Source organism: Schistocerca piceifrons, chromosome 6 (genome assembly GCF_021461385.2).
Source record: "Schistocerca piceifrons isolate TAMUIC-IGC-003096 chromosome 6, iqSchPice1.1, whole genome shotgun sequence".
NCBI classification, from domain to species: domain Eukaryota; kingdom Metazoa; phylum Arthropoda; class Insecta; order Orthoptera; family Acrididae; genus Schistocerca; species Schistocerca piceifrons.
Window position 1 is genome coordinate 488,942,225 of NC_060143.1, and position 72,089 is coordinate 489,014,313.

Sequence of the window (72,089 nt, forward strand, 5' to 3'; positions counted from 1 at the left end):
GAAGCTGTATTATCAGAATGGCGAATGTGCTAGTTCAGCGTTACGATCCTATCGCCATAGGAAGGGGATTCGAACGGGCAAAGGTCCGTTGACAGATGCAGCTGTGGCGAGAATGATTTCGGAGTTCGAAGCCACGGGTTGTTTAGACGAAAGACCCCGTAGTGGCCGACCGAGCACAAGGCGAAATGCTGCTGAGACAGTTCAGGACGAAATGGGGCTGTAGCGGGTTCGATTATGCACGGGGAAGTCAGCGCTCGTGCAGTCGCTCGTTGCAGCGGCATTCCATACACTACTGTTTGGTTGGCACTGAGGCGTACCCTCCGATGCTATCCGTACATAGTCCATCGGCATCATGAGCTGTTACCTGACGATTTAGTGAAGCGGAGGGCATTTGCGGTATGGGCGTTTCAAAAGATGGCGGAAAATGACGATCGGTTGAGTAACGTGTTGTGGACCGACGAAGCTCATTTCACGCTCCGAGGGTCTGTCAACGCCCAAAAATGAAGAATTTGGGCTACCGAAAATCTTAGAACTGTCGTGGAAACACCATTGCACGACGAGAAAGTCACGGTATGAGTTAGATTTACCACATCTACCATTATCGCGCCTTTTTTCTTCGAGGAAATGCGTGATTCTGGTTCTGTAACTGCTACCGTGACGGGTGAGAGGTACGTCGATATGTTACAGAATCGCATCATCCCCAGCCTGGCTGATAAACACCTGCTGAAACGTACGATGTTTATGCAGGATGGCGCTCCACCCCATATTGCTAGACGCGTGAAAGATCTCTTGCGCGCGTCGTTTGGTGGTGATCGTGTTCTCAGCCGCCACTTTCGTCATGCTTGGCCTCCCAGGTCCCCAGACCTCAGTCCGTGCGATTACTGGCTTTGGAGTTACCTGAAGTCGCAAATGTATCGTGATCGACCGACATCTCTAGGGATGCTGAAAGACAACATCCGATGCCAATGCCTCACCATAACTCCGGACATGCTTTACAGTGCTGTTCACAACAGGAATGATGGTGGACATATTGAGCATTTCCTGTAAAGTACATCATCTTTACTTTGTCTTACTTTGTTATACTAATTATTGCTATTCTGATCAGATGAAGCGTCATCTGTCGGACATTTTTTGAACTTTTGTATTTTTTTGGTTCTAATAAAACCCCGTGTCATTCCAAGCATGTATGTCAATTTGTACCTCTCTATCTACATTATTCCGTGATTTATTCAGTTTTCAAATTTACACTGACTTTTTGATCACCCGGTACTTTGCCTAGATGAAATCCATTTTCATAGTAATACTCTGATCAAACGAAACCCTTTGATATACATCACGATTACATTACGTTTAATTTTTATTGTGACTTTTTTTTGTTCTTTGTCTTTTTCAGCACAGTTCAATGTTTGTATTACAAACACAATTGGCACGCGATCAAAAGCAGCAATTTTCGATGGACCTCCAGCTTAATTTTGTTGCACTGAATTACCTGTATAATTAGACAAGTACATAAATTTACGTGATTACAGATTTTTGATATACATCGTAATACTGATGCAGGGCTTGTTTGACGTCAAGGAATGAAATCATTAGCCACTGGAATAAAAACCGAAGCCTCAAATGAAGGGGGTACTCGCACAGCAGAACCAGTGGTGGTGAAAAGCTTCACACAACATCAACAAGTGTAGCTAGCAGACTGTCTGACAGCTACAGATCCGCTCGTTTTGAAGACGGTGCCCTACTGCTTGTGACTAGGGTGTAGGTGGCAACACTGTAGCAGCGACATGTTTCAGTCCGTCGTACAATCGTGGACAACAACTGGCTACAAGATACACTACCCCAACAAAATAACAGGGTCATCTGTCAGTGGACGTTAATGTGGGGGTGTGGTCACTTTTCGCTTCTGTGATGGTTTGAACTATGCTGGGAACAGTTTTAGTGCCTGAATGTCCGTGGAGGAACGATAGCTCCGTCTTCCTCAAGGGCCAAAACCAGATAATGACGTTGGACGCTGTTGTCTGGAGCGGGTTCGACTTTCTAACTCAACCCAGAAGTGTTCCCCTGGGCACAGGTCGGGACTCTTGGCAGGCCAGTTCATTTCTGGAATGTTATTGTGCACAAAATATTGCCTCACAGATGCTGCTTTTTGACTTCTTGCACTGTCAGGCTACACAAACATTCATCATCTCTGAATTGCTTCTTTTCTGTACACAGCACATAATGTCTTAAAATGGTTTCATATTCTCCCACACTGATTGTTTTCTTCAGAGCAATAATGTGAACACCAACAAACAAGAGAAGGATCCCCATACCATACCACCAACTCCTCCATACTTTACTGCTGGCACTACACATGATGGCAGATAACGTTCTCCAGATATGTGCCAAACCTGAAGCCCTACATGAATTACCACAGGGCGTACCGTCATTCATTGCTCCAAATCACTCTTTTTCCCTGTGATCACTTCCCAGTGGCGCCTCTCTTGACACCATCTCAAGCGTCGCTTAGACTCAATACAGAAATGTGTAGCTTATAACGACCTGCTCGACCATTATACCCCATCCTTTTTGACTCCCTACCCACAGTCGATGTGCTAACTGGACTGCTGGCAGCACTGAAGTGTGATTCCTTCTGCTGATTTCATGTGATTTTTTTGTAAATACCCTCCTCAATGCTCGAATGTGGATGTCTGACAGACCATGAGGTTTACCTCGTCTTCGTTTAGCTGTTGTTATGGCTTTACGTTTCCATTGCGCTGTCATGAACAGTCGACTTGGGCAGATTTGGAAAGACTGAAATGCCTGAAATGTCCTTGAAGGTGAAACGTGTCTGTGAAGTTGTTTCATAAGACGCTTGTAGAATTCGGTACAACTCATTCGCTTTACTTCCTGATATTAGCTCAATTCATGAACTCTTCCAGAAAGACAGAGCACTCAAATAAGGCCTAATGAATATTATATGTGTGTTTTAATGTGGGGCTTCGGTTTTGTTTTGTGGGAAACGCTGAGTTGGTCATCATCTGCCGGGAGCAGACGATGTTGCTTCTCGTTAGGAGAGCACAGGATGACCAACTTAGGTTTCCAATTCCTGAACGGAGACGTTTACCCATCTTAGTCGAAGGCTGTGTCGATGGCTGGTTTTGTGTGTGAGGTTGGTGACGGAGGGCTACCATTCTGGTAGCTTCCGCTGCACGGGGAGCTAGGTAATCTTGAAAGAGAAAGCGGCTCTCCTCGGTGAACGCTTGCTGAGTACGAATCATAGCTCTTAAGGGGGGGGGGGGGGGGGGGTTCAGGTGATAGGAAGCAGGTTGAGTTATGTTTAACTGTTAAAATACTTAAGAACTTCAGCTTAACTGAAGCGAGTTATTTTTCCGAATGTGCCATAATTATATTGCTTTAAATAGGCGATTTTCGGGTGTTTGAGTTAAAAGTGTGGAAGTAAGTTTGTTCATTTTGAACAACGATGAAGTAGAATTTCAAACAGTAAATCTGATTAGGAAAAGCTGGTTAGGATCACTTCAACCGCACCGGAGTATAATACTGTGTCGAAGTGGGTATGATGTTTAATGATTTTAATGTTATATTTTGTGGAAGTTGCTTTTGTCTTCGTGTGTCGATTTTGTGCCACGTATGTGGTAATCAGTGACCCTCCTGGTCCACGACGGCACCGAAGTAGGTTTTATTTTAACAGTTTGCTTCTTTAATGAGCTATAATTTCTGCAAGAATATCTGTTCTTTCGTGTGCTTTCTAGAAAGCAGCGCAACAGTTTCATTCGGAAGGCCCCACGTGCTCTAGTTCGGCCGTTTGCAAGCAGCAAACGCAGTTAGTATATTGAATAATTATCGCATAACCTCGTGCATTGGTTAAACCTCTGTCCAGAATAGTGTATGCGTAGAATCGTAATGCGAATCTCTCTGAGCTATTTTTATGGTATGAATGCAAAGGAGATGATAGTATCATTGTCTCCCACCCCCGTTTTGTGTGTTTCTTCTTGCTGTAGTTAAATTGTTCTCTGTTACCTTCTCACGTAATTCTTACTTAAATATTTCTAGTCAGGCACCTGTTATGTGTAGTTTGGATGTGCAACAAAATACTTAGATACAATAAATAATCTACGTGAAAGATAAATTCTGTGGTGTTGATCTTACCCACTTACTCCGATTTCCAATCCTGAATTAATCAAGTTGCTTCATGCACGACATGGGGAGCTATTTATCTGGCTACTTAAAGCAATTTGCTTACTTGTAATTAAATTATTAAAGTAATTAAACTAATAATTTTCCAGCTCCGTTTCTCTCTAAATTTTTAGGAACGTGAAGTTAAAATCTTCTGCGTTATTAGGCCGCGTCATGTTTCTTCTAAAATGATCTACGTTTCGACTCCTCTGCTGGGATCTTCCTCAGGATCTTCTGCTGTCCGCTACTGCTAGAACACTGTCAGAGACGAGTGTCGCGTCCTCTTATAAAGGGGGAGTTTTCACGCGTTCATGCTGGAGAAGTGATAGTTTTGGTTAAAATTCATATGGCTACCATTGGTGGGCCATAGTCATTGGTTAATATTCCCTCTCTGATGTAGACGAAGGGGCGCTGGTAGCTCATCTCCTGTGGATACCATTGTCGGCCCATCGTCATTGGATAGAAAGGCACTATTCTACACTTATGCTGGAGAAGGGTTGGTGACTACCCTGAATTTCTGAATTTTTATCATTATTTGTGTGGGAGAAGCAGCTAGAAATGCGATACAACGTACATGGCTCGATGAGAAACGTCGTAAAGATAGTAAGTAATACGTTAGAAAGGATTTGTTACTTAGGTGAAATCCAGTCTTCATTCAATGTCACCGGGGCCTCCTCACAGATCCATTCTACTGTTACTGCATCTCTGCTGACAACACGGCTCTTCTCCCCCCCCCCCTCCCCCCCTCTTCCACTGGCCTATCCTCATCTTGTAAAATTTAGTGGTCAATTTCGCATTCCATGTGTTTGGACGCTTTTATCAGACAGTGTAAATGTATCAGTGGGAGTTGTGGTTTTGCGAGTCTACATTATTAGTGGGGGCCCTTAACAATGACACTGGTGTGCGCCTGCGTGCACAGTGAACCTGAACACGTTCTCGCTGGGCTCGGCTACGGCGTGGCCCGCGATGGCGCTGCCGCAGCTGCTGTCTGCAGAGAGCGGCCTGGCCGACCAGCCGCTGACGGTGGAGCAGGGCTCGTGGCTGGTGGCGCTGATGGCGGTAGCCAGCTGCGCCTTCGTGCCCGTGTTCGCCGGTCTCGGCGGCCATGTCGGCCGCAAAATGCTCGGCTACCTGACCATAACACCTGCACTTGTCTCGTGGATCATCCTGATGATGTCGACCTCTGTCGTTGCCCTCTACGTCGCCAGGTAAGGAACATTCTCGACTTACAGATGTTCAGTCATACGATGACATTGTAATTCTGTCAGAGACAGCAAAGGACTTGGAAGAGCAGTTAAACGGAATGGACAGTGTCTTGAAAGGAGGATATAAGATGAACATCAACAAAAGCAAAACGACGATAATGGAATGTAGTCGAATTAAGTCGGGTGATGCTGAGGGAATTAGATTAGGAAATGAGACACTTAAAGTAGTAAAGAAGTTTTGCTATTTGGGGAGCAAAATAACTGATGATGGTCGAAGTAGAGAGGATATAAAATGTAGACTGGCAATGGCAAGGAAAGCATTTCTGAAGAAGAGAAATTTGTTAACATCGAGTATAGATTTGTGTGTCAGGAAGTCGTTTCTGAAAGTATTTGTATGGAGTGTAGCCGTGTATGGAAGTGAAACATGGACTATAAATAGCTTGGACAAAAAGAGAATAGAAGCTTTCGAAATGTGGTACTACAGAATAATGCTGAAGATTAGATGGGTAGATCGCATAACTAATGAGGAGGTATTGAATAGAACTGGGGAGGAGTTTGTGGCACAACTTGATTAGAAGAAGGGATCGGTTGGTAGGAAATGTTCTGAGACATCTAGGGATCACTAATTTAGTATTGGAGGGCAGCGTGGAGGGTAAAAATCGTAGAGGGAGACCAAGAGATGAGTACGCTAAACAGATTCAGAAGGATGTAGGCTGCAGTACGTACTGGGAGATGAAGCAGCTTCCACAGGATAGAGTACCGTGGAGAGCTGCATCAAACCAGTCTCTGGACTGAAGACCACAACAACAACAACAGTGATACTATTTCATTTCCAGATCTAATAACTGATATCCATAATGTATACAACGCTCTATTTATAGGCATCCGTCAAGGTAAAATGGGTTTTAGGTAAATCTATGGGGGCAAACGTTGCATCTTCTCGAAGTTACCGAGAAAAGTTGAAAACGGACTTGAGAATTTGTATAGGGTCATAATCAGAACTGTTAAGATCTTGTGGTAAAATGAATTGTTATGAAATATTTGTTCCGATCATCCGATAATGTTCAGCTACCACAAAATTATTTACAACAGCATTTACGGCAACAAAATAATAAACAGAAAAGTAAAGAAAGAAATGGAAGCTCTAACAATGGAAAGTCAAGGTTGGAGTATCAGCAATGTTATGAAAAGAGTAGAGTGGTATTCACTGTAAAAATGACTCATTGAGTTGCACGCACACAGAACAAAAAGACTGTTACACATTGAGCTTTCGGCCAAAACTACTTCAGAAGGAAAAAGAAACACACAAATTCACACAAGCAAGCACACGTTATGCACACATTACCGTTATCTCCGGCCACCCTGGCTAGAGCAGGGGGAGATAGCGGTCATGTATGCGTGAGGTGTGCTCGCTTGGGTGAATTTGTGTGTGTGTGTGTTTCTCTTCCTTTCTGAAGAAGGCTCTGTCCCAAAAGATCAATGTGTACCAGTATTCTCGTTGTGTCTGTGTGCAACTTGACGTATCATTTTTACGGTGAATATCAATCTACCCTTTTTCATTACACAATGAGGTGGCAAAAGTAATAGGATAGCGATTTGCACTTACACAGATGGCGTACACAAGGTACAAAAGGACAATGCACTAGCGGAGGTGTTATTTGTAGCCGGTCATGGTGGCCGAGCGGTTCTAGGCGCTTCAGTCCGGAACCGCGCGACTGCTAAGGTCGCAGGTTCGAATCCTGCCTCGGGCATGGATGTGTGTGATGTCCTTAGGTTAGTTAGGTTTAAGTAGTTCTAAGTTCTAGGGGACTGATGACCTCAGATGTTAAGTCCCATAGTTCCCATAGCCATTTGAACCAATTGTTATTTGTACTCAAGTATTTATGGCCACACGACGGGAATTAACAGACTTTGAACACGGAATGAAAGTTCGAGCTAGAGCCATGGAACACTCCATTTCGGAAAATTTATGGAATTCAATATTTCGAGGTCCAAAGTGTCAAGAGTGTGCCTACAATATCACATTTAAGGCATTACCTCCTACTAAGCACAACGCAGTGGCTGACGGCTTTCCATTACCGAACGAGACCAGTGACGTTTCCATAGAGTTGTCAGTGCTAACCGACAAGCAACACTACCTGAAGTAACCACAGGAACCAATGTGGGACGTACGATGAACCTACCCGTTAGGACAGTGGGACGAAATTTGGCGTTAATGGGATATGCAGCAGACGATCGACGCAGGTCCCTTTGATAACAGCACGACATCGCCCCCTGCAGCGCCTTTCCTGGTCTCGTGACCATATCGGTCGACTGGAAAACTGTGCTCTAGTCAGATGAATCTCATTTCAGTAGGTAAGAGCTGAGGGTAGGGTTCAAGTGTGGCGCAGATCCTACGAAGCCGTGGACCCAAGTTGTCAACAAGGCACTGTGCAAGCTCGTGATGGCTCAATAATGGTGTGAGCAGTGTTTACATTCAATGGACTGGGTCCTCTGGTCCTACTTAATCGATCATTTACTGGAAATCGTTATCTTCGGATACTTCCCAAAGAAGGATGTCGTGTCACGAGGCGACTGGTTTGAGGAAATTCTGGATTGTTTAAGTGAATGATTCGGTCATCCAGATCGTCCGACCTGAAGCCTATCGAACATCAATCAAGATGTCAGTTCATGCACAATATCATGCACCGACAGCACTTTCGCAATTCTGGACGTCTATAGAGGCAGTATGGCTCATTGTTTCTGCAGGGGACTTCCAGCGACTTGTTGATTCCACGCCACTTCGAACTGTTGCACGATGCTGGACAAATGGAGATCCGACACCATATTAGGAGGTATTTCACCACTTTTGTCACATCAGAGCATTGTTGAAATTGAGGATCTATTCAATGAAAAGCAGTATAGCTTCAAGAAAGGTAAAGGCTCTACTCGGGCAGTTCTGACGTTGCGTTCAGTCATGGAATATTTACGAAAGATCTGGACATGGTTGTATGTTTATTGACCTAGAAAAAGCAATCAACAATATAAAACGGTGCAAAATGTTCAGAATTCTAAAAAAAGGGAGTAAGGTATAGGGAAAGATGGATAATATACAATATGTACAAGAACCAAAAAGGAACAAGACTGAAGGATGAATGAAGGTCTCACACTGAAAAAGAGCACGAATCAGGGACGCAATATTTCCCCCCTACTGTTCAATCTACACATTGAAAAAACAATTATGGAAATGAAATAAATGTTCAACAGTGGGATTAAAGTCGAATGTGAAAGGATGTCAACAATAACATTCGTTGATGACATTGATACCATGAGCGAAAACAAAGAATAATTAAAGGATCTGTTGAATGGAATGAACTGTCTAGTGAGTACAGAATACTGAAATAATACAAAAGTAATGAGCAGTAGCACGATGATACTAGCAAGAAACTTAACATCAAAACTGGCAATCACGAAGTAGACTTCGTTATGGAGTTCTCCTATCTCGGAAGTAAAATAACCGATGATTGACGGAACAAGGACATAAAAAGCCGGATAGCACAGGCATTCCTGGTCATGAGAAGCCTAGTGGGTGGATTGATAACAAATGAGAGGGTCCTCTGCAAATTCGGTGAGCAGAGAAACATTTGGAAAAACATTGACAAGAGGTAGGAACACGACTATGGACAAATGCTAAGGCGTCATGATTTACATGGTGCTCGAGGACACTGAAGAGGCTAAAACCTGCAGGTGTAGACTAAGATTGGAGTACACCCAACAAATAACTGAAGAGCTACTCGGAGATGAAGAGGTTGTTGCAAGACAGGAATACATGCAACTGCATGAAATGTGTCCATTAACAGCCCCACTGTTTGGTCGCCCTACAGCATCTAATCAACAATGGGTGTCTTCAGAAGGATATGGCATAACTATATAAACTTGTGGCTCTTCGCCAAATGGGGAGGGGCATTATCGACAATAGGGGCGACGATGTCTCTTGGATGTAATTAGTATCTCCCACGTTTTTATTTGGTCGCTTTCTTGTCTGCCTGTCAGTTTGTCCAGTACAAATTTTGCAATTGATTTTCAAATAACTTTGCATAGAGCTAGCGACTTGAAATTTTAGATATAATTCAGAGCTGGAGGACTACGCAGTATTAACTCACTTTCTTGCATGTCTGTTCAGAAAGGAAAGGGGTGGGGTGAAAGAGTTTGGCAACAGTTGGCATCTAGGCTGCTATGCACAACTGGTGTCTTGTGCAGTCAGTATCAGAATGCATTCCAGGGGGTATATGTGCGGATGGGCCCAGCTGAGCAGAGAGGGGGGCAGGAGGAGATGGATAGTGGCAGGGAGAGGATGGTCATAAAATGGGAGGAAGAGATGCACAGATATGGGAGAAGGATATGTATGGAGAGAGAGTGGAAGGAGATGGACAGGGGAGGAGAAAGTAGATAGGGGAAGGAGAAGATGGACAGAGAGAGTGGGAGAGGATATGGACTGAGAGAGTGGGTAGGAAGAGGTGGATAGAGAGTCAAGGGGAGAGAAATTAGCCAGAGAGGGAGAGAAAGGGGAGAAGGATATAATGGAAATGGTGTTATGGTCAGAGAGGAGGCAGGTGGGGGAGGAGAAGATGATAGTAAAGACGTGAAATACACATGCATCAATTAGAAAGTAATGTAATAGCAAGGAAGGAAACTATTTATTCATGAGTAACGAATTATGCATTGCATGTGTACCACGTTTATCATTCTAAATCTTACAAGTATTTTCATACCTATTAAAAATTCACAATGACAAAGGACTATCTGTATCGGGATAGGTAAGGACTTGTAGGGATAGGAATCTGTATCCTGTTAGAAGAAATTATTGTATACCATTTGATCCTATTTACTAACATGATACATTAAGAATTTATTTTTATTTAAATAAAAATTTTTAGTACGTGTAAATGCTACCTAGCTGTTGCTCCTCAATCTGACGCTCAAGGGAATGTCGCCACTCTACTTGGCTTTGCAGAGTGCTTGTCGGCGTGCAGTCGGCTGGCACCATGGTGATGGCGACGCTGTACGTCAGCGAGACGACGACGGACAAGGTACGCGGAGCACTCGGTTCCCTGCTGCCGCTGTTCTGCAACTGTGGCTCGCTGTGCGCCTTCGTTGTGGGCGCCTACCTCCCTTACGACGTCGTCCTCTACCTGAACCTCGCTCCGGTCCTCACTTTCGTCTTCTGTTTCGCGTTCATGCCAGAGACACCGCACAGACTGATGCACGTTCGCCGACATCACCAGGCCAGAAAGGTAATAGCTGTAAGGATTGTGGCGCGAGGATTTGAGGGCGCGCTTGGACTGCAGGCGTATACCAGCAATGAGATACAAAAGACTTTTTAGTTACGAGGTGCTAATTACAATTTTATGGCAGTATTTGTAGATTCAGGAACAGATTTTGGCAATTTTGACTGGAATACTCTCTTTGAAATTGTGAAGGTAGCAAGGGTAAAATACAGGAAGTCTAAGTTATGGCCGGCCACTGGTGGCCGAGCGGTTCTAGGCGCTTCAGTCTGGAACCGCGCGACCGATACGGTCGCAGGTTCGAATCCTGCCTCGGGCATGGATGTGTGTGATGTCCATAGGTTACTTAAGTTTTAAGTAGTTCTAGGGGACTAGTTACCTCAGAAGTTAAGTCCCATAATGCTCAGAGCCATTTGAACCATTTTTTCTAAGTTATGCACAAGTTGTATAGAAACCTGTCAGGAGTTATAAGAGACGTAGGGCACGAAAGGGCAGCAGTGCTTGAAAACGGAGTGCGACACGGCTATACCTCTCCCTGGTATTATTCAATGTGTACATTTAGCAATCAGTAGAGGAAACAAGGGAAACCGTACGTGGCAACTAAAACAGAAATATAAACGCAACTGGTGCGTTTGATTGCTAACCAATACTTCACTTGGGGAATCTGTGTCAGACTGCTCCATATGCTGGACAAGTAATTTATAAATTTAAGTGTTAAGAAGTATATATGACGGTAGTATCTGTTCCCGAAAGAACAGTTACCGTGGATGACCATGCAGCTTTGCTAGAAATGAAATGATAATTAAATAGACACTCTAGCTGCAAGCAGGCGTTGATACACTTCATTGGGGACATGTTGAAAATGTGTGCCCCGACCGGGACTCGAACCCGGGATCTCCTGCTTACATGGCAGACGCTCTATCCATCTGAGCCACCGCTGGCACAGTGGATAGTGCGTCTGTGGATCTCACGGGGAGCGTGCAAGGGGTAAGTCCCTGCAGACGCACTATCCTCTGTGCCAGCGGTGGCTCAGATGGATAGAGCGTCTGCCATGTAAGAAGGAGATCCCGGGTTCGAGTCACGGTCGGGGCACACATTTTCAACATGTCCCCAATGAAGTGTATCAACGCCTGCTTGCAGCTAGGGTGTCTATTTAATTATCATTTCTGTTAAGAAGTATTTTCTGAAGTTGTTTGTACGGAGAATATCGTTGTGCAAAAGCGAAACGTGGACGAAACGCAGTTCACACAGTAAGAGAACAGAAGCTTTTCGAATGTGGTGCTACAGAACATCGTGGAAAATTAGATAGGTAGCGAGCTGATGGGTAGCGAAGAACTAATGATCAGATACTGAATGAACTGCGGGAAAAAGAAATTTGTGGCACAACTTGGTTAAAAGATGTGAGGAAGCAAAATTAGGGTTTAACGTCCCGTCGACATCGAGTTCATCAGAGACGGAAAGGGTGGCAAAGGAAATCAGCCGTACCCTTTCAAGGGAACCGTCCCGTCATTTGCCTGGAGCGATTTAGGGAAATCACAGAAACCTAACTCTGGATGACCGGACATGGAAATAAACTGTCATCCTTCCGAATGCAGGTCGAGTGTGCTAACTTGTGCGCCACCTGGCTAAAAGAGGAGATTGGTTGATAGGTCACATTCTGAGGCACCAAGGAATGGTCAGTTTGGCAAAGGCAGGAGGCGTGTGTGTGGCTGGGGGAGGGGGCAGGGAGAGGGGATAAAACTGTAGAGTGAGTCTCATGCTTGAATACAATAAATGGATGTAGGTTGCAGCAGTTACGCAGAGATGAAAAGCCTTGCAAAGGATAGACTGTCTCCGAGAGCTGCACCAGTCAGTCTTCGGAATGGAGACTACAACAACGACTACCGCTCGCACCTAACTGTTTTACAAAGGCGTTTGTCACACATACATTTATCTGAAAATCTTAAGGAAGTGTTGTTCACCCAAGACACGGGTTCCTATCCTCGATCTAAAGGAAGTGTAGTGCACCCAAGAAGAAAGTTGCTCAGAAAACCACGCTCGCCCACGATTGGACTACGACACACACAGAATATGCTGCAAATAAGTACACGTCTCATTCATCAGCGGAAGAACGATGCATTAATATGTACGCCCCATATAGCAGGCATTACAGGAAAGTTAAATAAATTAGGGCCTCTTTTCTTCGCCTCACCCGCAGTCGCATAAAGAAACTGGATAGAAGGGGGCGGGAGGAGAGAATTGTTCTGACATGCTATGCAGGTTTATTATGTTTAGTATGTTTAGTAACGCTAACTGACACGAGTCAAAATAATAACAGAAGCGCGAATGTTCCAGTAAACACGGGTCGGCAGACGAAACATTTTTATGTGAATGTGTCTTAGCGACCCGACACTGACTTCACTACGAAATATTTTCTTAGTTAGTACAAATGTATTTAAATCGTAAACTTGTCAGTTAATTACCTTTCTTATCCATCATCTATCAGATATCATTGGAACGGCGGAAAGTTCCACGGGACTGGAAGAAGGCCCAGGCCAAATGGTTCAAATGGCTCTGAGCACTATGGGACTTAACATCTGTGGTCATCAGTCCCCTAGAACTTAGAACTACTTAAACCTAACTAACCTAAGGACATCACACACATCCATGCCCGAGGCAGGATTCGAACCTGCGACCGTAGCAGTCGCGCGGGACCCAGGCCATATCAATCTATAAAAAGGGTGGAAAATCGGATGCACATAGTTATCGGCCAATTTCACTGACATCGATTTGTTGTAGAATCACGGAACATATTTTGTTTCCAGACATATTGACCTTTCTAGATCCTGAGAAGCTCATCTGCAGAAACCAGCACGGTTTTAGGAAACAGCGGTCATGCGAGACACAGCTGGCCCTCTTTGTGCATGATATACAACAAGCTCTAGATACCGGCTCCCAGGTTGATGCCCCATTTCTCGACTTGCGAAAGGCGTTCGACTCGGTTCCGCACTGTCGCTTGCTCCAAAAAGGACGCACTTACGGCCTGTCTTATAACATATGTGGTTGGATAGATAGTTTTCTAACAGACAGGAAGCAGTATGTCGTCCTGAACGGGATGACTTCAACAGAAACAAGCGCAACTTCAGGTGTGCCCCAGGGCACTGTAATACGTCCGCAGGTTTTTACGATTCACATAAACGATCTGGTTGATGGTATTGACAGTGGCATTAGACTGTTTGCCGATGATGGTGTAGTCTACAGGAAAGCAGTATCACATAAAAATTGTGAACAAATCAATGAGGATTTGCAGAAAATAAATGCGTGGTGTAATGACTGGCAGCTATCTCTCAATATTAGTAAGTGTAACCTACTGCTTATAACAAGGCGAAAATCCCCATTAATGTACGAGTACAAAATAAATGCCCAACCTTTGGAAGCGGTAACATCCGTCAAGTATCTGGATGTGACTATTCGAAATGATCTCAGATGGAATGATAAGATTTCACAAGTAACGAGCAAGGCGAACTCTAGATTGCGGTGTATTGGTAGAATACTGAAGCGATGCAGACCTTCAACAAAGGAAATAGCTTACAATACGTTAGTTCGTCCAACCTTAGAGTATTTTTCGTCTGCATGGGTCCCTTACCAGTTGGGTCTAATTCAAGATATTGAGAAGGTCCAAAGAAGAGCGGCAAGATTCGTAACTGGTACATTCAGCCACCGCGAGAGCGTTAGAAATCTCATAGAAAGTTTGAAGTAAGAGACACTTTCAGATAGACGGCGCGCTAAGCGGAAGAAGCTGCTCACTAAATTCTGAAATCCGATCTTCGCCGAGGATGTAGAGCATATATTATTACCACCAACTTTCAGTGGTCACCATTCGAAGAAAAGGGAAATTAGAGCTCTTACTGAGGCGCTCAGACAGTCGTTTTTCCCTCGCGCCATCCGCGAGTGGAACAGACGGGGGAATTACGAGTTTGGCGCGAATTGTGTCCTCCGCCACACACCGCTTGGCGGCTAGCGGAGTATATATGTAGATGTGGATGTCGATGTAGATGTAATTAAATGTAACAGTGTAGACGTAGATGCGAACAAGTGAATCACAAGTCTGACAGTAAAGTAAACATACAGGGTGTTACAAAATGATCTTTAGAGTTCTGATCACGAATGTTTCAGATGTGGAGATAGGTTGTAAGGTGTGATTTGGGCACAACGTTCATACACGCCTTAAGTTTTTACAGGATTCAGTGTGCGCGCCATCTATAGCACGCAGGATATCTAAGCGATAGTTCCTCCCATGTCTGGCCTAGCCGGCCGCGGTGGCCGTGCGGTTCTGGCGCTGCAGTCCGGAACCGCGGGACTGCTACGGTCGCAGGTTCGAATCCTGCTTCGGACATGGGCGTGTGTGTGTGTGAAGTCCTTAGGTTAGTTAGGTTTAAGTAGTTCTAAGTTCTAGGGGACTTATGACCTAAGATGTTGAGTCCCATAGTGCTAAGAGCCATTTGAACCATTTTGTCTGGCCTAGCATGTCCTCATTAACGTTTTCGATTGCTGCTCTAAAGCGAGCTCGCAGTTTCTGCAGATACTGCACCGTCGTCTCGTAGACGATCTTTCACAAAGCCCCAAAGAAAAAAAATCTAATTGGCTTTTGTCCGGAAGTCTTCGAGGCCAGAAAATGGGTCTTCCTTCACCAGTCCAGCGACTTGGAAATGTGTCGCCCACTGCCTTCGTAACGACTGAGGCCCAGTGAGAAGGAGCGCAATCCAATTGCAGCATGACGTCAGGTTGCATTTCTTCCAACTGTCGAAATGCAATCTGTTCCAAAATGTTCTGGAAAGGAGTCGAGGCTGTGCCACCTCTGCCTAGCAAACGGTTATGAATCAGACCGCACCGCAAGTTAACCTCCGGAGTGTCGAGCATAGTTACGGAACTAAAGTGGATGTTCTCAGAGCCCCAGATCTTCACACTATCTTCGCGGACACATGAAAGCAAGCTTCATCCTTGTACGTCTCCTTTTTCATACAGTCTCGGCCATCTTCGGTGCCACAAAGAATCTCAGCTGCAAATGCTTTGAGCTTTGGTCGGGCTGAAGCGCATGCAGCAACTGCCCCTTGTAGGCATAAGGTTGTGTGTAGCATCCTGTGAACAGGGTAGTAGTTGTAACAGTCTAGACGCTTGACAGATTGATATGACACCTCTGGATTCTTTGTCTGTCCGATGGTCGGGCGTGACAGTGGTGTGCTTCAGCAAAGTGTGCCTTTTGCTAGTGGGTGGCCATTTTCGTGAATAATTAACCTGGAAATCCGAAAAACAAAACAAAAACTTTAGGTGTGTATGTGAAAACTATGCCGAAAGCCGTACCTTTCTACCTGCATGAATTTCTGAAATACATGTAGCTAATATTGCAAAGATAGTCATTGGAAAGTATGCAACATACGCTACCTGAATTTCACTCCATGTTGATCTACACAATAAAAGGACTCATGAAAACATGATTTCAGGTTATACGCACGAGTTGTGACCAAAAGGTAACAGGAATTTTTGTGTTTCTTAAAGAATATTTATTTATTCATCAACTTTGTCCTCTTCAAAGTAATCCCTCTCAGATATAATACACCTGAGGAAGCACTTTTTCCAATATTCGAAGAAATTCTGAAACTCACTTTTTTTATGGTGTGCAGTTCCTTCAGCGATCCTGTTTTTATCTCATCAATTGTGGCAAAACGATGTCCTTTCATGGTTCTCTTCAGCCTCTGGAATAGAAAGAAGTCGCAAGAGGTCATGTCCAGCGAGTAAGGTGGGTGAGGCAATATAACGGTTTCGTATTTTGACAAAAAATAGGCGAACAAGCATTGAGGTGTGAGCGAAAGCATTACGGTGATGCAGTTTCCACACGTGTTTTTCTGCAGTTGTGGTCGTTTTGTTCGGATTTCTTCAGCAAACGGTGCATAACGTCCAGATAGTGTTCCTTATTGACCATAAGACCATAAGGCAAGAACTCATGACGAGCTATCCCTTGTAAACGAAGAAAACAGTAAGACGAACCTTCACATGTGATCGATATTAACCAAGTTTTTTCGGCCTTGGGTCTTTAGGCAGTTCCCGTTGGAACCATTTGGCCTTGGTTTCTGCGTCATAGCCCTACACATATGTTTCGTGTCCTGTTATAACCTTCTTTAGAAGTTCTGGATTGTTGTCGACTTCATTCAGCAATCCCTAATCGATGTCTATGTGACGCCGTTCTTGGTCGAAACTCAACAATTTCAGAGCTGCTACACGATTAATGCCCCAACCATCCGAAAAAAAATCCTTGACATGAGCCAAAGAGTATGTCTACATTATCAGCAACCCCGCTGATGGTGATTCGGCGATTTTCCGGAGACACTTTCTTTACTTCCTCCATACTGCCATCAGCAGCTGGTGTGCTAGGCCGTCCAGGCAGATTGTCGTTTCCAGCGTCTTCTCCAGCCTCTCTGAAACCGTAAACTCTTGTCTTAGTCATAGTAGATGTTGTGGATTGGCAAGAGAGCCAACCCACTATGAGATGAAGCCGAAAGGCACGCGTTTTAGCTCACGCAGGCTGGCGTGAGGTCTGGAACAGGTCAAGGAAATGAGACTAACTAAAAACGTACGTAGCTGCTGGAATACTTAACTTTAATCCATAATTGGAGAACATCGCTCTTGACGGTACATGTTTTACAGCATCAATAGTAACTAGTAATGGCGCCTTGCTAGGTCGTAGCAAATGACGTAGCTGAAGGCTATGCTAACTATCGTCTCGGCAAATGAGAGCGTAATTTGTCAGTGAACCATCGCTAGCAAAGTCGGCTGTACAACTGCGAGTGCTAGGAAGTCTCTCTAGACCTGCCGTGTGGCGGCGCTCGGTCTGCAATCACTGATAGTGGCGACACGCGGGTCCGACGTATACTAACGGACCGCGGCCGATTTAAAAGCTACCATCTAGCAAGTGTGGTGTCTGGCGGTGACACCACAGTAGATTCGCCAAAGCCACAGTCAACATTTCGAATGCTGTGCTGCACTTTACCAAGTAAGATTTAATGCAAATTCTTTGATCAATTTTTTTCGTAAGTAAAAATTCGCCGAATACTTGAAAACAAGTATAACCTATTGTTGACTGTCAATAAACTGAATATAGAAAAATGTACAAATGAAAAAATACATCAGGTGCTGAGCCGTGGTCCGGCTCGCGTTTGTGCCGTTCACAGTTTGACGTCTTGTATTCGGATTGTGACGACTAAGACTGGTCACTGGCGCCACTACGTTCGCTCGCTTTGTCTGTCTGACAGTGGCAGCTGCAGCGCTTATTGATAGCAATTACTGTGGTACTATCTTTGGATCGACCTCTAGTGTGCCCGGGCCGTCGTGTGTCAAGGGGCAGTGACATCCGCACAGCGCCAGCACTCGCCGGGGCAGCTGGCGATACATGCGCTGCCCGATGTAAGGGTGTGGTCGCGAGAGTTCACTACCACGCCGAGGTCCGGATTCGGCGAGTTTCAGTTGAATGGATCGTTATATTCGAGCAGTACAGCCTTCATTTGTGTGTGTGTGTGTGTGTGTGTGTGTGTGTGTGTGTGTGTGTGTGTGTGTGTGGAAGTAACATAGCAATAAGCTGTCAGTCGACGATTAATTTCCCTTGCCTGACTTGAGCGGGGACGACCGTTGGTTGGTCGTTCGGTCGGTAGGTCGGTCGGTCGTCTCATCGGACGATGTGTATTTGATCTTCCGACCGCTTCTGGGCCCACTGTGTTTGTGTCAACTTGTGGTTCATGCTTGTTGTTTCACAGTGACTTGTGTTAGCACTGTATGAGTTGTTGGTGGAACTGTTTTCGCGGGTCCGTGTGTATCTAGTGTGTTTGAATGAGCAGCTATTTTAACGCTGTCTGCGTACTGCGTTTGTGGAGTGGTGCCTTCTGCCTTTCGGTGTTTTAAAAGCCGGATTCTGCAAACGCAGTGCTGTCTGTCACTTCGCCCTCGCCTGAATTACGCCATCGTTATACTGGTTATCACACGTTAGGTGGATTTGGTAAGAGGATTGATCGGCGATTAAACTATCCCTAGTTTGAGTTGCCATTCTGTTAGGTGAGCGTAACTCGTGGCTGGCTGTCTCGCCGCTTACGCAGATGTAGGGACTCTTCTCAGGTCGATCCTTGGAGCGCTGTCTGTGGATCACTACCTTTTTTTAATCGGTCTGATTGTGTCAATTGTTTAAAAATAATATTTTATTAAAATTACTCCTATTGCCTATGGCCTTCAGCCGACAAATAATTTGAATTCTTCTAAAGGCCTTCATCCGTCAGTGTAGCTTGTGTTGTAATCAATTTTTTTTTTTTTGCCGGCCGCGGTGGCCGAGCGGTACTAGTCCGGAACCGCGCGACTGCTACGGTCGCAAGTTCGAATCCTGCCTCGGCATGGATGTGTGTGATGTCCTTAGGTTAGGTAGGTTTAAGTAGTTCTAAGTTCTAGGGGGACTGATGACCTCAGATGTTAATTCCCATAGTGTTTAGAGCCATTTGAACCATTTGAAAACAGTTAGGTGTGAGCGGTAGTCGTCGTTGTAGTGTTCATTCCGAAGACTGACTGGTGCAGCTCTCGGAGACAGTCTATCCTATGCGAGGCTTTTCATCTCTGCGTAACTACTGCAACCTACATCCATTTACTGTATTCAAGCATTGGACTCTCTCTACAGTTGTATTCCCCCTCCCCCCCCCCCCCCACCCTCCACCTCCCCACACACACACCTCCTGCCTTTGCCAAACTGACCATTCCTTGGTGACTCAGAATGTGACCTATCAACCAATCTCATCTTTTAGCCAGTGGGCGCAGAAGTCAGCACACTAGACTCGCATTCGGAAGGATGACATTTTATATCCAAGTCCGGTCGTCCAGATTTAGGTTTCTGTGATTTCCCTAAATCGCTCCAGGCAAATAACGGGACGGTTCCCTTGAAAGGGTACGGCTGATTTCCTTACCCAACCTTGAAACATTCTGCGTGTGTGCTCCGTCTCTAATAACCTCGATGTTGACGGGACGTTAAACCCCTATTTTTCTTCCTTATTTGTGATTCACGCCTTCAGCCGTTAATTGTTCTGAAGTACTACTTGTGGCCTTCAGCCGACAAATAATTTTGAATTCTCTCTTAATAGGGCCTTCAGCCGTAAGTGTAGCTTGTGTTGCCGTCAATTCAAAAAAAAAATATTTAAAAAAATATTTTTTTAAAAATTTTTTAAAAAAATTATTTCCTTAAATAAACTGTATGTGTTTACTGCGCAACTAACGGTAACTGATTAAGCCCCGTCCACACCTTTTCCAGCTTTCCCTAAGTCCCACGTCTCAGGTACATGTGTACCAAACATTGAAAATCGGGTTTACAATACCGGCGAAATAAAAAAGTTCCCGTTATTTTTTATTAGACCTTGTACGTTTACTTTCCTATATGTCGTAGAGGAGGAGGAGATTAGTGTTTAACGTCCCATCGACAACGAGGTCATTAGAGACGGAGCGCAAGCTCGGGTGAGGGAAGGATGGGGAAGGAAATCGGCCGTGCCCTTTCAAAGGAATCATCCCGGCATTTGCCTGAAGCGATTTAGGGAAATCACGGAAAACCTAAATCAGGATGGCCGGAGACGGGTTTGAACCGTCGTCCTCCCGAATGCGAGTCCAGTGTGCTAACCACTGCGCCACCTCGCTCGGTCTATATGTCGTAGAGATACATTGTTTAGTCATACGGGTATCAGCGGCACGATTGCTTTACAATACCGGTGAAATAAAAAAGTTCCCGTTATTTTTGATTAGACCTTGTACGTTTACTTTCCTGTATGTCGTAGAGATACATTGTGTAGTCTTACGGGTATCAGCGGCACGATTGCTTTTACGTGCCACGGGTGTGCGCAGGCGCTGAGGTGGCTGCGCCGTGGGATCTCCGAGCGGCAGGTGGATCGCGAGGTGGAGCGCATACAGGCGTCTCTGGGCAGAGGCGCGGCCGAGGCGGGCTACGGCGGCGGCGTCGGCAGAGCTGCCTCGCTTGCCGAGCTGCTGCGCTGTCGGGCCAGCCTGCTGGGCTTCGCCATAGTCCTGGTGGCCGGCGCCAACGTCCAGCTGTGCGGCTCCTTCGCTGTCCTCAACTATGCGGTCCTCATCTTCGACGAGGCTGGGGGGTCCGTATCTCCAGAGGTGGCCACCATCGTCCTGGGTGCGCTGCAGGTACGATCGCAGACCCTCGTTAGCGCCCTACCTGTGTGGTGTAGTCCGTCTCTGTCTTTCATCACAAGAATGAGGATATCATCGGCAACAGTTTCCCAACTGTCGTTTCTCTACTCTACTGGCCATTAAAATTGCTACACCAAGAAGAAATGCAGATGATAAACGGGTATTCATTGGACAAATATTATACTAGAACTGACATGTGATTACATTTTCACGCAATTTGGGTGCATAGATCCTGAGAAATCAGTACCCAGAACAACCACCTCTGGCCGTAATAACGGCCTTCATACGCCTGGGCATTGAGTCAAACGGAGCTTGGATGGCGTGTACAGGTACAGTTGCCCATGCAGCTTACACACGATACCACAGTTCATCAAGAGTAGTGACTGGCGTATTGTGACGAGCCAGTTGCTCAGCCACCATTGACCAGACGTTTTTAATTGGTGAGAGATCTGGAGAATGTGCTGGCCAGGGCAGCAGTCGAACATTTTCTGTATCCAGAAAGGCCCGTGCAGGACCTGCAACATGCGGTCGAGCATTATCCTGCTGAAATGTAGGGTTTCGCAGCGATCGAATGAAGGTTACAACCACGGGTCGTAACACACCTGAAATGTAACGTTCACTGTTCAAAGTGCCGTCAGTGCGAACAAGAGGTGACCGGGACGTGTAACCAATGGCACCCCATACCATCACGCCGGGTGATACGCCAGTATGGCGATGACCAATACACGCTTCCAATGTTCGTTCACCGCGATGTCGCCAAACACGGACACGACCATGATGATGCTGTAAACAGAACCTGGGTTCATCCGAAAAAATGACGTTTTGCCATTCGTGCACCCAGGTTCGTCGTTGAGTACACAATCGCAGGCGCTCCTGTCTGTGATGCAACGTCAAGGGTAACCGCAGCCATGGTCTCCGAGCTGATAGTCCATAATGCTGCAAACGTCGTCGAACTGTTCGTGCAGATGGTTTTTGGCTTGAAAACGTCCCCATCTGTTCACTCAGGGATCGAGACGTGGCTGCACGATCCGTTACAGCCATGCAGATAAGAAACCTGCCATGACGACTGCTACGGATACGAGGTCGTTGGGACACAGCACGGCGTTCGGTATTACCCTCCTGAACCCACCGATTCCATATTCTGCTAACAGTCATACGATCTCGACCGTCGCGAGCAGCAATGTCGCGATACGATAAACCGCAACCGCGATAGGCTACAATCCGACCTTTATCAAAGTCGGAAACGTGATGGTACGCATTTCTCCTCCTTACACGAGGCATCACAACAACGTTTCACCAGACAACGCCGGTCAACTGCTGTTTGTGTATGAGAAATCTGTTGGAAACTTTCCTCATGTCAGTAAGTTGTAGGTGTCGTCACCGGCGCCAACCTTGCGTGAATCCTCTGAAAAGCTAATTATTTGCATATCACAGCATCTTCTTTCTGTCGGTTAAATTCGCGGCTGTATCACGTCATCTTCGTGGTGTAGCAATTTTAATGGCCAGTAGTGTATTTGGTCTTAATCCGACTCTTAGCTGCTACAGTATTCCTATCGACGACTTGCATTTCACCTTTTATTGGATAGAAATCATTGTTTAAAATTCTTCATCATTCCTCTCTTGCATATTTCCATAATGATGAGTGAAATACATTTTCAGATATTTCAGGTCTACAAGATTCCATAACCAACACAAATTTTTTGAATAATGACAGTCGTCTGCACTATCATCGGTTCGATTAAAACATGTTATTGTTTTGTGATTGTCATAATTGCCCTGCTCTTCACGAAATAACTCACAGAGACAGTACGAAAGCACTGACCATTATTCATTTGAATACCAATCCTCACATATTTTCATTTCAATAACATTATTCTACTGTCACAGTAGGCACTTGTGGTAACAATGCTGCACCCTGGAGTCCAAAAACTTTGGGCAGAGACTCTTAATTACTAGACACTTGACCTGAGCCTGCCTCCTGGACATTCGACAACTGCAATGTCCTCAACATAAAATACTGGTCCTCGAAAGGTGGATATTCATAGATCGCATCTCGACAACTGAAATTTGGAACTCCAATACAGCAACATCACAGACACTGGGAAGGGCAACCACATGACGAAGTAAAGCATTAACATTAATGCATAATGTTGTTTTCCTTGCCGAATACGCACGTACGTATGATCAACTGGAATTGACACGTCTATTTACCAATTTTCGCTCTGATGACGGAGGAGAAGCGTGGTAGCATGGACTCAGCGAGACCCTGGTCCATGACTACTCAACCACTGCCACCGTTCAAGGATACTGGTCGGAGCTAGGTCCAAGACAGACACGTTCGATAGCGTCCCAGTTCGGCTCAGTCTTTTGAGGACAGCTGAGCTGTTGGGCCATACACGTACACTAAGGCGTTGCAGTGTACTTCACTATTCTGACACAAAGGGGAAGCGACAGTGTGGTGCATTCTCTTGTTGAAGGCCCATTGGGATTCTATACGCACATAAGTGATGCGTGTTATCGGCGAGTGTGTTCCTCGACCGTTTTACGGAGGTAGATGAGAGCGTATGTATCAATATTTACATTTGATCAGAGCACCACTCAGACGAAAATAACGAAAGTTTTGTATGGCTGGCGTCCTGTTATCAAGCTCTTTGTGTCCCCTCATGTGACTTTACCCACTCGTACTACGGCACTGTAATGTACCAGTACGTTAACGTGACTTATAAGCCTATGTGACATTTTTATATTCTTCAGGTTTGGAATGTCAGCGCTCCTACGCTTATGCTAACCTCCGCGCTCTCTGACCTGCGTCTCTTAGAGGTGCAGGTGGTGTGTATATCGCTAGCACAGTGATTACGGATTTTTAGACTCTTCGATGATTACTATTGCCGAGTAATGGTGTGTTATTTAGTGCATCGTACTTTTGTCTCCTGTAATAACATATTTTTGCTCACAGCATTTGACTCGGGCGGCTACGGTTTTCCGCCGAATAATAATACACCAGTCACACGATAAGACATGAAAATCCCAATGTCTGCACGACCTCGGAGAAGCAGTGTCCCACATGTAGGTAGCCCACAATATGGTCACAGGCAAATGGGTCTTGCTCACTTTGTATTCTGCTGTTGTGCAGATGCCCAGTATAAGACTTGTGCCATCTGGGTCATGTGACACGTCGAAGTATCCCATTCACCGTCACACTGCTTCTCCAATATACCTGCCATTTCTAAAACATTTGTTCGTAAGTGTATATTAACATACTAACAGTAAATAAAGGAGGAGTCATACTGGAAAGACCGTTAAAATGCTACAGAGGTGGCATAAGAAGAAAAACGACAAGGACTCGCAGGATTCTAATATTCCCTAACGTATTCGGCTAGGAAGTCTGTCTGTAACACGGCCAATGCTATGTTTCCTGTAACAGCTGAAATACATAGGTAATTCGGGATACTACGTTAGTCACTGTAGTTCTGTTTCCAAAACCCACACGCACAATCGAAACTCACCACCAAAGTAGTAGAGTTCTTTATCATGTCGCTGGACTAGGTATTGCTTTTATTCCTTGGCGACACAACAGAAATAAAAGAGGTACGGTGGTATGTCTGTTCGTCCATCTTTAACAACGTTCGACATATTGGCGATGTCTAGTTTGGAATTACGATCTACATTACGAACAACAATACTGGACAACAACAACATACTGGAAATCATACAGCGACACATCACAAGTGACAATGGAGTTGTCATCTACTATTCATGGGATACCGTAACAAATGAATCTAATTGGTGCAGCCCTCTCTGCTACTTAGTGAAGTGCGTGTCGCTCGTAGTAATACAATAAGATGGTGTATCACCAACACAGCCCCTATAGCCAAGATAATGAATGTTTCCTGTTATAACTAGAGGGTACCTCTTACACTCGCACTCAATGTCATCTCCTAATAGAGAGCGTGACAAAAAGACAGATACGTTAGGACTAGCTAATACACAAAAACAGTTTTATCAAGCTGTCTATCAGGATACTAGTTGATTATAAAATTAGAGCGATTCCTGTGTCTGAAGCTGAGACCATTTGACTCTGCAACCGAATGGATGTGAATCTGACGTAGTAACTATAGATAATTGAAAAAGGAAAATAGAGGAATAGAAATACGGGATGTTCTGTGAGAAGGAGATTAGGACCATCCTAACACAGGATGCCCTGTTGCCAGATTTCTGATAACATCATAAATTATGTACTGTTACCACATTCCTCCCCTACTCCTCCCCCACACCTCTCATTTCACAGGCCAATTGCCGAATGCATAAATTGGCGGGTGATACAAATTATGGCAGTAAATTAAAAAAGTAAAGAAATGCAATTTTGCTAAGCATAATACGACAGGAAATTCAAAAATCCTCAAAGGTAAAAAAATTTAGGGCTTGTACGGAAGCATATAGTCGTTTCCCCCCTCACTGAAGTATCGTAACTTTATGTTTAATGCTCCAAAAGTCAGTCTAGAGCACTTGCAGTGATATGATAGCTTGTTAATGTATATTACAATAAAATTCTAGGGAAGAAAGACGAGAAAATGACGAATTGTGGTAGCCCCTACAAGGGTTTTACTTCTACTGCCATCTCAATGTAATGTGAAGGACGGCATGTGAGCTAAGTGACTATCTGATAACGGCGCTGAACACAGGCAGCGTAGAAGAAGCATGTATGTTGCTGTAACACTTGATGCAGTATCACCATATGTCTTTAGTAGATTTGTGATGATTTATCTCCTATTTGCCCTAGTTCGGTACCTGTTCGGTCTGGTATTATTGCTTATTAACACAACCATAATGACAACAGATCCACTGACGTCTATGGAACCACATCTGTGTCTAAATGGTAATCAGAAATTACACTCCAGAGAAGAGATTTTCTTCATATCAAATGGCTCTGAGCACTATGGGACTCAACTGCTGAGGTCATTAGTCCCCTAGAACTTAGAACTAGTTAAACCTAACTAACCTAAGGACATCACAAACATCCATGCCCGAGGCAGGATTCGAACCTGCGACCGTAGCGGTCTTGCGGTTCCAGACTGCAGCGCCTTTAACCGCACGGCCACTTCGGCCGGCCTTTCTTCATATCACTTCTTACTTTACCAAACCAATATATTTGCGTAGTTTTCAGCTTCCTAGTTGCGATGAGTTTGAGTGACGGAAATTGTGAGATTCTGCCAGCACTATGTGCATACTTGTCTAGTCACTTGATTGACAGTTACTGCAAAATATCAGGATGAAAAAGTGTTCAGTTCTTGTTCGAGACGTTAGTATAAAATCTGCATCATACCGTTAATACCCCAAACGCTGTTGTCCCTGTGTACATTGCGTTGGGCAGTGAGACGCGCATTGATAACAGCTGCTTTTGAGAGGTTTCTACATAAAGCTGTACCATACCGCTGAAATTAGAAAAACTATACAATTGCCATTTTGTATGCACTATACTGTGTACAGCTGTATCGTTTTGAGAAGATGTAGTCACTCTTACAGGTAATATCTTTCCGACATCCTTGTCCTGAGACCTCTTTACGTAATATGGTTTCGTAAGAACTAAGTAGTCATTCTTTGAGGTAACCCCATTTAAGTTTCCCAAGCATTTGTCTTACACTTTTATACGAAGGTTTGTGTCGATCTGTTAAGGTCCTAGTGTCATTCATCTGAATTCCATATCTGTTCTCATGCCTCCTTGATAAGGCACTAAGGTCCATTTGATAGTATTTCCCTGCCTACTTGTACGACGTTCATCACTAATGTTGGAATTAGATACTATGACGTTCTTTCTCTTCATTATAACAATTTTAAATACGGTTAAAGTTATCATCTTACACTATATACAGAGGAAATTTTGTCCTCAGTTTTCCACAACTCCTTACGATTCTCCATTAATGTTTCTTTCCTATACGCAAAGGCGTCATCGCCAAACAGTTCCATAGCACAACTGATCCTATCTGCTAAATCGTTTATGTATATTGAGATATATGTGCAGCGTAAAGGACTGTGCTCTATTATTTAAATATTCCTCCACTGAAATGTTACTATTAGCATAGTTTTAGAAAGCCTCACTTGCTTCACGCAAAAGGACAATAGCACTTTGGTGTTCACATCATAATTTTTTTGGCCTGATCTAAGGCTTAAAAACCAAAAATTCCTTTCTACTGAGATGTATGGCAACCGCTCACATTCCTATAATGGTGGCATATGTCAACAGTTACCTGCTAACGAGTCACCACGTCATTTCTGAGACGAACGACGTTTTCATCCACTTGGAACATAGCTTTGCCTACCAATATCAGATATCACTGATTGCTCGTTGTTCTGACCTAGCAGTCCCAACGACTTTGAATAATTCCACGTTCGACGATCCTCGGAAATATTCCAAAGTCTGACTACAGTCGAATGCATTTTACTGTCTCACAACTTAGCAAACTAGTGGAATTTCTCAAAGTTTGTATGCACAGCCATTTCACTGCTCACCTCTCGACGCTGACTGTCAATCATTTCCTCCACAAGCACACTTGTTGAAGAGCCACGTCTGGATTTGTAAGAAATTATTCAAAAGTCATTTAGAAACATCCAATGTCTACATCATGGTTATAGAGATCATTTGAGACACGCCAGTCGCATTGAAGACTGTATAAATCGGAAGTGAACTCTTTGAAGGAACCACATCGACACAGCCACCAAATTCGTTTGAGAGGGACTCAGCTGGGACGCTACTGGACGTCAGTTCTATGCCGCATTTAATAAAAACTGTGTAAATATGTGATGCTACATACCTCTGGAAAACAGGAAGAATTGTTAACAAACTTTAGCTTGCACGACGTCCTTCATGTTATATTTTAATGACAGCAGATGTAAAAACTCACGCCTGGACTATCACATTTTGTCAGTATTCCGTCTCATTTTCCTAATACTTTCATTGTAATAGACATTAATAAGCGATCATTTCACTGCAAGTGCTATAGAACGACACATTAACGAGGCGGAAACGACAGTATGGTTCTGTACAGGCACTAATTTCTCTTGCCTTTGAGGTCCTTACAGTGTGTAAACTTTTAGATGGCAGACCTCTCCCTAGTCCTGAATCGGTAGAAGTCGGTAAACGTCGGGAGGCTTCGGTAGGCGCGCAATTTCGACTGCTGCTAACATTACGTAGCTGACTGCTCCCTTTCCCTTTCGCAGCATTCAATCACTCGCAATATAATTTTGCGAGCATCGCTACGTAATATTGGTTTCCTTCTAACCGTAGGCCTACCGGTAGGGATTGATGGCGACTCCCGAGATGGGCCAGCAACTGCCTCTTCACTCATTTTGATAATGTTTAGCACAACTGCACAATAAAAACACGCAGAACAGTACAGCGCAAAACAATAACGAAGCAGACGACAATGGCTACCTTGTACAACACAATAGTGTTAGTTGTGAAGAAATAATAGAACAAAACGTTATGTCTGACGCGGCACTTTGTCACGCATCTCGATGTTTACCAAGACATATCTCCTGAATTATATGTCGTAAAGAGACATAAATTTGCCGGCGCATTTACTGATATATGTGGATATTGTATGCGAAATATGTTGCGATTAGAGTTAATAGTAACGAAATAATACATTAAAACGTCATGCCTACTGCGGCAGATTTACGGTATGTACTGAGAAAATGTAGTAAGCGACAACCTTTTTTCCTTTCGTTATTTTGTGGGGGGTGTCAGCGAGAAAAATTTTCGTAAAGGTTTGAAATTTATGTAACGTTTGTTGCTAGTCGCTAAGTGCTCTCATTCTCAAATACTGGATGCATAAATCTGGGTATTTTCCCGCGGTGCATCTCATTGTTTATGACGTCATATCTCCTCAAGAATGTGTCTTATTTCTTTTTTCTCGGCTAGGTACCTTCGTGGGCGTACGGAGAACAAATCACCAAAATTTCATCGCAATCAGGTGAATGGTTTGGGATGAATGGTTTGGGAACGCACAGAGGGCAGACATACATACATTCACTTTTATATATAGAGATTGACAGTTACGTTATACTATATGACCTGTTTACGTATAGTTAAATTTTATTGTTAATAGTTTAACATTGCGGGGAATGAAATAAAATTGCGAGCAGTGAGAATCGAACCCAGGTCGGCTGCATGACAAGCCTTTGCCTAATCAATTGCGCTACGCATGCTACAGTGACCTAAAGGTTGAAACATTGTGCATTACTCTTTTCGGGCGTTCCGAGAACAACTCACCAAAGCTTCATTGCAATCGGATGAATGGTTTCTGAGCGCATAGTAAACAAACATACATTCATTTATATATATACATAGATTTTAATGTACATGACGATTTTAGTTTCGTTAACGCGAGTTTTACTTCCAAACCTTTCGTCTGCTTTCGTGTAAGCATGACGCGCAATTTGTAGTGCCAGCACTGCAACTGGTAGCCGTGCCTTGCCGCCCCCCCCCCCCCCCCCCAACGGCTGCTCTCACCTCCCCTCTCTCCTCGCCTCCTCTCGACGCACTCCCCTCACAACTCTGCCGTCTTACAGTTAACACACTGTACATGACGTGTACGTCAGTGGCATTAAATCGTTCTGCAGTCTGTCGCAAATTGCGATTCTCTATATTTATAGCGTTGGACTCCTCAGATGCTACACTTAGAAACCCTTTGGAAAATTCCGATGTCCCATGTACAACATAAAACATTGAATGAAGCAAGAGCCCTCAGACGCAAAGGTTATGTGACATGGTAGCTATCTGGTGTCATTTGTAGCGATTAAAACCGAAGCATTAACTGAATTTGATTCTTTGATGTAGATTTTCAACGGTTGGCGAGAAGGTTTAACACAAAATATGGTGATTTACGTACAAAACTAATGATCTGGTCACAACATCCGTTTTAGCTGGTTTCAGCACAAAACTGACCGATTGCGACGAGAAATACAATGATTTCGCCACAAAATTCACTGATTTCGACTCAAAATTGACTATCTGATTAAGTTCCCTCTTGAGTCTGCCAAATGAAGAAACGGCTGGCCGCTGTGACAGAGCGGTTTTATTATTAAGTGGCAGACCTGTCTCGTGAACTTTGAAGATGAGATGAGGCTTACCACAAACTCCAGTCTATTCGGACAAATTCCGGTATACATCGAAAAACGCAGTTACAGCCTGCATATTCATCTCCTTCGCTCTAGCTTTTGACAAGTCTTATGGTTTCCTGAGTGATAAATAACTATGCCTCTTCATAAATCCAGTAAACCAGTCTGTATCTGCAATCATGTGTCCCACGCCCCAGGGATGCTTAATGTTATTCGTCGCTGCAAACGTTGATGCAGCTCTTCAAATTTGTTCAGGAGTGCAGCCAAACCCCTTGCAGCTAAGTCTTTCAACCCAGAACTTAAATCATCCTCCTCTTCTGGGCTGAATACCGTCGGATGACCAGCTGGTCTACGAGGTTTCTGTTCCGCCATTGCCGAATCACATTTTGAAATAGTTACCGGATCTTTAAGTGTCGAATAAGGAATTTTGAACAATGCAGCAGCTCCTTTCATACTCACGTCTCCGCCTATAGTGTTTCATTTCTTCCTCAGACCTTTAAACGCTTGTGTGTACGGACCATCTGAAAGGTAAAAACTAATAATTTGACAGAGAGGAAATAGCCCCATGTGCAGTCATTTCAAAAGACGCGCCAAATCCCCCAGCAATGTTTGTTGACACAGTGGATAACCTGTATTCTTACACAAGCAATGTAAGGAGTTTAAAATTTCGCGTTATTGTGCACGGTACACCTCAATTTGTTAGATTGTGTTCTTTAAGTACTGCAATAATCCATGACAATGCGCGTACCTCTAAAGATTGTTCTTCTGTCCTGTCAGTACTGTAACAGTAAATGGCCCTATAACAAGCACATGCGGCGACACAAAGATACTGGCGCACACTGCAGGCAAAACGGCCTTGACTGTGTGGAACTAGCCCACTGTTCCAACATTTCCTGTTTCAGGCGGATTAGCCCAGTGAGCGGAATATCCCCGCTACACGCTACAGGAAATACAGCACGTAATCGAACAAGTTAACTTTTGTATATCTTACACCTCAATATTTCACGGTGAGCAAGTGCAAAATATGTTTCTCTGTCGCCAACTGAAGTATTAATTCGTTTCTTTCGATGACACAGGTTGTTGGCGGTCTGCTGTCTACAGTGTTGATAGAACGGATTGGTCGACGACCCCTGCTGTTCCTCGCGAACGGGGCCGTCGGTACTTCGGTTGCGCTTTTGGGTGTCTACCTGTACCTAAAGCAGCAGACGCAGGTAGACGTGACGTCCGTCGGATGGCTACCAGTCACTTGCCTGTCCATATACGTGCTGATGCATGCTGTCGGACTGAGCCCACTGGCGTACGTCGTGGTCTCTGAGACGGTGGCTCCAAGGATCAGAGGTTTGGCTGCCATTATCACGTACTCGACGAGCAGCGGCACCGCAGCCGTCATGAGCAAACTGTACCCAGCCATGTCGCAGTCCATGGGAGCCTACGGCACCTTCTGGTTCTTCGCGGCTGTCTGCTTGGCCTGCGCCCTCATCGGATGGTGCTTGCTGCCGGAAACCAAGGGACGACCTCTCGAGGACATCCTCAAGGAACTCAACGGCGGAAAGGATGTCCACGTCGGCAGCTCCCAATGAAGCTCTTCACATAGGTCACGGTTGTCCCTGAAATTTTTAATTCATAGTAGTATTTATTGCGTGCCGTTTCACCCTGTTGGTGAGTACTACATCGGGAACACCGAAACTTTCTCGTATGCTGGATAATGAGTCAACAGGCCTGTCAGTTGGAGATATATCGACGAATTACATGCTTTGCGCACTGCGCTGACAGACGCTGTTGACACACTTCTGGTTTCGATAGACAGAACCGTCCACAACTCTGCTCTGCATCAACTCCTTCAAAGACTGCACGTGCCTGCTGTAAATCAAAACTTTGACCTAAACTGTGAAAAAGTTACCAAAGAAAAATCACCATACGGTCGTAAGTTTTCAGAAGTTATTTTACTTACATGACCAGTTTCTGCATCTCATTAACGCCATCTTCAGGCCCCTAAGCACTCCATGTATAGAGAATCAGATACATCGATGCATCATTAACCGGAGCCGTCGATAGTTGGACTCTCTTTTTGTGGGATGTGTACTTCGAAGAGGCCAGCCGCTGTGGCCGAGCGGTTCTAGGTGCTACTGTCTAAGGTTCGAATCCTGCCTCGGGCATGTACGTGTGTGATGTCCTCGGATGACCTCGGATGTTAAGTCCCATAGTGCTTAGAGCCATTTGAACCATTTTGAAATTAGAAGACTTGTCACATCTTAAGATGGAATTAATGATATGCCAAAACTGATGTTGTAAATAAAATAACTTCTAAAAACATACGGCTGTTTGCTGATTTTTTCTTTGTTAAATACGAGGGTTGAATGAAAAGTAATGCCTCCACCTTCGATAACTGAATTTGGATGGGAATATTTTAATAAATAAAATGCACAAATAATCCTTAGAATGTCATCTTTAATTACCAATATTCGCTATTCCACATAATCACCAGCCAATTGGATACATTTCTGCCAACGATGAACAAGTTTTCTGAAGCCGTCACGGAAGAAGTGGACACTCTGTTTCCGCAACCACCGTCTCAAAGTTCTCTCCACCTCTACATCCGGATCATAATGATGTCCCAGGATTGAATGGAGAAAGGCGTTATCTTCATTCTCGTAACGCGAGAGCAGTTCCAGGCAAATTTCAACTCTGTGCGCTTTCATTTCAGGAGTCAGCATCCGGGATACCCATCGTGCACAGATCTTCCGATAGCCAAGCAAAGTAATGAAGTGACCCACATGTTCTTGTGAAATGCCGATGGTGCTTGCAATTTCTCTCTGAGTGATACGACGATCGTCCTGACTCAATCTGTCAACATTCTGCTTGTGAAACTCAGTGGTTGCTGCCACAGGACGTCCAACTCTTTGTTAGTTTGGCACGCAGGTCAGATGTTCCCGCCTCAACATCTTTAAACATAATCGCCCATCGACGCACAGTACTCACATCAACACAATCACCATAAACTGTTTTCATTCTCTGAATAATCTCCTTCGGGGTGACACCTTCTGCTGTCAAGAATTCAATGACTGCACGTTGCTTAAAACGCACTGACCGACCGTCTGCGCAGGGTTCCATACTTTACACTGTAAAAACACAACCGTTCAATGCTAAGGCGTCCCGCCAACTGTAGAGAAGAGGCTACGGAACAAGCCAGTACCTGCCGCATACCATTGCTGCCAACTGTTGAAGAGTTACGAATATGGAGGCATTAAATTTCAGTCAACCCTCGTATTTCACCGGTCACTATCCCGTACCCATAATGGATCATCAGAGATTAAACTATGAAAGCCCGATCACGTTTGCTTACTGTCTCCTGGAAGTTCGTAAGATGCTATTACAACGGTTTTGTGCCCTGAAAAGTTATCCTTTTACATCAGATTTGTTGGACATGTAAGTAAACGTAATTTAACAGATTATTTAAGGTTTGGAGTGGCAGGAACTCCCGCAAAGTGCAATGGAATAAACAAATGGTAGGAGGGTCGTTGATAGGACTTAAGTAAGAGAAACTGAAATTACAATCGTCACTGTAGACATCCTGCATCTACTATCTAAGTATGTCAATAAATTGCAACTGTAATAAATTATATGTCGTACATAAAAATATGTAGAATGCAAATGTTTTTGCTATCCGTGCCCTATATTACCTAATTAACTGAAAAATGCCACCGCTGACAGTTGTCTCAAATTTCAACAGCGACACGGATTTACCTGCACAGCTGAAATTAATATTTTTTCAATCACTGCTGAATGGAGGCTTTTTCAACCTACTTTTGAATGCAATTAGAATGGTCGGATTACGTATAGAGGAGGTAGTTCTAGAGTCAACGTATGAGGTAACGAACATATTTATTAAACAATGATGAGGGAAGAGAGTAAAAAAATTGTGAAATCCCGACTTACTCAAACGTAATACGAGTACAATGACCAGTATTCATGTACAAGAAAACATACTACATGTCCAAATACAGTTCCACAGACCATGTGTCTTTAATTTCCCACCTGATACATAGACAACAGAAAACCACAGCTCATTACCATTAATTCATGGAACGTTGTTTTACGAGTGGAAGAGCAATATGATACCACTTAAAACTTTGGATGACTGAATGAAAAATGAGTATTGCTCTCCATTCGTTCTAAAGAGGTTGAAATCAAAAGCAAAGATTTAACAAAGCCCAGGCGAAATAACATAGCAAAACGCACCGCAGGGAGAAATCAAATTCCCCATTCTCTGGAAGGCCACTTAATGTACAATCATGTAAATACAGCACAAAAGTGCAAAGGCAGTAACTGTCTAACCATAATCCAGAACAAAGTCAGGTGAATGTGACCGTTTCACTATCATGAGATGAAGTGTCTGTACCAGGAGGAAAATCAGCGCGCGCAGTCGTCACGACAGCAGGAAGAAAGACTGTGTGTGTGTGTGTGTGTGTGTGTGTGTTTCTGCTGCCTAGCGTTCCTGTTGGCTGGCTCGAGTCAAGGCCCGCACGACCTGTCAAGACATAGCTTGCAGTTTCAATTCAGAGAAGCACTGTGTAGTAAACAGATAGCTGACGACAGCTCTTTGAGGTTGATGAGCGAGTATTACAGCACCCGCTAATACGCAGCATGTAAGGTGTTTTTCGACAAACCAGATGCCTTTCAGCTGCAAGTCAGGTTCAAATGGTTCAAATGGCTCTGAGCACTATGGGACTCAACTTCTGAGGTCATTAGTCCCCTAGAACTTAGAACTAGTTAAACCTAGCTAACCTAAGGATATCACACACATCCATCCCCGAGGCAGGATTCGAACCTGCGACCGTAGCGGTCTCGCGGTTCCAGACTGCAGCGCCTAGAACCGCACAGCCACTTCGGCCGGCTGCAAGTCAGGAGTAAAATGAAAATGAACTAATTTAAGCTACTGACTTCTTCATGGCCCCACAAAAATCTGTATGCTACAAGTAAGAGCTGTATAGCATCCGAACTCAAGCTTTGCAATCCATGGAAAAGTGTTCACGAATATTGAGATAAAAGCACAGGTGGCATGTGAAAATTTCTTAGCATTCTAGCTCCACCATCGGGATGTGTGCCTTCGCTGCTACCAATGGCTCCTAGCATGTGATAGAACTACTATTAGGTAACTGCGTCATGTATCCTAAAACGAAAGGCCAGGATATGGCAGTGGTCAAATACAGTAGCCCCTCGCCCAACCCTCCAAGTAAGTACGTTAACTTCCCCCTCGTCAAATGGGCCACAGCCATATTGCGGCATGGAAGTTGCACTCTTCCGTCAACGTGTGTGTGTGCGCGTTTTTTCGTATTTATTTTTGAGCACTAACTGTCAAGCGCACGTTTTGATGTCAATCAGTTTCCTTCTGTTGGTCACGATGTTTCGCTGGCTGTATGCTGTAAGTTTAAGGTTCACTACAGCACACGGTTGGCACACTGTAAGAGTATTGCCAGTTTTATAGCAGTTAGCATCCCTAGCTGAAAGGCGATTGCCTTGTTCTGAACTGTGGCGACAGCCAAGCTTAAGAAATATCACAAATGTATAATGGTGCACCTAATGATTCCAAGAGCCGTCTTGTAATGACTAGCATCAAATGAGATGTCATCTTAAAAAGAATATTTACAATTATAAACTGTTTATTCACTTCAACAGTAAGATGTTAGATAATCACGACCACGCTCATTAAAACTTTCATTTTGGTATGGATACTTCTACACGTCTATTGTTCATGTCAAACAGCTCAGTAGCATCATCAACTTCAACTAATATTTCAGGCACTGGACTGCAGCATGGCCACTCATTATAGTAGAGATGTGATCCATACAAATGTGCTAACCACAGAATAAGACCCACTTCTAGTATATGTACATATATAACCAGATAGACACTGGGTGCTACCATTCCGAAACAACCGTTTTTAAAATTGAATTAAAAACAGACTTGACCGCATTAAACATTTAATGGCAATGGTAACCGGTTTCGGTCAGAATGTGACTATCTTCATTATATTACATTAAAATATGGTCTATTACGGTGGCAGTGCTTTACAATCAGAATCTGATATATAACTGATTACTTAGGTGTAGATAGTTAATTATATGAGCCTATTAATTTTAATAGGCAGAATTTCGTCATTAGGTAAGGTACAGTCGCTACTACAGCTACGTGTCTGTGGTTATACCCACTAAGTCGCAGTAAGTAGGTTGCGATCGGTATGCTAGTCTGATAATTCTCAGAAGTGGCTATATGCAGATAATCAATAATTTTCTATTTATAACTAGCAAATTTTTAGTAGTATTTTACACACTGTAGCTTGAATATCTTCTGTTGCATTTAGTTGTTGTTAGTCACCTATATACAGTTACATGTAAACAGCTGTTCACAGCTACAATTAGTCTAGCTTTTATTATTGGTACATTTGATACGAGTAGTTAATTTTCCAACTTTTTTACACAGATTTTTAGTCAGTTGGTCATGTGTAGCTACAGTCTACTAGGCATCTATAGTTCTAAGTAGTGAAGCATTTCAAGTTTTCATTGGTTAGCCACTTACATTGCCAGGTAGTTAATAATTTATAACTGCAGTTACTAAACCATCTACAACCTCAAGATGGTGATTTACACTGAAGCGCCAGAGAGACTAGTACAGGCATGCGTATTCAAGTACAGAGATGTGTAAACAGGCAGAATGCTGCGGTCGGCAACAACTATATAAGACAAGTGTCTGGCGCAGTTCTTAGATCGGCTACTGCTGCTACAACGGCAGGATATCAAGATTTAAGTGAGTTTGAACGTGGTATTATAGTCGGTGCATGAGCGATGGGACACAGCATCCCCAAGGTAGTGCTGAAGTGGGGATTTTCCCGTACGACCATTTCACGAGTGACCCGTGAATATCGTGAATCTGGTAAAACATCAAATCTCCGACATCACTGCGACCGGAAAAAGATCCTGCAAGAACGGGACCAACGACGACTGAAGAGAATCGTTCAACGTGACGGAAGTCCAACCCTTCCACAAATTCAGTTCTTAGCTATCAACAACTGTCAGAGTGCAAACCATTCAATGAAACACCATCGATATGGGCTTTCGGAGCTAAAGGCCCACTCGGTATCCTTGATTACTCCATTAAACGAATTTTTACGATTCGCCTGGGCTTGTCAACACTGTTATTGGACTGTTGATGACTGGAAGCGCATTGCCTAGTCGGACAAGTATCGTTTCAACTTGTATCGAGCTGATGGACCTGTACGTGTATGGAGACAACCGCATGATACCATGGACCCTTCATGTCAACAGGGAACTGTTCAAGCTGATGGAGGCTCTGTAATGGTGTGGGGCGTGTGCAGTTGAAGTGATATGGGACACCTGATACGTCTAGATACAACTGCGACAGGTAACACGTACGTGAGCATCCTGTCTGATCACCTGCATCCATTCATGTCCATTGTGTCTTCCGACAAACTTGGGCAATTCCAGCAGGACAATGCGACACCCCAAGCGTCCAGGATTGATACATAGAGGCTCCAGGAACGCTCCTCTGAATTTAAATATTTCCGCTGGCCACCAAATTCCCCAGACATGAACTTTATTGAGCATATCTGGGATGCCTTGCAACGTGCTGTTCAGAAGAGATCTCTACCCACCACCCCCCACCCCCTTTCAGGATTCATGGTGTCAACTCCCTTCAGCACTGCTTCTGACATTAGTCTAGTCCATGCCACGTTGTGTTCCGGCACTTCCGCGTGTCCGCGGCGCCCTCCACGATATTAGGCAGATGCACCAATTTCTTTGGCTCTTCAGTGTATTTTTCTACAGACGGATAACTGTATGTAAACAATGACCTGTAGACAATGTATTCTTAAAATTACAGATGCTCTACTATGCAGTTACAAGTAATGTTTCCAGCTAACAAGCACTTTTATTCAATCACGGTCAGGTAGTGAAACCTTTTGTGCTTATTTCATAAATCTTATGTGAATGCCGTTTGCTGTCTTAAGTTCAAGAAGCGTATTTAAGCCTTTATGTACATTTCTGAACTATTTATTCCACTGTAACAAAAGTATACAACGATGTCCACGTTTCCTTTCTCCTATAGTTAATTTTGAGTCGTTTTAGCTAATGGCTAGGAATTGTTTCTCCATTTAATGATTCTCGCCCCCTTGATGCATCTCGTGCGCTGTTTGAGTGGTCGCGCTTCTTGCTGCCACGGTATTGACTTGTCTGCACCAATTCACCGACGTGTTGTAACAGTTACAGTACCAAACAATTAGTGTTAAAGCCGCTAGGTACAATTCTTTCACGAGAAGGTACTTGCAACCTGCAAATATTCCAGTACTTGCTGTTTCATTATTATATAATTGCGCCCACGCTTCTTTCCCCGTACAGTTACTTTTCCATATTTAACATTAGCTAATGATTGCATAGTCTCTCCACTTACTCCAGACTCAAGTTCCAGCCCCATGATGCACTTCGCTGTTTGTTTTTGTTGACAGCTTCCCTACAAGCGTGCTACTGACATCTCTACAGCTGTATGGAGATTAGTTCCCAAATTTCCCGTCCATTGCCCCTCTTGTCATCGATAGTAACTTATTTGATTTATCATTAGGTTTTTATGTTACTTTCCTTATGCCTTATGACAACTATAGTTACTTTTTATTATTTTACTTTCACCCCCACACTGAGACCAAATTCAAGATTTGCACATCATTAGCTGATCAGCTCCTGTTCTGGCACTATAACTGCACTTCTTTTCGCTTCTTTATACTAATTTTGTACGTACGCTACGAACCACACGTAAGCATCTAAGATCTTTTATTGTATTAATGGATTCAGTATTGTATTACTTATTGCTGCTGTATGAATTTAGCACCATTTCGTTTTGCTATTTGCAGCTTATTGTTGACACAAATAATGCGACAGGTATAAATAAGTATGTACCATTTTTTATATTTAAATTTTTAAAATTTTTAAACTTTTCGTCCCTAATTTTAATATTCTTATATGACTTATTCTTTTTTGTGCTGTATTTTCCTGTACAGCCTTCTGAAGGAGGGCACTCAGTGCCCGAAACCGGTAAAGAAATTTCTTTTATGCAACTGGTTGCTTATTCTTTCGATATATCGCCTAAAGTTGCCGAGGATAGATAAAATATTAAAATGTGAAGACAGATGATAATCTAATAATCATGGGGAATTGGAATGTGGTTGTACGGGAAGGTATAGAGGGAAGTGTTACGGGAGAATACCAGCTAGGCAGTAGGAATGAGGTAGGAGACATAGGGGATCCATTATTAGAATCAAAATTTAAAAGAGCTCTGGTATTTTTGGGCTCCAATTAACCAGAAGGGATTGATAACATTCCATCGATATTTCTAAGCTCATTGGGGAGAATGGCAACCAAATGACTATTCAGGCTGTGCGTAGAATCTCTAACATTGGCGACGTACAGTCAAAAGTTCGAAAAATATCGTGCCGACAATTCCGAAGACAGCTGGAGCAGATAGATGGGAAAAAAATATCACAATCAGCTTAATATCTCATGCATCCAAGCTGCTGAGAATAATAATGTACAGGAGATTGGAAAGCTTGGGAAAGAAAATTGAGGATCTGTTAGATGAGGATCATTTTTGGCTTTAGAAAAGTCAAAGGCACCAGGGAGGCAGTTCTGACTCTGCACTTGATAATGGAAGTAAGACTGAAGAAAAATCAGGATGCGCTCATAGCATATGTTGTTTCAGGAAAAGCGTTCGGCAGTGTGAATTGGTGCAAGATTTTCGAAATTCTAGAACAATAGGAGTAAGCTACAGGGAAAGACGGGTGACATACAATATGTACAAGAACCGAGAGGTATCAATAAGACCAAGAACGGAATGCTCGGATTAAAAAGTATGTAAGACAGGGAAATAGTCTTTCGCGAAATAGCCTTTCGCCTCTCCTCTTCAATCTACGCACCGTAGAATCAATGACAGAATAGAAAGTTTCAAGACTGCGATTAAAATTCAGGATGAGAGGATATAAATAATAAGATTCGCTGATGACATTGCTATCCTCAGTGAAAGAGAAGAAGAAATACTCGATCTACTGAATGAAATGAACAGTCAAATAACTACAGAATGTGGTTTGAAAGAGACTAGAGTAATGAGAAGTAACGGAAACGAAAATAGCGAGAAACTAAATATCAAAATTGGTGATCATGAAGTAGATGAAGTTTAGGAATTCTGCTATCTTGGGAGCAAAATAACCCGTGACGGACAAAATACATAAGACGTAAAAACCAGACTATCACTAACAAAAAGGGCATTCCTGGCCAAGAGAAGTCAGACATAGGCCTCAATTTGAGGAAGAAATTTCGAGAATGTACCTTTGTAGCACCGTGTTGCATGGCAGTGAATTATGGACGCTGTAAAAATAGGAACATGTGAGAAACGAAGACGAGGTGCTACAGAAGAATGCTGAAAATCAGATGGACTTTTAAGTAAGGAGGAGGTTCTCGGTACAATCGGCGAAAAAAGGAACATATGGAAAACAATATAAGAACAAGGAACAGGATGATTGATCAGGCGTTAATGCATCATGGCATGAACTCCATGGTATTAGAAAGATTTTAGTGGATGATACCAGCAGGGAAAACGTACTGTGCAAGTACTACTCTAAAATAAAATGGTTGGCACAGGAGAGAAATTAATGGCCGGTCCCATCAAACCAGTCAGAAGAGTGATACACCAGAATAAATAAATAATCAAAATCAAAAGAGGGAATTCGGCTGCGGCCTCCATTTATCGGTGACTCACATTAAGTAGCTTTACAATACCACCGATGGAAGGTTGCTTACAACACTGAAAATTCGATAACACACATTGATGTTACGGGTTAGAAATGTAACTTTGTAATGTCATCGCAGATATCATATGCCCCACAACTATCCAGAATGTTAACCACGCAGTCCTGTAAAATCAACTATCTGAGTGAGCTTTGAAGAAGATGTGAATGTGGAAGTGACATGGTACTTGTTATGACTTACTTTGCACGCTGTGTGGGTCTCTAGTGGATAAAGGAGCGAGGAACAGATGGCGTTAATGAACAGAGAATTTGTAAGTGGGCTGCTTCTGTGTTGGCAGCGCTGTGTAGCGATTTGCATTGGATCTCTGATTGCGCTTTCTTTGAAAGAGACTCTGTGGCTGGTTGGACTCGTTGTTGGAAGTTAATCACCAGTAGTGATGGGCAGTTGGAAGTTAGTCACCAGTAGTGATGGATGTTAGATGTGAGAAGTTATCATTGATGGAGTGTAGAGGTCTGAAGTGTTAGCGTAGGCTAAAGATCTGTTCATGTTCGTGTTGGAGATTGAATATCATACATGATTATATACCTTTGTACCAGATGTAAATGACAATTTATATTCGTGTCTGAACTGGATGTCACATTATTAAGGTAAAAAAAAATACATTATTTGATTTGCAACAAAATCTTTCCTTTGCTAATCACATGCCTATTAGTAGTTAGTGGCTTTAGTAGTATTGACGCTCGCTGTATTGCAGTAGTTCACGTAATGAGGATTTTTATGAGATAAGTGCTTAATGAAATGTGTAGGTTATTGCTAGGATTTCTTTTTAGTCAGAGCCATTCTTTTGAATCAGTTATGTTCCAAAACCATAACGTACCGTTCGGTAATTACCGTGCCATCAATGAACATCGCACCGATTATTCCGTGACTGGACACTGCACATGACACTGTCATTCGTTGACGGTGAAGAGACTTCTCAATTGCGAAATACGGATTTTCAGTCCGCCAAATGCGCCAGTTTTGCCTATTGACAAACCCATCCAAATTAAAGTGGGCTTCCTCGCTAAACCAAATCATGCATGCGCATACTAATTCCCATAATGACAAATAGCCAACCACGCCGTTTGAACGTCCTAACGCAAAACGTTCAGAAGTTATGGCTATTTTATTTCATGTAGGTCAATAATTGTCACTCTTTGCATAGAAGTTTCTGGCGAGAAATCAGCAAACATTCAGCAAGAAACGCTCGTGCGTAACTCATCTCGCCCTTTTATCGCATAATACCCTGCGAACCATGGATGAAGGCCGACAGCAGTTTATACGTTACTAGATTTTCCGGAAGGCGTTTGACACAGTGCCACACTGGAAACTGTTGAAGATTAGAGCGTAGTAAATAGTGTCTCAAATATGAGAGTGGCTCGAAGACTTTAAGTAATAGAGTCCAGTACGTTGTCCTAGACGGCGAATGGTTATCAGAGCCAAAGATGTCATTAGGAGTGCCCCAGAGAAGTGTGATAGCGTCGCTCTTGATCTCTATTTGCATAAACGAATTGACGAATATGGTGCCCAGCATTCTACGCGTTCGCTAATGATTCTGTCGTGTCCCGGAATATCATAGTTGTTGTGTGACTAAAGGGACGCAGGATGAGGTAGAATTTCTATTTGGTGTGAAGAAAAACAACTTGTTCTAATGTGGAAAAACAATTCTATTATCTTCTAATATAGTATTAGTGATATACTACACTCAAGCTCTCTAATTACGGATAATGCTGATACATGGTGAAACATCACTCTGGTGGGCGGTTTGCGGGTTTAAATCACCTCGGGTATGACCACACGGTGCATTTGACCTGCGGTCGTGGCACAGTGGCGCTGGCAGCAGTCCACATACGCAGAGGCGTGTTGGTACATGTCAGAGTACGGTGCAGCGAGTAAGTGTGCAGACGTTTTCAGACGTGCTAATTGTTACTGTGTGTTGAAAATGGCTAAAAAACGCATATTGATGACGTTATGAGGGGTAGAATACTAGGGCGCCTGGAGGCTGGTCAAACACAGCAGGTCGTAGCACGGGCCCTCCGTGTGCCACAAAGTGTGATCTCACGATTATGGCGCTACAGTACAGGACGTCCACAGTGTACAACACCACAAGAAGACCGATATCTCACCATCATTGCCCGCAGACAGCCACGGAGTACTGCAGGTAGCCTTGCTCGGAACCTTACCGAAGGCACTGGAACAGTTGTCTCCAGACAGACAGCCTACAGACGACTGAACAGACATGGTTTATTCGCCCGGAGACCTGCAAGGTGCATTCCACTGAACCTTGGTTACAGGAGAGAGTGCGAAAAGCCTGGTGTCAAGAACACAATACATGATCATTGGAATAGTGGTCCCAAGTTATGTTCACGGACGAGTCAAGGTATAGTCTGAACAGCGATTCTCGCCGGGTTTTCATCTGGCGTGAACCAGGAACCAGATACCAACCCCTTAATGTCCTTGAAAGGGACCTGCATGGAGGTCGTGGTTTGATGGTGTGGGGTGGGATTATGATTGGTGCACGTACACCCCTGCATGTCTTTGACAGAGGAACTGTAACAGGTCAGGTGTATCGGGACGTCATTTTGCACCAGTATGTCCGCCTTTTCTGGGGTGCAGTGGGTCCCACCTTCCTCCTGATGGATGATAACGCACGGCCCCACCGAGATGCCATCGTGGAGGAGTACTTTGAAACAGAAGGTATCAGGCGAATGGAGTGGCCTGCCTGTTCTCCAGACCTAAACCCCATCGAGCACGTCTGGGATGCTCTCGGTCGACGTATCGCTGCACGTCTACAAACCCCTACGATACTTCAGGAGCTCTGACAGGCACTGGTGCAAGAATGGGAGGCTATACCCCAGCGGCTGCTTGACCACCTGGTCCAGAGTATGCCCACCCGTTGTGCGGCCTGTGTTCGTGTGCATGATGATCGTATCCCGTATTGATGTCGGGGTAGATTCGCAGGAAACAGTGGCGTTTTGTAACACTTATTTTTCGGGACGGTTTTCTCAACTTATCACCAATAACGTGGAGTTACAGATCAGTGTCGTGTGTGTTCCCTATGTGCCTATACTATTAGTGCCAGTTTTGTGTAGTGCCACGTTGTGTGGCCGCACATTCTGCAATTATCCTTAATTTATGAGCATGAGTGTACTTGACACATGCTGATTAAATATCTAGGCGTCATGTTTCAAAGCAATACGAAATGGAACGAACACACAACGTCTGTTGCAGGAAAGGCGAATAATCAACTTCGGTTCACTGGGAGAATTTTAGGAGAATGCGCCTCACTTATAAAGAAGGCCGCGTACAGAACACCGCCGGCCTGAGTGACCGAGCGGTTCTAGGCGCTACAGTCTACAACCGCGCGACCGCTACGGTTGCAGGTTCGAATCCTGCTTCGGGCATGGATGTGTGTGATGTCCTTAGGTTAGTTAGGTTTACGTAGTTCTAAGTTCCAGGGGACTGATGACCTCAGAAGTTAAGTCCGATAGTGGTCAGAGCCATTTGAACCATTTTTTACAGAACACCAGTGTAACCGATTCTTGAGTACGCTCGAGTGTTTAGAATCCGTGCCAGGTCGGATTAAAGGAAGACATTGCACAAATCAGAGACGTGCTGCCGGATTTGTTACCGGTAGGTTCGATAACCTCGGAAGTATTACGGAAATGCTCTGTGACTCAAACGGCAATAACTGAAGAGAAGACGACATTCCTTCCGCGAAAGACAGTAGAGAAAATTTGGAGAACTGGAATTTGTGACTAACTGCAGAACGATTCTACTGCCACCAAAGTACATTTCGCATAAAGAACGTGAAGATAAGGTAAAAGAAATTAGTAGTCAGTATGTTATTCAGTAGGTGTCGAAAATTCGTGGTACACGTCGACAACACGTTTTGGGGACTATATAATCCAAAATCAAGGGCTTAAACTTACTAAATCATAAGATAAATTAGGGCTCCTGCCGAAGCACAAGGCCCCTCGCTCCATTTTCGAATCCAACAGGAAAGGGAAAGACTAGTAGTGGTTGAAGATACTCTCCACCACACACTGTATGGTTGCTTTCTGAGTATCTTTGCAGATGTAGATGTAAACTATAATACCACGACGTGTCGAGTATTTTTGTAAAACTGATACACGCGTGAATAAAATTACAACTACTGTGGAAATCTGGCGATACCCGGGAGTGCGGCGTGCTAACAACAAGCCCCTCCATACGGCATCCGAATGACGCTATTGGAAGAGGATGACCCGGCAGTCGGTCGGCTTCGTGTAGGTGGAAATAAAAAGAAGTATCAGCAGTTACGACGAAGGTTAACTTGGAGCGTGTTTGCGTGCACAGATAGTCTACTGGTTTGCAGATAGTGTAAGGTTAGCAGCGCTGTGAAAGCATTTTCACACTGTACACTTGCCCGACGTGGTGTGCGGACCAGCTCGACACCAGCTTGCGAAGGAACTATAAACAACGTCCGATTTAGCGTTACTGTGAGTATATCAACACTTCATTACAATGGAACAGTGACGAAATCAACATTAAAAGCAGCCTTGCACTTTGGAGCTAATAGTCTTGTAGTCACGGAGTGACCATTAACTTAGCGATCAAATATGTCATATTGGCGAGATGTCTGCACTTGTTGCTTCACTTCCTTATACTATTTTCATACGGGCGCTATGAACCATATGACCACAGCAATAAACTGCAAGGATCTTATAAGTCCCATAGCGCTCAGAGCCATTTGCAAGGATCTTATGGGCTGACAGTTGCAAATAATGCCATAGTTATTACCTTCTGAAGAAGGGCATTTAGTGCCTCAAACCAGTTAAGGAAATAAAATTTCTTTTACGCAAATGGCTACCGATTACTTCGATAGGTAAAACATCATACAAATAATCACCCAACACATTAGCCGTAACTCTCAAATCTTGCAACCGTATACTTCCATTTTATGTATGGACCACCACAGCTCACATTTTATTCAGCATCAAGGAGGAAACATAATTGTTAAATAATATTGCTATTTATAAAATCATTTCCACCGACTTTAAAAGGCAAAAAATTAACCTATAAGAAGCACTTGAGGTAAATAAGCATATAGCTCAAAATACCGACCTGTTTGTAAATGACGAGTTACAGCTGAACCCATATCCGCTCTTAAGCTTTACATGATCCAGTCTATCAGCCACATACGTCCAGACGACATCCTCAACGATCATATTCATCTCCACTACAGAATTGTCATTATAGGTACTTTACTTCTTCTTTCTTATTACCTTTCGCATTACATTTACACAGGTAATATATTTTAATTTTGTGCCTTTTCGTTATGTACTGCGTTATATTATTCATTTTCTAAATTGAAATTCAACACTGTAATGTAATGTTTTGTTTATACCACGAGTGACCAGCGCTCTATTTTATATTTCTCATCAAATGTAATGACCTAAGATTCTGTGTGCGTGGTGACAGCATCTTTGTTCCTAATGTTTGGTTTCCTACACGCTACTGTACTGTCTCTAAAGGACATTATCAGAATAACGTCTCAGTAAGCCGAAAACCGATTCGAAAAACAAATGTTAGTAAAATACTGTCCAGCACCTGTACATCTCCATCTATATCCACATAGATCCTCCGCAATACACAGTACGGTGCATGGCGGAGGGTACCCTGTACCATTATTAGATATTTCCTTTGCGGATTCCATTCAAAAATAGAGAAAGTGAAAAACGACTATATGCCTCCGTATGAGACCTATTGTCCCGTATATTATCTTCGTACATACGAAATGTATGTTGGGGTCAGTAGACTCACTCTACAGTCAGCTTCTAACAGCTGCTCTCTAAATTTTTTTCAATAGCGCTCTTCGAAAAGAACGTCGCCTTTGTTCCAGGGATGCCCATTTGCGTTCCCGAAGCACCTCCGTAAAACTTGCACGTTGTTCAAAGATACGCTCTTCGTACGTCTTATAGTGATTTCTATGGTTATTTAACGCAGTGTTGGTTTGTCTGTTAGCACTGATAACTCTTTGCAAATGCCGTTGCTCTCGTCGTTGCAATCCGTCTCAGAAACGCTTCGATGTCTTTCTATAATCCGACCTGGTGCGGACCCCAGACACTCGAGAAACATTCAAGAATGCGAGTAGCGTCCTATATGCGGTCTCCTTTGCAGATGAACCACACTTTTCCCTAAATTCTCCCAAGAAAGCGACTATTCGCCTTCCCTACCAGAAACTTCACGTACTCGTTCCGTTTTACAACTTTATATTTAAACTACGTGGCTATGTCAGACATGACACTAATAATGCTATATCCAAACACCACGGATTTGTTTTCCCTTCTCATCCACATTAACTTACATTTTTCTACATTTAGAGCTAGTTGTCACTCATCACACCAACTAGAAATTTTGTCTAAGTCATCTTCTATCCTCGTACAGTCATTCAACTTCAACACTTTCCCGTACACCATAGGGTCATCAGCAAACATCCGCAGATTGCTGTCCATCCTGCCCGCCGGATCATTTATGTGTAGAGGAAACATTCACTGAGCTGTCACGCTTACGTGAGGCTCTGATGAACGCTTGCTGTCGAGATCAGCTTACTAGATTTTATTACTTATGAAGTCTTCGAGTCAATAACTTATCTGGGAACCTATTCCGGATGCTCGTACGTTCGTTAGTTGTCTGCAATGGGGCACCGCGTCAAATACTTTTGGGAAATTAAAAATTATCGAATCTGCCTGTTACTCTTCAGCCATAATTCGCAGTATATCATGTGAGGAAAGGGCAAGCTGAGTTTCACACCAGCGATGCTTTTCAAAATCGTGATGATCCGTGGACGTAAGCTTTTCAGCCACAAGGAAGTTTATGATATTCAGTATCTAAATATTACGTCTGGCCGTACACTGTTCTTCAAGAAACATTGCCATAACAGCAATCCAAAGGTCAGTACAAGGAACAATACTTCAACCAAATTCTCAGTCAGCACCTGAGATCTTCTGCTACATCTACGTGATTACTCTGCTATTCACAATAAAGTGCCTGGCAGAGGGTTCAATGAACCACCTTCATGCTGTCTCTCTACCGTTCCATTCTAGAACGGCGAGCGGGAAAAACAAGCACTTAAATTTTTCCGTGCGAGCCCTGATTTCTCTTATTTTATCGTGATGATCATTTCTCACTATGTAGGTTGGTGCCATCAGAATGTTTTCGCAATCGGAGGAGAAAACTGGTGACTGAAATTTCATGAGAGGATCCCGTCCCAACGAAAAACGCCTTTGTTTTAATGATTGCCACTCCAATCCACGTATCGTGTCTGTGACACTGTCTCCCATATTTACCGATAATACAAAACGAGCTGCCCTTTTTTGTACTTTTTCGATGTCATCCGTTAGTCCCACCTGATGCGTATCCCAAACCGCACACCAATATTCCAGAATAGGGCGGACAAGCGTAGTGTAAACATTTTCTTTGACAGACCTGTTGCACCTTCTAAATGTTCTGCCAATGAATCGCAGTCTTTGGTTTGCTCTACCCACAATATTATCTATGTGATCGTTCCAATTTAGGTTATTTGTAATTGTGATCCCTAAGTATTTAGTTGAATTTACAGCCCTCAGATTTGTGTGACTTATCGCGTAATCGAAATTTAGCTGATTTCGTTTAGTACTCATGTGAATAACTTCACACTTTTCTTTATTCAGGGTCAACTGCCACTTTTCGCACCATACAGATAACTTATCTAAATCATTTTGCTAGTCGTTTTGATCATCTGATGACTTTACAAGACGGTAAAAGACAGCATCATCTGCAAACAATCTAAGACGGCTACACAGATTGTCTCCTATGTCGTTAATATAGACCAGGAACAATAGAGGGCCTATAACACATTCTTGGGGAACGCCGGATATTACTTTTGTTTTAATCGATGACTTTCCGTCTGTTACTACCAACTGTGACCTTTCTGACAGGAAATCACGAATCCAGTCGCACAACTGAGGCGATATTCCGTAGGCGCGCAGTTTGGTTGGAAGACGCTTGTGAAGAACGGTGTCTAAAACGTTCTGGAAATCTGAAAATATGGAATCAATTTGACATCCCCTGTCGATATCACTTATTACTTCATGAGTATAAAGACCTAGTTGTGTTTCAGAAGAACGATATTTTATGAATCCATGCTGACAATATATCAATAAATCGTTTTCTTCGAGGTACTTCACAATGTTCGAATACAGTATATGTTCGGAAACCCTACTGCAAATCGACGCTTTTTCTTTGTATGTATCAGCTGCAGAGTGCGCCTCACTTGGGTGAAGTGCATCTGCTCACACCAAGCAGCCTGACACTGCAGTCAGCAAGGACTGCCCGAATCTTGTTGGGATTTATTAAACCAACTCTAGTCGACAAACTGTACCAGACTGTTGGAACAGATCGGGCGCGCTGTCAGAAGGGTCCTCGCTGCCGATGCGGAAAGAGCGAAGTAGATCAGAGATCCCTGTGTCTACTGCATGATCACCAAGCTGTAGTCGATCGATAAAAATCTCAAGAGAGCTTCATCGCCAGGACTCGATCAATGGAAGGAACAACGGGGTCTAACCGCGTCACCAGATGCAGTCTCCCCTGATGTGTTGGTAAGGAGGTCGTTCAAAAGTCCAGCACATCGCGCAAGCGCGACTGGTACGGCGGTATGGTCAAGTTGAAATGCACGTCATTTGTGAGCGAGATTTTAGGCGTGACGGTCGAATATGTGTCGTGGGTAATTCATTTTGAAAACGGAAGCTGAAACCGAGTCAGGTCGAATCACATGTTGTGACCAACGTTCCTGCATCAAAATCCGTACGTGCAAACAACCCAACGGAAACTTACAAAGGTTTGAGAAAGATGTGTGGGAATAGTGCAGTGGATCGTACCGCAGTATCACGATGGTCTACTTGTTCCTGTGAAGGTCGGGTAAGCAGTGGAGATAAGCAACAAAGTGGACGGCCATCAACTGCAACGGACTCTGAAGTTATTGTTAACGACAGTTTCAGCGAGTATCGACGGAAAACCTGTGTGGTAATTATTAAGGTGGTCCATTGATCGTGAACGGGCCAAATATCTCACGAAATCAGCGTCAAACAAAAAAACTACAAAGAACGCAACTTTTCTAGCTTGAAGGGGGAAATCAGATGGCGCTATGGTTGACCCGCTAGATGGCGCTGCCATAGGTCAAACGGATATCAAATGCGTTTTTTTTTTTTTTAAATAGGAACCCCCATTTTTTATTACATATGAATGTTTTAGTTGGACAACTTTTTTCACTTTGTGATAGATGGTGCTGTAATAGTCACAAACATATCGCTCGCAAAATTTTAGACGAACAGTTGTAACAGGTACGTTTTTTAAATTAAAATACAGAACGTAGGTACGTTTGGATATTTTATTTCCGTTGTTCCAATGTGATACATGTACCTTTGTGAACTTATCATTTTTGAGAACGCATGTTATTACAGCGTGATTACCCGTAAATACCACATTAATGCAATAAATGCTCAATGTCCGTCAACCTCAATGCATTTAGCAATACGTCCATAATGCCACACCATACATTAACCCGCCAAGGTCGCTGATGTTCCACTTGTTGCAGCCATCGTGGATTTTCCGTTGCCCTAAACTGCATATTATGCCGGTTTACGTTACCGCTGTTGGTGAATGACGCTTCGTCGCTAAATAGAACACGTGCAAGAAATCTGTCATTGCCCCGTAATTTCTCTTGTGCCCAGTGGCAGAACTGTACACAACTTTCAAAGTCATCGCCATGCAATTCCTGGTGCACAGAAATATGGTACGGGTGCAATCGATGTTGATGTAGCATTCTCAACACCGACGTTTTTGAGATTCCCTATTCTCGCGCAGTTTGTCTGCTACAGATGTGTGGATTAGCCGCTACAGCAGCTAAGACACCTACTTGGGCATCATCATTTGTTGCAGGTCGTGGTTGACGTTTCACATGTGGCTGAACACTTCCTGTTTCCTTAAATAACGTAATTATCCGGCGAACGGTTAGGACACTTGGATGATGTCCAGGATACCGAGCAGCATACGTAGCACACGCCCGTTGGGCATTTCGATCACAATAGCCATATATCAACACCATATCGACCTTTTCCGCAATTGCTAAACGGTCCATTTTAACACGGGTAATGTATCAAGAAGCTAATACCGTTCGCACTGGCTGAATGTTACGTGATACCACGTACTTATACGTTTGTGACTATTACAGGGCCATCTATAACAAAGCGATAAAAGTGGCCCAACTAAAACATTCATATTTCTTTATGTACTACACGAATATGTATTAAAAATGCGGGTTCCTATTTTAAAAAAAACGCAGTTGACATCAGTTTGACCTATGGTAGCGCCATCTAGAGGGCCAACAATAGCGCCATCTGGTTTCCCCCTTCAAGCTAGACGAGTTTCGCTCTTTGTAGTATTTTCGTTTAATGCTTATTTCGTGAGATATTTGGCCCGGTCACTATCAATGGACCACCATGTATATGGGGCCAAAAGGTTCGAGAAAAATTGCTGTCAGACGGGTTTCGTATGATATGAGTGAAGAACAGAAAGCAGGTCCAGACGAATCGCAGAACAATTGCTTTGGCGTTACAGAACAGAAGGAGAACAGTCTCTGAACAGAATTCTTGCTTTGATGAAATCTGGATAAGAGTTACTGAGCCAGATCTGATGTCTCAGTCACCACAATGGAAAACGTGTTGATACAACTGATGAAGCGTCCTGTGAGGCGACGCGAGCAGTCAGACAGCGCAACAACGAAGGTGCCCTGTCCGGAATTCAGAAGGTGCCAAAATGTTGGGAAGATGCCGTAATCGAGGAAGGAGATTATATTGAAAGCCTGGAAAGGTATTTTGTGAAGCAAATTATTTTCTTCACTTCTTTCTTACAGTGTATATAACTTTTGAATAATCCTCCTAGATCAGTCAGTCGTCCCTCCTTGCAAACCGACCACGCAGCTGATGGAGAATGTCTTGCGAAAGCGGAACAACTCAAGATCTGAGCCACTCGCTCATATGCCCTGGAGCGAACCTGCACAACACAGGACCGTATGGAGGCAAATAACAAGGCCATTGGAGTTGCTGCATTCTGCGAACGCCGACCAAACACAGAAATTGATGAATGAGTAAAACAACTTTAAATTTTATAGGTTCGGAGGTATTGTGTTTTTAATATGCCTTCATCGTGAGTGTGGTTACGTGCATATTCGTATATTTCAGTACATTCATCGGGACAATGGGCAACATGGCAAAATCGATTTCCTACATTGGAGGAATATTTAACGCGATCTTACACGTGCACGTTTATGATTAGTCTCAATCAAGTTTTTAACTTCTTATATAAAAATGAAAATGATCATATGAAATTGTTGGCGGGGATGTCCCATCCGGGTTCGGCCTCCAAGCTCAAGTCGTACTTCATTCGGCGCCACATTGGGCGACTTGCGCCCACTGATGATGAAATGATGAGGAGGACAACACAACAGCCAGTGCACGAACGGAGAAAATCTCCGACCCGGCCGGGAATCGAACAGGGGCGCAGTGCATGGGAGGCAAGCATGTAACCACCCAGCTAAGCAGGCAGACAACTTACTATACGAAATACACATACAGAAAATAGACCACACCTTCAGTCCATACGAGACAGTTTTGATGTAGGTTAATTCTTACAAAGAAGAAGACAGCAAGCAGCCACTATTAATACTGCTATTTATTTAGGTAAACAGCGCCGTAACCGGTTTCGAACTGGCAAGTTCTTCATCAAACGGCTGTTCACATGATTTGCAAGATACACGTTACATAATCATCAATTTTCGATTTTTATTTTCCACTGTGGCGAAATATTCTTGGTGTGTTGGTGCCGTCGAAAATTGCGCGCGATTTTGTAGCGAAGTTGCAGGATTGTATTTTTCGAATATTCCAAATTATATCCAGCACTTATGTAATTTGTACATCACCATATTGTGCAAAGCACCACACACACACACACACACACACACACACACACACACACACACACACATACACACATACACACACAAACACAAACAAACCAAAAAGAATGTGCCACATGTGAAGTTATCACAAAGATTGCAGATTTCTTTATAAGAATTAACCTACATTAATTGTACACAACCACGGTCTCACCATGTCAGTTTTAGACAAAATAGCACGAAACAGTGTTGTATACACGAAATAGAAACTTATTTAATAGCACACATATCAATTTAGTCAATGGCGTAAAAGCTATCAGATAAATTTTAAATGTCACATTTTTTCGTATATTATGGTTCACTGCTTCAGGACTTTGATTACATATGATCGACACCTGGAGGTATATGCGATATGCGGCTCAACAGATCGAGTTTATTCTGCCACGAATAAAGCAAATTACAATAATGTACAGCTAGAAACTAATGCCATAATGAGATATACACTCCTGGAAATTGAAATAAGAACACCGTGAATTCATTGTCCCAGGAAGGGGAAACTTTATTGACACATTCCTGGGGTCAGATACATCACATGATCACACTGACAGAACCACAGGCACATAGACACAGGCAACAGAGCATGCACAATGTCGGCACTAGTACAGTGTATATCCACCTTTCGCAGCAATGCAGGCTGCTATTCTCCCATGGAGACGATCGTAGAGATGCTGGATGTAGTCCTGTGGAACGGCTTGCCATGCCATTTCCACCTGGCGCCTCAGTTGGACCAGCGTTCGTGCTGGACGTGCAGACCGCGTGAGACGACGCTTCATCCAGTCCCAAATATGCTCAATGGGGGACAGATCCGGAGATCTTGCTGGCCAGGGTAGTTGACTTACACCTTCTAGAGCACGTTGGGTGGCACGGGATACATGCGGACGTGCATTGTCCTGTTGGAACAGCAAGTTCCCTTGCCGGTCTAGGAATGGCAGAACGATGGGTTCGATGACGGTTTGGATGTACCGTGCACTATTCAGTGTCCCCTCGACGATCACCAGTGGTGTACGGCCAGTGTAGGAGATCGCTCCCCACACCATGATGCCGGGTGTTGGCCCTGTGTGCCTCGGTCGTATGCAGTCCTGATTGTGGCGCTCACCTGCACGGCGCCAAACACGCATACGACCATCATTGGCACCAAGGCAGAAGCGACTCTCATCGCTGAAGACGACACGTCTCCATTCGTCCCTCCATTCACGCCTGTCGCGACACCACTGGAGGCGGGCTGCACGATGTTGGGGCGTGAGCGGAAGACGGCCTAACGGTGTGCGGGACCGTAGCCCAGCGTCATGGAGACGGTTGCGAATGGTCCTCGCCGATACCCCAGGAGCAACAGTGTCCCTAATTTGCTGGGAAGTGGCGGTGCGGTCCCCTACGGCACTGCGTAGGATCCTACGGTCTTGGCGTGCATCCGTGCGTCGCTGCGGTCCGGTCCCAGGTCGACGGGCACGTGCACCTTCCGCTGACCACTGGCGACAACATCGATGTACTATGGAGACCTCAGGCCCCACGTGTTGAGCAATTCGGCGGTACGTCCACCCGGCCTCCCGCATGCCCACTATACGCCCTCGCTCAAAGTCCGTCAACTGCACATACGGTTTACGTCCACGCTGTCGCGGCATGCTACCAGTGTTAAAGACTGCGGTGGAGCTCCGTATGCCACGGCAAACTGGCTGACACTGACGGCGGCGGTGCACAAATGCTGCGCATCTAGCGCCATTCGACGGCCAACACCGCGGTTGCTGGTGTGTCCGCTGTGCCGTGCGTGTGATCATTGCTTGTACAGCCCTCTCGCAGTGTCCGGAGCAAGTATGGTGGGTCTGACACACCGGTGTCAATGTGTTCTTTTTTCCATTTCCAGGAGTGTAGAAGAAACAGGTGTTATAGATACTGGAAAACACTTTCCGCTACTACATAGTTCAAACAAAGATCCAAAGGTAGGAGTAAAGGGACAGTCCAAATTTAAGACGTACCTGCACACATGGTGGGTAATGTAATTTCGCTACTTGTTTATTTTTGTGAACTGAAAATGGATTAATCTGAATTGCTATATTCGATACTCGTGTATGTCTGGGTTGTAATGCTGAACCATGCAAGAGGTGTAATTGTGGAAACGCTATTTAGTAAATGAGGAGCCAAAACTAAAATTGTGTAACTGTATTTTTCATTAACTTTGCTAAAGTGATTAGCAAACTGTATTGGGCGGTACAGCGAGCAGTGCTACAACGCATGACGTCACAGAGCAGGACTTGCAGTTCTAACACACAACCTAACAGAATGAAAATGCTTTATAAAATTACCAATCGAATTTTCTACAAAAACGCTCAGACAATTTACGTACAAAATCTGAATGAACAAAATTCCAGATCCAGAATAATATGCACGCAAATGCAACACTTCACTCTGAGAATAGCTATCCGCTTATGAAATGAAATCTGAAATAAACTTCACCTAAACTGACTCTGATAATAAATTCTGAAAAGCAAAGCTAACTGTAATATAACTGTCCATAACAAATTTTCATGTGGGTTACCTGTGGCAACGGAAACTTGGTACTGCTAGAAGTGATGATCACAAAATATTCGTCGCAGCAGCTTGCAAGATAAATAGGAAAGAAAATATTGTGCAGTGCAAGGGCGTGTAACTGTTCTAAACACATCATGCTTTGCTTTTACGTTGTGCAGCTGTGTTCCGCTCCGAGCAGAGCGGCGACACACATAATGAGACAATAAAATATTTTCTTGAGGATACAATTCTCTAATTTGAACTTGTTAAATGAAAAAAGTAATTGACCTTAAAACAACTTCACTGCAAAAACAAACTCATTGTCTGATTATTACAGTCATCGTTAAAAAAGTTATCTTTCATAAGAAATACATCTCTGCCAAAAAATTAGTTACCAAAATGGTAAAGGAGTAGCAAAATCTATAAGCTATGAGGGAAAGCCATGGGAACTCGTAACTTTACTAAATCTCGTCTGAACATTGAACAAGCTAATACAAACCAGTCAGAAAGAATTTCACTACAACTGCCCGTCTTACAAACACATCTCCATTACGCGCAAGCAAGTAATGCAGCAACAACTGCACCTGAACTACTTCGCTTCCGAAATTACTCTTTACCAAGTCATAATTTAAAATTCATTCTTCTCTGCATCTTTATCCCTGTTCTCTGCAAGCTATTTCCAACCGCTCAGTCGCACAGCCGACACCCAACTTCCTCACTAGCTTAGCTTAGAATGCTCACTGTAGTGACAAGACTACTGACAACTAATGATCAGAGTTCTTATAGTTAAATCTTCCTCAAGACATTTAAGTCTCCTCTTTATCTACGATAAAGATCATAGTATTTGTACTCGAAACCACTGTGGCGTAACATATCGACCATCAAAAACCTCTGTTTGAAAAATATCAAGTACACATGTGAAATGTGACAACGAATGAAAACAGAGTTTACGCCACTTTCCTTGAACACCCTAAAACATACTAAAAACCTTACAAGATGGCACTAAGACAGGGGATGCATAAGAAACGTTTGTTATGGGTACCGAAAATGACTGTTACTAAACAGTTTACAAAAAGGACAAAGACAAAGCAAAGGGTCAGTCCAAACTTATGACACATCTGAGCATAATACATGCATCATCGTAGGTAAAGAGGAAAATAAGACCTTCAACAGCGTGGTGTCAGCTGATCTATACGGTGTTATACGTCTCCATAACCATTTATCGTACTCTAATTACAGTGAAATCTTCATTTTACCTACAGTATAAAAAATATTTTCTAATATCATTTTTAATAGTCTTATACTCTATATAGGAAGTGCAGTTGGTCACTAACAATGTGGGTCTGTTCTTGGCGGATCTACTATCGACCAGACCTTCACGATACGGCAAATAGTAAAAAAACGCAAAGAATTCGGGATGTATATACAGTCTCACCTCCTTATAGACTTCAGATCAGCCTAAGACAGTATTGACAGAGGGGAACTGTATATGGCAATGGAAGAATTAGATATTGGCGATAAATTTGTCTTAGTGGAAGCTACTGTGGAAAATACCATGAGACAAATTTAAATAGAATTATCAAGTTCTTTGACCATAAAACATAGCATACGACAGGGGGATGCATTATAAAATGGTTCAAATGGCTCTGAGCACGATGGGACTTAACATCTGAGGTCATCAGTCCCCTAGAACTTAGAACTACTTAAACCTAACTAACCTAAGGACATCACACACATCCATGCCCGAGGCAGGATTCGAACCTGCGACCGTAGCGGCCGCGCAGTTCCAGACTGAAGAGCCTAGAACCGCTCGGCCACTTCGGCAGGCGGGGATGCATTATACTACCTGCCGTTTAATATAGTCTTGGAAAAGGTTATAATAAATGCGGGCATCAAATGAAGAGGAATTATCCTGTACGATTCCAGTTCAATAGCTGGCATATGCAGATGATATAGATGTAACTGCAAGAACGCGAAGAGCATTGAAAAAGGCCTTTACGAGTCTTGACCTAAGTATATGCCCGTAACTAAGTAAGATTATCCAAATAAGCCCCATCCATAGAAAATGGTTTATACAGGGTGATTCAAAAAGAATACCACAACTTTAAAAATGTGTATTTAATGAAAGAAACATAATGTAACCTTCTGTTATACATCATTAGAAAGAGTATTTAAAAAGTTTTTTTTTCACTCAAAAACAAGTTCAGAGATGTTCAATATGGCCCCCTCCAGACACTCGAGCAATATCAACTCGACACTCCAACTCGTTCCACACTCTCTGTAGCATATCAGGCGTAACAGTTTGGATAGCTACTGCTATTTCTCGTCTCAAATCATCAATGGTGGCTGGGAGAGGTGGCCGAAACACCATATCCTTAACATACCCCCATAAGAAAAAATCTCAGGGGGTAAGATCAGGGCTTCTTGGAGGCCAGTGGTGAAGTGCTCTGTCACGGGCTGCCTGGCGGCCGATCCATCGCCTCGGGTAGTTGACGTTCAGGTAGTTACGGACAGGTAAGTGCCGATCTGGTTGATTGTGGAATTTGCAGCTCTCTGCTAGCTCTGCGAGTCGATTTTCCTGGGCTGCGAACAAATGCTTGCTGGATGCGTGCTACATTTTCATCACTCGTTCTCGGCCGTCCAGAACTTTTCCCTTTGCACAAACACCCATTCTCTGTAAACTGTTTATACCAACGTTTAATACACCACTTATCAGGAGGTTTAACACCACACTTCGTTCGAAATGCACGCTGAACAACTGTCGTCGATTCACTTCTGCCGTACTCAATAACACAAAAGCTTTCTGTTGAGCGGTCGCCATCTTAGCATCAACTGACGCTGACGCTGACGCCTAGTCAACAGCGCCTCAGTCGAACAAATGTACAACTAAATGAAACTTTATAGCTCCCTTAATTCGCCGACAGATAGTGTTTAGCTCTGCCTTTTGTCGTTGCAGAGTTTTAAATTCCTAAAGTTGTGGTATTCTTTTTGAATCACCCTGTATAAGCTTGATATTACGCGTTTCACTTATCTTAGATCATAAGTACAAGAACAAGTCGGGTCTGAGATCCAAAAAACGTCCGCCCTACAAGTACTATCCGCTAACAAGTACTATCCGCTAACAAGTACTATCATGGCCTCAAAAAACATCTGAAATACTAAACTTACGTTGTATAAAGGTTTAGTAAGGCCATTGGTAGCATACAGCGCTGAAATATGGATGATAAAATTTGACGTAAAGCAACTGGGTATATTTGAAAGAAAAATCTTGAGACAAATCCTTGGGCCACCAGAAGTAAACAGTGTCTGAAGGAAGAGATTCAACTATGAATTATGTGAATCTGTATAAAGAAGAGACATTCTCAGCTACGTTGAGATTAAATGGCAGGAATGAGCAGGACATGCACTGAATCAAATGACATAATTATTACGAAGATATTCAGCGCATTGCCTGAGGGAATCAGGAGAGTTGGAAGACCAAAGCTGAGGTGAGAGGAAGGTGTCATATAGGACACAGGGAAAATTGGAATTCAGAATTGGAGGTGTTCGGCACTAAGCAGGGAAGAATGGAGTAATCTTGGCACGGAGGCGCGTCACTCTCCCGCGATCTTGGGTAGCGGTACTCGCGTCATCAGCTGATGTCAATCGCGTCACCGTGAGAGGTCTAGTTTTCTGCGAGAGGAAGTGTTAATGTCAGTTTTGAACCTTATACAGACCTCGAAGTCGTGGCAGGAAAAATAAACAAAATGTTTGACGATGTACAAAGCGTGTTAGAGCAGAAAAATCAATGTTTCAAACAACGAGACAGGGTCACAGAGCGTGTCTCTTGCGACTTACAGTACAGTCCTTGGGATACGATCATCGCCCTACGGTAGATGTGATGAAACTTTAAACTGAGGTGTGCAGTTGATCGAAAAGTGAATATTTAATAGCATCGTCACATGTGCTCGATGCCTACACGCATGCGATATTTTGTTTTCGATATCTGGTAGGAGAGAGAGGCGGTGAAAATCTTATCGAGTTCTCTACCGGGTGAAGTTAGTGGAGCTTTTATAGTTAGTAATATTTCTCTGTTGTATGGTACAGAATAGGAATGACAGCTGTGAATGGAAGTGGATCTGTAGTACCTGTAACACAGTCCTGTCGCAGTAACATTGCTTAGCTTGTTTCTACATGGGTTGCAGAAGGTGTTAGACATATTTTCCCCCGACTACTACTAAGATTCGATTTAAATTGGAACGATCACATGCGTAAAGCTGGAGAAATGGCAGTAGTTGCACGGGGGGCTAACTAAAAGGAGGTCGGAATTTTACTGTAACAGATCGGCTCGAGAAAGGTGACTCTTTTTGCGGTATGAGAGTGCTAGAAATATGATTCATTAGTGGCTGTAATAAACGACTTATCCATAGGATCCTACGCAGGTATGTGCTTGAATGCGAGGACTTGATTCAAAATCCGATACTGCATTTCTAGCGGATAGCGTAGCACTAGAGATCTGAAAAGCTCATGTACATTTCTTACGACCTCAATTAGCACATCATCCACTGTTTCTGATCCTTCTCAATCAAGCATCACCTATAGCCCAGTCGATATATCACTGAACCTCTGGCATGGCATGCTTTACAAATACTGGATAAATATCTAGCTACGGTGGCTTGATGGGGTTGAAAATACCAGTTTCATAACACGTTCCTTAGCATCTGGTTTATAAAGTATGTGTTGTGTTCTGAGATGTGTAAAGGAGATGACTATGTCCAGTTGTAAAGACGGTTTCTATTGTGATAGCAAAGGGGAGAGTATGTCAAGTGATAAGAATGGTACCGATATTTCTATTTCCAGAGCCGTAAACAGGGTGTATTTCGGATACTTCGGTCACTGTCGAATGTCATTCAGTTGTAAGTATAGCGATCCAATATGTGTGTGTTCGATTTGGTAGGATGATTCTGTCCATGCGTGGCATGTGGTAGGAATGATTCAAGGTTCCAGCTAATGGCGGGGGGGGGGGGGGGGAGGCATCGAAATGGAAAGGGCTGCTGCAATGCGGGAATATATTTGACTTAACCGTGTAGTCGTCTAGACGACCGAGTAGCGAACTAATACTTAGTATGTGCTGGAAAGCTTTCGTGATCAAGTGGAAATTTGACAAGATTGAATATGGAGGTGTGTTTGTGCTGGGTCATTATTCCGTTATCATGTAAATTGTTTGGTCGAGTGCTTCTTCGCATTTGACTTCTTATTTTGATCAGAGGAGTTAGATTGTGGTGTGTGCATCTAGCAGGTGTAAGACACGTTTGTCGGTTGTCTAGATGTAAGAAAGACGTTATTTGACTTTGTAAATTATAGGGCGTGATTGGGAATCTGCTAAATGACAGAAATCTGTATTCGTGAGTGGAAATATCGGTTTAGACGTAAATGTGTTTGCAGAGGTGATAAGTTTCTAAGTCTAACGTGAAAAACTATATAGTTTTTTGGTCATAAAACTGGAATTAGTCTATTTCCGTGAAAAATAGGACGTATTGTGATCGAAAATGTTTTGCTTTATTATAGGAACGAAGTTGATGATAAAAAATAATAATCGAACGCTGAATGGTGGCTCTCGTCGGGCCCTGCTCGAGCGTACTACGTGACGTCGAACAAGTCTGGGGCCTGTGACAGTGGTGCTTCTTAGCCATTAGGTCAGTACAGTTTTAGAGGAACAGGATGCATTTGGAGGGAAAGCAGGACTTCCGCGGTGAACCATTTCGTCGAGGCAAGTGCCATGAGACTGTTGGCGATCTCATAGTTAGTGGTTGTAAATGGATGAGAAGGTAGTCTTTTAGGACGAGGATCTCCCACTGGCTTCGGTTAGGGTGATTTTTTAGTAGGCGTGTGTAGTGAACTTCGACGTCAAACAGGCATAGATGGTATATGCTTGGAGCTAATAGACTTTTTAAACTCCTCTCTGTCGAACAGCAGTTAAATGTCTTTCCCCTAGCTTGTAGGTGTAGGGTAGAGTTTGAGTGTTTTTGTCACTGGTTTCGTGCTGTATAATTTTTTTCCCAAACAGGATAACACGAGTAGTCAGTTTTTGTGGAGTACTGCCGTTCTTGTGCAGTACTATACGTATAGTTGTGTAATTAAAGCAGGATAAGGTGAGTTGTATAGTTATTTTTGCGATTTTAAGCCGTCCTTATGCAGCGCTGTGCATATAATTGTGTCATTAGGAGCTATCTTTGTGATTAATTATGTAATTAGGATGGATATTTGCGTCAGTTTCCCGAGCAAAACAAAGTACACTAACCTAACCTTCCTCTCCTGCATCTGGACAGTTTCCATGCGTTAGTGGGGGACTTGGGGTGCACTTAGGCTTTCCACCAAGTATAATCAGGGTTCGAGTGGTTGATAAGTTGGGCTTTTTACTTGCAGTGAGTGTTTGTGCAATGAATTATTTTCGGGTGATTAAGCGTTGTGAGCGTGTTTGCATGCATTATTTCGGTGATCCACGAGTAGATTGCACGTTGCATGGTATGTACTGGATTATTTCGGTGATTTAGGAGTGTGTTGTTTGAGTGAGAAGACCAGACAGCGAGGTCATTGATCTCATCGGATTAGGGAAGGACGAGGAAGGAAATCAGCCGTGCCCTTTCAAAGGAACCATCCCGGCATTTGCCTGGAGCGATTTAGTGAAATCACGGAAAACCTAAATCACGATGGGGCCGACCGCAAGACTGAACTGTCGTCCTCCCGAATGCGAGTTTAGTGTGCTAACCACTGTGTGACTTCGTAATTTACGAGTTGTTACGTCTCAGCACATCAGTGTAATGTATTATTATTTAGGAGTAAAATGCCTGTGAGCACTATAGTACTTAACGTCTGACGTCTTCAGTCCCCTAGAACTGAGAACTACTTAAACCTAACTAACCTAAGGACATCACACACATCGATGCCCTAGGCAGGATTCGAATCTGCGACCGTAGCGGCCGCGCGGTACCAGGCTTTAGCGCCTAGAACCGCTCGGCCACTCCGGCCGTCATTTAGGAGTAGTTTTGAGGTTTGTAAACTGCATATTGTGACTAAGCACGTTATGGTGAGTGTTTTGCATCAGCGTAATAAATGAATTAGGTGAAATCCGTAGCTAAATAAATTGTTCATAAAAATAAATACACTCCCTCCACTCTCTAGCAACCCACCATAATAGCCCCCTCACCATAATAGCCCCCTCCCTTCAGCAAAATTCAAGCACATTTTCCAATAGGATGGCACACATTTGATGGTTAATTGTTTAAATAAAGACTTATGCCGGCCGGTGTAGCCGTGCTGTTCTAGGCGCTTCAGTCTGGAACCGCGTGACTGCTACGGTCGCAGGTTCGAACCCTGCCTCGGGCACGGATGTGTGTGATGTCCTTAGGTTAGTTAGGTTTAAGTAGTTCTAAGTTCTAGGGGACTGATGACCACAGCAGTTGAGTCCCATAGTGCTCAGAGCCAAAGACTTATGTCCAGTGCATGTAATACAGCTATTAAGACCCTGATATCTAAGCCTCTTGTGGTGGCAACACAACACTCATGCTGTAGGTATATAATAAATTTATACAAATTTAAAGAAATTTATACAAATTTAAAGAAATTTAAAGAAATGTATACAAATTGTAACAAACTTACAGAAATTATATTCGAATTGAATGGAAACATGATACTATCTGACATCAGCTATTCCCGCAAATTTCGTGAACACGCACTGTTGCCAACCGGTTATTAGCAGTGGGACTACGGACACGCACACCTTTGGCCTGTCTTTTACTCATGCAAAGTATTGACATACACTACTGGCCATTAAAATGGCTACACCACAAAGATGACGTGCTACAGACGCGAAATTTGACCGACAGGAAGAAGATGCTGTAATATGCAAATTATTAGCTTTTCAGAGCATTCACATAAGGTTGGCGCCGATGGCGACACCTACAACGTGCTGACAGAATATGGAATCGGTGGGATCAGGAGGGTAATACGGAACGCCGTGCTTGATCCCAACGGCCTCGTATCACTAGCAGTCGAGATGACAGGCATCTTATCCGCATGGCTGTAACGGATCGTGCAGCCACGTCTCGATCCCTGAGTCAACAGATGAGGACGTTTGCAAGACAACAACCATCTGCACGAACAGTTCGACGACGTTTGCAGCGGCATGGACTATCAGCTCGGAGACCATGGCTGCGGTTACCCTTGACGCTGCATCACAGACAGGAGCGCCTGCGATGGTGTACTCAACGACGAACCTGGGTGCACGAATGGCAAAACGTCATTTTTTCGGATGAATCCCGGTTCCGTTTACAGCACCATGATGGTCGCATCCGTGTTTGGAGGCTTCGCGGTGAACGCACATTGGAAGCGTGTATTCGTCATCGTCATACTGGCGTGTCACCAGGTGTGATGGTATGGGGTGCCATTGGTTACACGTCTCGGTCACCTCTTGTTCGCGTTGACGGCACTTTGAACAGTGGACGTTACATTTCAGATGTGTTACGACCCGTGGGTCTATCCTTCATTCGATCCCTGCGAAACCCTACATTTCAGCAGGATAATGCACGACCGCATATTGCAGGTCCTGTACGGCCTTTCTGGATACAGAAAATTTTTGACTGCTGTCCTGGCCAGCACATCCTCCGGATCTCTCACCAATTGAAAACGTCTGGTCAATGGTGGCCGAGCAACTGGCTCGTCACAATACGCCAGTCACTACTCTTGATGAACTGTGGTATCGTGTTGAAGCTGCATGGGCAGCTGTACCTGTACACGCCATCCGAGCTCTGTTTGACTCAATGCCCAGGCGTATCAAGACCGTTATTACTGCCAGAGGTGGTTGTTCTCGGTACTGATTTCTCAGGATCTATGCACCAAAATTGCATGAAAATGTAATCACATGTCAGTTCTAGTATAATATATTTGTCTAATGAATACCCGTTTATCATCTGCATTTCTTATTGGTGTAGCAATTTTAATGACCAGTAGTGTACATAGCTCGACTAGTGCAGACAGAGGATCACTTAGTAGGTGGAATGGCGCGTCGTGGTCTTTAGCGTTAAAAGTACGTTCTGCCTGCACACAGGTAATGATCACTGCTTTTACGACGTACATCTGGTGAGCGCTGTCTCGTACAGTGCATTCGTCCAAGTCACACTGGCCCCATCCCAGGACTTATGGTCTGAGGTGCAATAAGCTACAGCCCTCGTTCACCTTTGGTGCTTCTGGAGGGGACTTTACCACCACTTGGTACATACAGATCGCTTTTGGACCCATCTTTTGCCGTTCTTGCAACAGGAAGTTTGTAAGGTGCCTCTTACGTGAGGAAGACATTGTTACCAGTTTTAGTAAATTATTGTCTCTTCTTGATGTATTCACGATAGTTAGAAAGTGCTGTAGTCCGTAGCCGGCCATGAGTCGCAGAGCATTTCCCACGCTGGCTGCCTAGGTGACCATGCGACCATATTTCGCGCGTAGTGGGGTGGGGCTCGGCGCTCGCCGTAGCAACACGCGTCAGCCTGGGAAATACACTCCTGGAAATGGAAAAAAGAACACATTGACACCGGTGTGTCAGACCCACCATACTTGCTCCGTACACTGCGAGAGGGCTGTACAAGCAATGATCACACGCACGGCACAGCGGACACACCAGGAACCGCGGTGTTGGCCGTCGAATGGCGCTAGCTGCGCAGCATTTGTGCACCGCCGCCGTCAGTGTCAGCCAGTTTGCCGTAGCATACGGAGCTCCATCGCAGTCTTTAACACTGGTAGCATGCCGCGACAGCGTGGACGTGAACCGTATGTGCAGTTGACGGACTTTGAGCGAGGGCGTATAGTGGGCATGCGGGAGGCCGGGTGGACGTACCGCCGAATTGCTCAACACGTGGGGCGTGAGGTCTCCACAGTACATCGATGTTGTCGCCAGTGGTCGGCGGAAGGTGCACGTGCCCGTCGACCTGGGACCGGACCGCAGCGACGCACGGATGCACGCCAAGACCGTAGGATCCTACGCAGTGCCGTAGGGGACCGCACCGCCACTTCCCAGCAAATTAGGGACACTGTTGCTCCTGGGGTATCGGCGAGGACCATTCGCAACCGTCTCCATGAAGCTGGGCTACGCTCCCGCACACCGTTAGGCCGTCTTCCGCTCACGCCCCAACATCGTGCAGCCCGCCTCCAGTGGTGTCGCGACAGGCGTGAATGGAGGGACGAATGGAGACGGGTCGTCTTCAGCGATGAGAGTCGCTTCTGCCTTGGTGCCAATGATGGTCGTATGCGTGTTTGGCGCCGTGCAGGTGAGCGCCACTATCAGGACTGCATACGACCGAGGCACACAGGGCCAACACCCGGCATCATGGTGTGGGGAGCGATCTCCTACACTGGCCGTACACCACTGGTGATCGTCGAGGGGACACTGAATAGTGCACGGTACATCCAAACCGTCGTCGAATCCATCGTTCTGCCATTCCTAGACCGGCAAGGGAACTTGCTGTTCCAACAGGACAATGCACGTCCGCATGTATCCCGTGCCACCCAACGTACTCTAGAAGGTGTAAGTCAACTACCCTGGCCAGCAAGGTCTCCGGATCTGTCCCCCATTGAGCATGTTTGGGACTGGTTGAAGCGTCGTCTCACGCGGTCTGCACGTCCAGCACGAACGCTGGTCCAACTGAGGCGCCAGGTGGAAATGGCATGGCAAGCCGTTCCACAGGACTACATCCAGCATCTCTACGATCGTCTCCATGGGAGAATAGCAGCCTGCATTGCTGCGAAAGGTGGATATACACTGTACTAGTGCCGACATTGTGCATGCTCTGTTGCCTGTGTCTATGTGCCTGTGGTTCTGTCAGTGTGATCATGGGATGTATCTGACCCCAGGAATGTGTCAATAAAGTTTCCCCTTCCTGGGACAATGAATTCACGGTGTTCTTATTTCAATTTCCAGGAGTGTATATGTAGTGACTTGGCAAGACAACCAAGCCACTCGGAGGTAGTCGAAAGGCACGCGTTTAAGCTCACGCAGACTGGCGTGAGGTCTGAAACAGGACAATGTCTTGAGAATTGCAAACAAAGTACGAAGATCTTGGAATACTTAACTTTAATCCATAATTGAAGAACATCGCTCTTGATGATACATAAAACAATCTCAATATAAACTGGTAATGGCGCCTTGCTAGGTCGTAGCAAATGACGTAGCTGAAGGCTATGATAACTATCGTCTCGGAAAATGAGAGCGTATTTGTCAGTGAACCTTTCCTAGCAAAGTCGGCTGTACAACTGGGCCGATTGCTAGGACGTCTCTCTAGACCTGCCGTGTGGCGGCGCTCGGTCTGCAATCACTGACAGTGGGGACACGCGGGTCCGACGTATACTAATGGACCGCGGCCGATTTAAAGGCTACCACCTAGTCTGTGTCTGGCGGAGACACCACAATATACATGACGGGAACTATCGCCATCTTGGCGCCAAAGTCACCGATGTTGTTTATTTATATTTAATAATTAAAGTCATTTATGATAACATGAATACTAGGAGGAGCCTCTGGATGTTTAAAACTATCTATCATAATTTTGCCTCATTAAAATTCACGCCCGTTCATTAACAAATGCATATCTTCGTAAGTACGAACTGGATCGGAAATCCACTAACTGTGACGAAACTAGTAAGAGATACGGACTGCGCGCCAAAGTCGGCAGTCGGCGTTAAGAGCTCTTCCTGTCTTGTTCGATGGTAGCCATGCTCTCGGTTACCAGTAGTTTGTCACATGAGTGTTTCATTATTGATCTAAAATGAATAAAAGTGATATTGCGGCATTCTGAATGTTAATTTCGAGTAAATAGATACCCCAAAGTTGATCAACAGCAATTTCAGATAAACAGCTTCCACCGACAGACACATCCCATGCGCCAATGAAGAATCTGCACGGGACGACATTTACGAGAGCTGCACCGGGCACAGGTAGGAGGAAATCCGACAACACGACCCAACAAGCCGGATCGAGGAAGGTCCGACTTGCACTCGCAAATTCCGGATGGAAATGCTGACCATTTATACTGTACATCACATATACCACCCCCTACGGACTCGCAGGTAACCTGAGTAATAACAGCATCAGTTTAGAAGCGAGGGGATCTTGCAAGGTGATGTATTGTTACAACAGGATAATGCTCGTCACACATCGCCCGTGAAACTCAAGGTGCTCTGCAAGACGTGCTGCAACTTCTCTGACCACACGATCTCTGGACTTGCTCCAGTCGACGGGACGAAGAGTTACTCGTGCGACTCGTCAACCAGCGACACTCACAGTAGTACGTGAACAGGTCGAGCAGGGGTGGAAAAGCGGATCGCAGTACAGTATTCGCCATATGTACGATCGACTGGATGCCAGTCCTCGCCTGTATTCCACCCGTGGAGGATACACCATGTATTAATATGGGTGCTTGTTCGACACCTGGTACCACAAATCAACTTCTGCGATTCACCTGGAAATGTAATCATTTCATGTACTCCATATGCACTTTGCAACAATAAATCTTGAGTGACTCTGAAACCTCTAGTAGGGTCTACTAATGTTTTTCAAAAATGTTCAAATGTGTGTGAAATCTTATGGGACTTAACTTCTAAGTTCATCAGTCCCTAAGCTTACACACTACTTAACCTAAATTACCCTAAAGACAAACACACGCACCCATGCCCGAGGGAGGACTCTAACCTCCGCCGGGACCAGCAGCACAGTCCATGACTCCAGCGCCGTAGACTGCTCGGCTAATCCCGCGCGGCTACTAATTTTTTTCCGGCAGTTTATTTCCGGCTGTACACTGAATGCTAATCATGTGATTTATCACCCCTACTGAAACTGCAGAATATTAGTATACTGAAAGGATCCAGGACGTTCAGTAAATTGTCGTACGAAGATTCTGAATGTCACTAGGGTTTGGAGGGTTTTGTAATTTCTCTCTCCCCTAAGTGAAATGTCATTCGCACTTCCACTTGTCCCGGCCCTCGTTAATTTAGAGTGCGCCTGTCACACGTGTCTAGGTCGACTCGGAAACAATGACCACCAGAAATGCGCTGCACAGCCTGTTACTGACAGTGCTGTGACATGAACACGGTGCGATATGAAAGCGGCAAACCCGTTCACCTTGTGGAGAACAAAAGATAATATCCGCAAATGGTAACTTTCGCCCTTAGAAATAATGGAGATTCTACATTTACGTCTCGTAAGACTACATACGGTTTGTAAGCAGTCACTCCCTTCCCGCTCCTCTCTAAAAAGGAGCGAGAGAGAAACGGCTGTCCATGTGCTTTCGTACGAGCCTGATTTGCCTTATCTTTGCAGTACTTACGCGAGCGGTATGTTAATGGCAATAGGATCTACTGCAGTCTGTTGTAAATGCCGATTATCTTAACTTCCTAAGTAGCGGTTTGTGAAAGAATGTCCTCTTTCCTTCAGGAATTCCTGTTCGGGTTCATGGAGCATTACAGTGATACTACGTAGACTGTTGATTCAACCTGTTGTTGTTGTTGTGGTCTTCAGTCCTGAGACTGGTTTGATGCAGCTCTCCATGCTACTCTATCCTGTGCAAGCTTCTTCATCTCCCAGTACCTACTGCAACCTACATCCTTCTGAATCTGCTTAGTGTATTCATCTCTTGGTCTCCCTCTACGATTTTTACCCTCCACGGTGCCCTCCAATGCTAAATTTGTGATCTCTCGATGCCTCAAAACATGTCCTACCAACCGATCCCTTCTTCTAGTCAAGTTGTGCCACAAACTTCTCTTCTCCCCAATCCTATTCAATACCTCCTCATTAGTTACGTGATCTATCCACCTTATCTTCAGCATTCTTCTGTAGCACCACATTTCGAAAGGTTCTATTCTCTTCTTGTCCAAACTGGTTATCGTCCATGTTTCACTTCCATACATGGCTACACTCCATACAAATACTTTCAGAAACGACTTCCTGACACTTAAATCTATACTCGATGTTAACAAATTTCCCTTCTTCAGAAACGATTTCCTTGGCATTGCCAGTCTACATTTTATATCCTCTCTACTTCGACCATCATCAGTTATTTTACTCCCTAAATAGCAAAACTCCTTTACTACTTTAAGTGTCTCATTTCCTAATCGAATTCCCTCAGCATCACCCGATTTAATTTGACTACATTCCATTATCCTCGTTTTGCTTTTGTTGATGTTCATCTTATATCCTCCTTTCGAGACACTGTCCATTTCGTTCAACTGCTCTTCCAAGTCCTTTGCTGTCTCTGACAGAATTACAATGTCATCGGCGAACCTCGAAGTTTTTATTTCTTCTCCATGGATTTTAATACCTACTCCGAATTTTTCTTTTGTTTCCTTTACTGCTTGCTCAATATACAGATTGAATAACATCGGGGAGAGGCTACAACCCTGTCTCACTCCTTTCCCAAGCACTGCTTCCCTTTCATGCCCCTCGACTCTTATAACTGCCATCTGGTTTCTGTACAAATTGTAAATAGCCTTTCGCTCCCTGTATTTTACCCCTGCCACCATCAGAATTTGAAAGAGAGTATTCCAGTTAACGTTGTCAAAAGCTTTCTCTAAGTCTACAAATGCTAGAAACGTAGGTTTGCCTTTTCTTCATCTTTCTTCTAAGATAAGTCGTAAGGTCAGTATTGCCTCACGTGTTCCAATATTTCTACGGAATCCAAACTGATCTTCCCCGAGATCCGCTTCTACCAGTTTTTCCATTCGTCTGTAAAGAATTCGCGTTAGTATTCAACCTACCGGTAAAATATCTAGCAGCAGCCTGTGAACTATTTCGATGTCTTCCTCTAATCTGACCTGGTAGGGATCAAAACCTCTCGATTAGTACTTGAGAATGTGTCGCTCGTGTTTCTAACACGTGGCCTACTTTATAGACGAGCTAAACTTTTCTAGGTTTCTCCCAATAAAGCGAAGTCGACCATTCTTCTTCCTCACCACCGCCCTCACGCGCTCGGTCCGTTTCATATCCCTTTGCAATGTTACACCTACATACACTCCTGGAAATGGAAATAAGAACACCGTGAATTCACTGTCCCAGGAAGGGGAAACTTTATTGACACATTCCTGGGGTCAGATACATCACATGATCACACTGACAGAACCACAGGCAACAGAGCATGCACAATGTCGGCACTAGTACAGTGTATATCCACCTTCCGCAGCAATGCAGGCTGCTATTCTCCCATGGAGACGATCGTAGAGATGCTGGATGTAGTCCTGTGGAACGGCTTGCCATGCCATTTCCACCTGGCGCCTCAGTTGGACCAGCGTTCGTGCTGGACGTGCAGATCGCGTGAGGCGACGCTTCATCCAGTCCCAAACATGCTCAATGGGGGACAGATCCGGAGATCTTGCTGGCCAGGGTAGTTGACTTACACCTTCTAGAGCACGTTGGGTGGCACGGGATACATGCGGACGTGCATTGTCCTGTTGGAACAGCAAGTTCCCTTGCCGGTCTAGGAATGGCAGAACGATGGGTTCGACGACGGTTGGGATGTACCGTGCACTATTCAGTGTCCCCTCGACGATCACCAGTGGTGTACGGCCAGTGTAGGAGATCGCTCCCCACACCATGATGTCGGGTGTTGGCCCTGTGTGCCTCGGTCGTATGCAGTCCTGATTGTGGCGCTCACCTGCACGGCGCCAAACACGCATACGACCATCATTGGCACCAAGGCAGAAGCGACTCTCATCGCTGAAGACGACACGTCTCCATTCGTCCCTCCATTCACGCCTGTCGCGACACCACTGGAGGCGGGCTGCACGATGTTGGGGCGTGAGCGGAAGACGGCCTAACGGTGTGCGGGACCGTAGCCCAGCTTCATGGAGACGGTTGCGAATGGTCCTCGCCGATACCCCAGGAGCAACAGTGTCCCTAATTTGCTGGGAAGTGGCGGTGCGGTCCCCTACGGCACTGCGTAGGATCCTACGGTCTTGGCGTGCATCCGTGCGTCGCTGCGGTCCGGTCCCAGGTCGACGGGCACGTGCACCTTCCGCCGACCACTGGCGATAACATCGATGTACTGTGGAGACCTCATGCCCCACATGTTGAGCAATTCGGCGGTACGTCCACCCGGCCTCCCGCATGCCCACTATACGCCCTCGCTCAAAGTCCGTCAGCTGCACATACGGTTCACGTCCACGCTGTCGCGGCATGCTACCAGTGTTAAAGACTGCGATGGAGCTCCGTATGCCACGGCAAACTGGCTAACACTGACGGCGGCGGTGCACAAATGCTGCGCAGCTAGCGCCATTCGACGGCCAACACCGCGGTTCCTGGTGTGTCCGCTGTGCCGTGCGTGTGATCATTGCTTGTACAGCCCTCTCGCAGTGTCCGGAGCAAGTATGGTGGGTCTGACACACCGGTGTCAATGTGTTCTTTTTTCCAGGAGTGTATTTAATCTGTGCCATTGTGTCAAGTAGTTACACCGCTAACACTGTGCAGTCAGGTGACACAAGACATGAGATGGCTCCTATTATCGTGTTGGATCCAATTTTGTCCGGCGTAGTGCAATAACTCGATGTGGCATGGTCCCAACAAGTTGTTGGAGGCCTCCTGATGAAATACGGAGCCATGCTATTTCTATAGCCGTCCATAACTACGGTGCAGGGTTTTGTGCACGAGCCCACCTCCCGATTACATCCCAGAAATGTTAGATGGAATTCATGTATGGCAATCTGGATGGCTAAATCATTCGCATGAACCGTC

General features: G+C 44.3%; 1 protein-coding gene and 1 non-coding gene across 2 annotated transcripts; one reads left to right on the plus strand and one right to left on the minus strand.

The window, feature by feature from the left end:
• The first annotated feature begins 5,142 nt into the window (after positions 1–5,142).
• On the plus strand, positions 5,143–31,548 carry LOC124803410 (facilitated trehalose transporter Tret1-like). Its single transcript, XM_047264594.1, has 4 exons — positions 5,143–5,384; positions 10,375–10,654; positions 20,537–20,845; positions 31,045–31,548. Exons 1-4 carry the CDS (start codon positions 5,143–5,145, stop codon positions 31,546–31,548), a joined length of 1,335 nt encoding a protein of 444 aa, XP_047120550.1.
• Positions 11,513–11,587, minus strand: Trnat-ugu. Its single transcript has one exon. It is a non-coding gene; the product is annotated as a tRNA-Thr (tRNA).
• Positions 31,549–72,089: the final 40,541 nt, after the last annotated feature.

Bases quoted from the DNA above. Each gene is read 5' to 3' on its own strand.
- LOC124803410 (XM_047264594.1), top strand. From the start codon at position 5,143: ATGGCGCTGCCGCAGCTGCTGTCTGCAGAGAGCGGCCTGGCCGACCAG. The intron at 5,385-10,374 runs GTAAGGAACATT...TTGGCTTTGCAG, and splicing joins GTTGCCCTCTACGTCGCCAG to AGTGCTTGTCGGCGTGCAGT. The intron at 10,655-20,536 runs GTAATAGCTGTA...GGGTGTGCGCAG, and splicing joins GACATCACCAGGCCAGAAAG to GCGCTGAGGTGGCTGCGCCG.